This window comes from Pan paniscus, chromosome 4 (genome assembly GCF_029289425.2).
Source record: "Pan paniscus chromosome 4, NHGRI_mPanPan1-v2.0_pri, whole genome shotgun sequence".
NCBI classification, from domain to species: domain Eukaryota; kingdom Metazoa; phylum Chordata; class Mammalia; order Primates; family Hominidae; genus Pan; species Pan paniscus.
Genome location: NC_073253.2, coordinates 167,876,552 through 167,943,097, shown reverse-complemented (window position 1 = coordinate 167,943,097; position 66,546 = coordinate 167,876,552). Strand labels below are relative to the sequence as shown.

The following is a 66,546-nucleotide window of genomic DNA, read 5'->3' as shown; positions in this document are numbered from 1 at the left end:
GAATTGAATCTAGAAGCTGATTTCTGCAGGCGTGTTGCCTCTTGGCTTGTTACAGAGGGAGAAAAACTTCCCATCATTAAACCGTCTACCTCTGACTCTCCTTGTTCTAAGTTGGATTGTTCCCCCTTATTACCATTCTCCCAATTTCTCTCACATTTCATCATATTTAGAGCAGTTAACAGTTGGAATGCTCACCATCTCGTTGGATCCCCCACGATCTTCTTGGTAGAATCTCGGTTGGATCTTCTTGGTAGAAGAAGAAATGATTATTGTTGAGCTCTATACTGTTACTCCCTGCTTAAAACTCTCCAAATGAAGGACATCATGCTAAGTGAAATAAGCCAGGCACAGAAGGATAAATTCCGTGTTCTTACTCATAAGTGAGAGCTAATAAAGTTGATTCCATAGAGGTGGAGAGTAGAATAGTGGTTACCAGAGGCTGGGAAGAGAAGCGGGCAAGGAGGGGTAGGGAACGGCTGATTAATGGGTACAAATGGTTAAATAGAAGAAATAAGTTCTGATGTTCTATGGCACAGCAGGGTGACTATAATTAACAATAATTTATTATTTATTTTGAAGCAGCTAGAAGAGAGGATTTTGAAAATTCCCAGTACAAAGAAATAATAACTGTTTCAGATGATGGATATGTCAATTACCCTGATTTAATCATTACAGGTTGTCTGCATGTATTGAAATATCACGTGTACCCCATAAATATGTACAATTATATATTAATATCAATTAAAAGTTTTTAATGAAAATATTAGAAAGATCACGAAAAAAGTCATCTTAATAAGTCACAAATGAATTTAAAAAATAAAACCTCTCCAAATGGGTCACCAACTCACTTAAACGAAAACCAGGTACTTTAGCCAGGCACAGTGGTGTGTGGCTGTAGTCCCGGCTACTTGGGAGGCCAAGGTGGGAGGATCCCTTGAGCTCAGGAGTTTGAATCAAGCCTGGGCAACCTAGAAAGATCCTGTCTCCACAAAAAAAATTTTTGAAAAGGTACCTTATCAAGGCCCCTCTTCCCAACGGTGCTCCAGGCGCACTGGCCTCCCTCCATGTCCCCAGGCTGCTGACACTTGCTGTACCATCTACCTGGAATACTGTCTCTATTAGCTTTCTAAGGTTGCCATAACAAAATCCCATACACTGGATAGTGTGTGATAGTGAAACAACAAAAGTTTATTCCTCACAGTTCTGGAGGCTAAGAGTCCAAGATCAAGGTGCCGGCAGGTTTGGTCTCTCCTTGGCTTGCAGATAACTATTTTCTCACTGTGTCCTCTGAGGGTCTTTTCTTTGTGCTCACGCATCCTTGGTGTCTGTCCTAATCTCCTCTTCTTATAAGGACACCAGTCATTGGATTAGGGCCCACTGTGATGACTCATTCTAACTTAACTGCCTCTTTAAAGGCCTTATCTCCAAATACATTCACATACTGAAGTATTGGGGGTCAGGGCTTCCACATATGAATTTTGAGGGGGTAACAATTCAGTCTATAACACTGTCCCAGTTCTTCAAAAGCCTGGTTCTAGCTGGGCATGGTGGCTCACACCTGTAATCCCAACACTTTGGGAGGCTGGGGTGGGAGGATCGCTTGAGCCCGGGAGTTTGAGACTAGACTGGGCAACAAAGTAGGACCCTGTGTCTACAAAAAAACACGAAACAAACAAACAAACAAAATAAAAGTCTGATTCCTTCCTCCTCAGGATCTAAATATTAGCCTCAGGTGACTTCACTTCCTGGAAGCCATCCCTGGTCACCCCCATCCTATCAGTCCCTCTGTACCATAAGGCCCTGCTGATTTTTTCCCTTATGTACAATCTATTGTTACCACATTTGCCTATCTGCCTACTTGTTTATTGTTTATATCCCCTAGTGGCATCCTGGCAAATATTTACCATCAATTTTTGGGTGCAGGATGGTTGTGGGTAGTGGGGAGGCTGCCTTACAGCGTCTGCCAATTTCTGTGGTGTAAACATACCCACTGTGGCCAATTTCAAGCTACCAAAGTGATGTCACACGGCTGTCCAAATTCCTGAAAATCTAAAACAACCTGTTCTTGTGAGCAGGTGCAGTCTGGCTCCAACTCTCCCACTACCAGGTAGACTCCACTGAGGGCAGGAGCCTTGCCTTCTTCTTCGTAGTCAAGTCTCTAAGGTCTAGAACAGTTCCTAGATCAGAAATATGGCTCAACAACTTGAATTCATTCTTGAATGAATAAGTTAAATTCTTAATCCCAATCTGAAGACCTCCCATGAGTTTGCCCTTTTGGCCACCCTCATCTCTTTGCTGGCCCTTTGGCTGCCTGGGCCCTTTTACCACCCAGATGTTGTGGTGCACCCCTGGCTATGTCCAGGTTCCCCAAAGGCCACATGTCCTTTCACTCCTCTCTGCCCAGACAGCCCTGAACCTGGATGACTTCTATTAGCCTTCCAGATGCAGCTGATGGCAGGCAATGTTTTTCTTAGCCCTGTGGGGTGACACGATCCCTGGGCTCACCAATTCCCTGGTGCCACCTTCTCTCTGGCCCCTGATCATGGTGGCTGCTTCTTCCTCTGCCTCCCTTGGGGCTCCTGACCCAATTTCCTGGCACACAGCAGGGCTCATGTGAGTAAGTGAAGGCATATGGCAGAATACCAGTTATGGGGCAGGGGTAGAATTGGGGGGGTGGGGAGGACTCACCTACGGCACAATTTGACCAAAGGCTGTACTCGCCCTGAAAGAATGAAGAAATTCTCCATTCATGAAAGTATGAAGAAACTGATGAGCAATTAAATGCCTGAGCCCAGAGTAATGATGATTAAGGAATGCTGGAAAAGGCATGATTACAAGGCTCTGACAGCATTTGAAAGTTCTAAGTTCCAGTGAGTTCAGGAGAGTGCTTTGGGTGGGCAGGGCCTGACTGTTATCAGAGGATGCTAGGCCCCTCGTTCCTGACCCATTAGATCACCAAGAGCTGAGAGTAAGGCAAGGTGTCACCATTTGTGCCCCACCTTACCTCACTGCATTTTTTGTTTTTTTGAGTGGAGTCTCACTCTGTCACCCAGGCTGGAGTGCAGTGGCACTATCTCGGCTCACTGCAACCTCCACTTCTCAGGTTCAGGTGATTCTCCATCTCAGCCTCCCGAGTAGCTGGGATTACAGGTGTGCGCCACCATGCCTGGCTAATTTTTTTACATTTTATTTTTAGTAGAGAGGGGGTTTCACCATGTTGGCCAGGCTGGTTTTGAGCTCCTGATCTCAAGTGATCCACTCACCTCGACCTCCCAAAGTGCTGGGATTACAGGTGTGAGCCACCGTGCCTGGCTCTCACTGCCTTTTGAGAAGCAATTTGACCTGAGGGATGAGAAGGACCATGGGAAGATGTGGGGAAGGGGGTTCTTGCTGGTGGGTTCTTAAGGCAGGAGAGTGTGTTCTGTAAAATGGGATAACAATAAAGATTGCCTCCTACAGTGACAGAGAGGATGAAATGAGATATCATCAGCACAGTGCTTGGGACAGAGCTTGGCTTCCGGTAAACACTCACTGAATGCGGGAGGACAGTGTTCGCATGCGTTTGTCCACCAGAATGTCACCTTCCTGAGGCAGGGTCTCTATATCTGTCCCAGCTATATTTCCAGAGCCTAGAAACAGTGCCTGGCACCCAGTCGGCACTCAATACATGCTTGTTGAAGGCATGAGTGAGCTGATTACATAACCATCTTCTGGTAACAAACCCAGGGAGAGAGCTCCAGTGCCCCGGCGCTTGGTTCCCACGGCTCAGTGCCGCAATCTGTTTATTTCCCCACTCACCCTGCGCAGCCCTAGCAGGCAGTGACTGCACAGAGCTGATGACTCGGCCTAGTACTTCTCTAAATGCTGCCTGGGGCTGGTGGAATCTCCAGGGCCTGGCTCATCAGGGGGAGCTGATGACTTGGGGCCCAGCGCGGCCCACTTTCCCGTTAGCTCAGCCCGGGTCAGCGGGCTGGCTCAACCTTCGGGTTCTGTCCGGGGAAGGGAACAGAACATTCAGCCCCAGGCAGGAAAGACGTTGCACAGGCCCCTGAGAAGCAGAAAACGAGCCCTGGCCTGTCCCACTCCACTGCCTCTCTTTGTTTGTAGCTCACTTCTCTCCTCCCTCTGACCCCGAGGCTGCCCTCATCCTGGAAGATGATGCGGCTGTCCCGAGGAATATGGGCTTAGAGCTGGGGGAAAATGGATGGACGATCTAACAGTACCAATGTGCTGGACCCACGCTCAATCACTTAACTGAGCACTTACTCTGTGTCTGGCCCTATGCTAGATGAAAAGGTTGAATTTCACTTACTCTAAAGAAACACCCAGCTATTTCCCAAATACTCTGTTCTTTGATGCCGCTCGGCCTTCACATGGGTCGTTCTTGTTTCAAATGCCTTTCCTGGTAAATACTCAACCTTCAGCACCCAGCTCCTCTATCACCTCCTCTCAAAAGCCTTCCCCAGCTCACCCAAGACGGTAAAACCACAGTCTCTCCTGGGACCCCCAACATTTAGGCTTGCGCGTCTGTCTCGCACTGCGCTGTGGCACCTCCAAAGCCCAGGCTGGGCTCCATTCTCCTCTTGATCCTGGGGGTCCTTCTCCATGCCCAGCACACAACAGGGGCACTGCAGATGTTGGCTTCTCCCTTCCCAGTCCCTGGCCACTTCCTTTCCATCTCTGTATGCCCCTCGTCCCTTTGTCTGTGTATCATATTTTTGTTTTCATTCTAAGAACAATGCTCATCCTGTTATAGTTATTTGTTAATGTAAGTGGAATGACACAAATGAATCAATGACATTTGTCATTGTCTGGCAGGACACCAGACAGGAGGTGTTCAATTTTTTGCCTAATAGAATCCATGGTCACCTCCAGTAAGAAATCATCAGAATAGGTAGAGAAGGAGAGGATGAGGCCAGGACAAGGAGGAGAACAGAAGGTGCTGGAACTAACATTTTCTGACCTATGTGTGTCAGGCGTGTTTCATTTATTTCCCACCATAATCCTATTACGATCACCCTTCTTATGGATGGAAAATGAAGGCACAGAGAGGTGAGGTGACTTGCCCAACATCACATAGCAAGTGAGTGGCAGAGCTGGGGTTTGAGCCCCATCTACCAAGCCCCACCAGTTGGACAGGGAAGGTGGAGTGTGCCTGTCGCAGAAGAGTGCTCAGAGAAGCAAGGAGAGACTGCAAGACACTGCAGGGAGAATGAATGGGTCAGACCCAGACCCCGGGCTGCACAGTCCCTGCCTTCCAGATGTTCTCTGTCATGGCTCCCCGGACAGACGCCCCCTGGCCCGTAGAACCGCCCCAGACTCCTCCAACACACTTAACCACTTTCCCTGGAGACCACTGTGCTTTTCAAGGAGCTTTTTTCTAATATTGACCCCAACCTAAACAGTTCCCTTTCACTCCCTGGACCAGGGTTTGGGTTACCTTAACCCCTCAGGATTGCACAACGCCCACTGAAGGCTTCAGGAACCCACAACTTCTCAATAATGCTGAACTGGGTGAAATTTCCCAGTAGCCACCTCCTCCGCCTGACTAATGCTTCTTAGCTTGGCAATGCAATGTCCTATTTTTAAGGAACCCAGTCATTTGGTTTAGATTCTTTATTTGTTTTATTTTAATGACCCTCTGAATCATTCATTTTTCTACTTTTGAACTGATTCACTCTTCGCCACTTCCTTGTATAGAAATCCAACCCCCCCTTTAGGGCTCAGCACCAACACCCACCTTCTCCCGAAAATTATCCTCATACCACCCTCTCTCCAGGAAGAAGTATTCCCTCCCTCTCCCATTTCTGTGCCATTCATCTGGTATTTATTATATTGTCATGGTCATTATCATAATGATAATAATAATAATAATAATGATATGCCAGCTACTTGGGTCATTGCTTTTCATTTTTATCATGACCCCAGGAAGAAAGTGATTATTATTTACATTTTACAGAAAATGAAACTAAGCCTCAGGGAGTTTATACCTTTTGCTCAAGGTCACACAAAGTAAGTGATGCAGCTGAGGTGCTAGCCAGCTGAGCCCAACTCTGAAGCGAGTGTCTTGAAAGGCAGCTGTTTGCATGGGGTGCCTGGTACTGTGATGGGGGCTTGGGATGATTGCGCTTGGGGCTGTGAGTTTGGTTTTGATGTCTGTCAACCCCCGCTGGAGACTATGAGCTCCACGAAGTGTTCTGTTTCCTGTTGCACTGTAAGTAATCAATATCTGGGAGCAAATAGCTGATGTTCCATAGACATCGACCCATGGCTGGAGGACTTCCTGTCCTTTCTATAGTGTTAGCAGCTTGAAGCCTTACACAGTTTTGCATTTCTTACAACATCAAGTGCTGGGTAGCAATCTTGATCAATGCTCATTGAATGAAGGAAGTAAGGGACAGGCATGGGCTTGGGGGCTTCCAGTGAGCTTATTTTCTAGCTGAAAACATTCGGTAGGAAATTTTCTAGAATGATCTCTATAGCTCAGGATGAATACTGTCAGATAAGACCTCCTCATCACTTTTCTCAAGTTAAAGTAACAGAATTTATAGACTAAGGGTTCAGTTGAGTTTAGGCAACACACATTTATGGATGTCTACTGTGGGCCAGGCGCTTCACTCAAAGACAGCTGTGTGAGCAACCAGCCAGGCAGAGGGCCTTTGGGTGTCCACCCTCGCTCTCACTCCTTCTGGGAGGCAAGCTCCCTAGTGCCCTGAAAACAGGCAGAGTTGGAACCTTGGAAACTGGAGGAGAGAGGGGATAATAGCCATGTCTGGTCAAAGAAGACCAAGCAGTAAAGATCTCAACCTCGTCTGGGCACGGTGGCTCACGCCTGTAATCCCAGCACTTTGGGAAGCTGAGGTGGGTGGATCACAAGGTCAGGAGTTCGAGTCCAGCCTGGCCAACATGGTGAAACCCCATCTCTACTAAAAATACAAAAATTAGCCAGGCATGGTGGTGCACGCCTGTAGTCCAGCTACTCGGGAGGCTGAGGCGGGAGAATTGCTTGAACCCGGGAGGTGGAGGTTGCGGTGAGCCAAGATGGCACCACTGTACTCCAGCCTGGGTGACAGAGCAAGACTCCGTCTCAAAAAAACAAAACAAAACAAAACAAAACTCAACCTCCCAAAGGCCCCTGAGAAAGGAAACCAAGCAGCAGTGGGAGGCCTGGAGGCTGGCTCATCTCTCGTGGGGCATGAAGAGGGCGGGCCTTGGCCACCAAGGGGCCACAGAAGAACTGGATGAGGTGGAAGAGGTCTAGGAAGGATAATAAAAATGAGAGGCCAGTTGGAGGTGGCACATGGAGACAAAGAGGTCCCCTTATCCTTCAATTTCATGCTTTTCTCCTCAAATTCTGTCTTGTCTGTCATCCACATTGCTAGCCCTGCTTTCTTTTTGTTTGTGTTTTCCTGATACTCCTGTGCCCAGCCTTTCACATGTAACCACGAAGGGATACTTTGTCTCTGGTAGGGCTTCTGTTACCAGCATCTCATTGGCTTTTTGGTTTTGGGGCCCAAATCGCAAGCTTCACCTTTTGATAGGAGTGGTCTCTCGGGGAAGCAGAGAGCCCAGTGGTTAAACCTGGCCTCTTGGAGCCAAGCTGCCTGGGCTGGACGGTCACCTGACAATCTGCTGACATCTATGGGGCCTCTCCTGTTTCCATCCTAAGGACAAGGGAGAGCATCCCCCTTTGGCAGGCCACGTGACAAGAACATTCCATTGGCATGCAAGGGACCCCCACATTTGGGGTGAGCGATTGGCCCTTTTTAACTCAAGAGCATCTTGACTGCTGGATTTGGCCAGAAGGGCAGGGATCCCTGCCCTGCTTCTTCTCACGTGCAAGGATGAGACTCTGACATGCTGATGAAGTAATAGTAGTAATAGTACTAGCAGCAAACACTTACTTGGAGTTCACTGTGGGCCCAGCACTGTGCCAAGGCCTTCCCCATTTCATCTCGTTTGCATTTCTCTATATCGGGATTAAGAGCATGAGCTCTGAAGACAGACAGCCTGGGTGTGAATTTCAGCCATGCCACTTACTGGTTCGGGCAAGTTACTTTACTTCTCTGGGCCTCAGTTTCCTCACCTATAAAATGGGGTGAATAATAACACCTGATAATAGATCCTTTACACATAGTAAATGGCATATAAATATTACTATTCTATTTCAAAAAATCTAATATCAGCTTCCTCTTTCCTTGGCTTGTGAAAGGTAAATATTTAAAAGAGAAACCTGATAGAGGGAACGGTTCATTTTTCAGAGCTTCAGGCAAAAGGGAAGGGACTTTTGCAAGAAGGAAGACATCAGAGTGGATCATTGTGGCCTGCATTTCCAAATGGGGAAAGAGAGGCTCAGAGAGGGTGAGTTAGTTGAACGAAATCACACAGCCAACAAGCAGTAGAGAAGGATTTGAACTCAGGCCTATCTGACGTCATAGCTCATGTCCTTGATTCCGACGCTATATAGCCAGTCCTGGTGGTCATGGAAAGATCGGGCTCCTGGCCCCACATTGAAAATGGAAATATGAGTCACCAGCCATCCCTAGGGGAAGCTAGGGAGTGAAAAGAGCTCAACTATGGGGCAGAATGTTCCGCCAGATGCTGGGGAGTGGCTGCCAGCACCACTCAGTCTCCTTCACGCCGAGGAAAGGGAGGAGGAGACAGCATGGAGGAACAGGGGTCGCAATCCATCGGAGCGCAGCCTGGAATGGGGCCACGACTTGGTGGGTGACGTCAGGCTCACACATCTGGCCTCTGGAATGCTGAAGCCTTGGAGGATGGGCCCAAGTTTCTGCTTCTCCATGCAGCAGGTTCTTCCTCTGAAATAACCCAGGCTGCTTTGTCGAGAAAAATCTCTGACTTTCTAGGCTCTCTTAGACAAACACAGATGATGATGTGTGAAATGTGCCTTCAGTGCCTGCTGATGAAGAGTAGGTCTCTGTAGAGAAAACATCAAAAGAAGAAAGGTTCGGGGTCAGCCAGCTCTGGGATGGATTCCTGGCTGTGTGAGCCAGGCCAGTGCTTTGGTTTTCTTTTCTTTTCTTTTTTTTCTTTTCTTCTTTTCTTTTTTCTTTCCTTTTCTTTCTTTCTTTCTTTTTTTTTTTTTTTTTTTTTTTTTTTGAGGGGGGAGTTTTGCTCTTTTTGCCCAGGCTGGAGTGCAATGGTGCAGTCTCAGCTCACTGCAACCTCCACCTCTTGGGTTCAAGCAATTCTCCTGCCTTGGCCTCCCAAGTAGCTGGGATTACAGGTGCCTACCACCATGCCCTGATAATTTTGTATTTTTGGTAGAGACAGGGTTTCACCATGTTGGCCAGGCTGGTCTCGAACTCCTGACCTCAGGTGATAAGCCCACCTTGGCCTTCCAAAGTGCTGGGATTACAGGGGTGAGTCACTGCGCCCAGCCACCTTTGTTTTCTTGTCTGTGGAATGAGGCTCCTCTTCCTCTTATGCAGGGTCTGGAGAAGAGATGGCATGTAGAACACCTGGCACCAGCTGGATGTCCTGTCAATGCTTGCTGACTCCCTGTCTGAATCCATGGGCAAATGAGTGGGTGTGTTGTATGGCGTCCCAAAGCACTAGTGTGCCTAGGTAGGGGGCTACCACCTTGCTGACTGGCCTTGTTCAAGGCATCGTGCCTGACCTTCCTCTTCTGGGTCCAGTTACCACTTTGCTCCAAGGAGAACAAGGTCTTGTCTGGCCTTTTGAATGAGGAGAAGCTCAACCTTTTTGCTCCTGTTCATGCCCATTGATGGGGCCTCACCTAAGATTTGATGCTTGCAGTGGTTCTACCCGGGAAAGTTCGGGACTGGCCGATGTGACTTAATGAGATCAGTGATTCATTTTGGTCCCAAAAGGAACAAAAGCCCAGGTCTTCCCAAGGCCCCTCTGCTCTAGCTGGCCTGGTCCCTCTGTCAGGGAATGAGTCACCATCTTTCTCATGGGTGCTCCTATTTTCACTTTGCCTGGGCCTCCAGAAAGCAAACAGCAGCTTCCTCTTTTCTTTGCTCTTAAGGGTAAAAGGCAAGTATAACAGAGGCCTGAAAAGAGCAAGTAAGTCGGCCTTCCGTGGCGGCTGCTGGAAGGAAAAGGCTTCTCCGTGAGGGACCTTTGAACCAGAACTGCATCTCTCATGCAACCTTTTCCTCTGCCTGGCTGGAGGCAGGGCCTGCAGGCTGAAGTCCAAAATCCTTACCCAAAAGTGGAAAAACAACCCACCCTCTCCAGTCTGCTGGAATTTTAAAAAGCGTCCTTGATAATATTATTTGCCTGGGGCACCACCCAATGATTCCCTGCTTGGATAAACCATTCGACCTCAATTTCCTTATCTGCAAAATGAAGCTCCTCATCCCGAGCCAGGAAATTGTCACAGGCCACAAAGAAGATAACGTGGGTGCATCACGGAGCAGGTGGCCCAGGTGGGAAGAAGCCCCTGCTTGAGCTTCAGGGAGGAAGGAGCAGTGGAGACGGTGTGACCTTCCATGGTCTGTGCCTTTCTTCCCTAGAGCTCAAGTTTATCTGGAGGTCAGACCTCTGGCCAAAGGCTAGACCCTTAGTTACCTGGAGTCCACTGTAGGCCCAGAGTAACTGAACAGGAATTCTGAGGAGGAACTGGGAGTCACAAAGCCCAGGTCACATTTCTTTGAAGCCTCAGCTGAGACCATTGGCATCAAAGAAGATAGAGAGTAGAGGCAGAATGTCCTCAGAGGCCACCATCTCAAACAGTGGGATGAGGGCTGAGTCACTTCCCCTCTCTGGGCAGCGGGTTTTGGTTTTTCTTTAATCAATGAATGGGAGATGAAAATTCCTCCTTCACAGAGCAGTGGGATTTGGGCATGGTTTGGTGATTACGTCCAAATTGGCAGAATGAGGGCATCTCATCATGTGGAACCTGGTTTGCTCATCCTTATGGTTGGGATGATCATAATTCCTCCCCAGAAGGGATCTGTGATGATTGAATGAGACGCTCCTGCCACGCGCTTATGGCTGGTGGATCCGAGCATGCAGTAACTGATAGCTACCGTGATACAAACCACCAAGTTCAGTCTCTGGCATAAAACAGGTGTTCAATAAATGCTCGCTACTGTTGAGGACAACGATGCTATTAACAGAAGATGCAAAAATAGAATAACGGAGTCTGTGCCATCAAAGAGGCAGTGGAGATCACAATCTTATTTTAGATCATCTGCTACCTTACCACGAGAATGTGGAGGCCCCGAGGGGAGAGATGCCCAGCCCCGAGGCTGCCACAAACCACAGGCAGAGCCAGGATAGAAGCCCTGCTCCACTGCCCAGGGCTCTTGGCTGACCCCACTTCACCCAGCACTCTGGGGCCATTTAGAGTAAGGACGCTCATGGGCCTCAGTGCCCCCACCCCCAGGAATTGCTGGGTGACAGCCCAGGGCAGGAATGAAGGGGCTTCAGATGGACTGGAGTCATCTGGAAAGATCCAGAGGGAATTAGCAGTAGCAGCAGAGGCCAGATGCAATGGCTTATGCCTGTAATCCCAGCACTTTGGGAGCCCAAGATGGGAGGATTACTTGAGGCCAGGACCATCCTGGGCAACATAGTGAGATCCTGTCTGTGCAAAAGACCAAAAAAATTAGCCAGGCATGGTGGTGCACACCTGTAGTCCCAGCTACTTGGGAGGCTGAGACAGGAGGATTGCTTGAGCTGAGAAGTTTAAGGATGGAGTGAGCTAGGATTGCCACTGCACTCCAGCCTTGGTGACAAGAGCAAGGCCCTGTCTAATAAATAAATAAATAAAAATGTAAAAACCAGCAGCAGCAGGGAAGAGCTGACACCGTTTAGAAAGCTCTGCTCCAGTGAGTCGCGGTGACAGCTCCTCTTTGGAAGCAGTGCGGCTCTCTGGGACTCCACATGCATATACAGGCATGTGCATGGCTTGGAGACAACGATGGTGGAGGGCAACAATGGCCGCCATTGGGTGAGTGCTGACTGTACTCCGGGCCATGCCAAGTGCATATATCTCACTAATCCTCATGGCAACCCTAAGGGGTCAGCACTCCAGGACCCAGCAAACTGAAGCACAGAGAGGCTAAGGCACTTTCCCAAGGCCCCACAGTTGGTCCCTGGTAGAGCTGGGATTTAAACCTGGACAGTGTGGCCCAAAGCCTGTGACCCTCCACATCAGCCTGCTACCCTAATAAATCTGCTACCCTAATAAATCACGCCTATGTCACCCTCCTCACTGATTCACATGGTTTCCACCTCTGTGACCTCACGGTCTCCTGGTGGGCAGCCCCGTGAGGCTCCAAGGGTCCTACCCCTGCGCCCAGCACCAAGTAGGGTCTCACTTGCGCAGCGGGTATTTCCAAGCCCTACCACATGCCAGGGCCTGAACCAGGGAAGATCAGCTTGGTGCTGGTGATCATGGGGCAGAAATCAACCTGTCCACAGTCTGTCCCCTCTTGGGCGCTGGAGGTGGGCAGGGTGGCCTCAGTTGGAGTGCCCAGCCAAGTGAGGGGCATGGCTGGGGTCAAGAGCTGGGCATCCTGGTCCCTGCCGAGTGCCTGCTGGGCACCTTGGCCAGTCCCTGCCCCTCACTGGGCCTTGCTTTTCCCTATCAGAATGAAGAAGCTGGGTGTGGGTGGGGGTGGTCCTGGCAGGCTCTTTGAGCTGGCCAAGGCAGTGGGGGTAGGACCTGCCTGAGGCCCCCGACCTGGCTGGCATCAGCCTTAGGCTCTGGTCTGAGAATCCAGCTGGCAGCCCTCAGCGGATTCTTCTGGGCCAGAGCAGGCAGCCTGCTCCCAGGCTGGCCCCACCCGAGTCTCAGGCTGTGTCTCACATCCTTGGTTGGCCCCATCACATGCTGGCTCACAAGGTGATATCAAATATCCCTGAGTCCCTCCTCTGAGCTGAGGCCCTCACACCTCCAACCTGACCTAGGAAAGTTCTCCTTCTGTCTGTGAACTCAGGAAGTTCAATAGCAGCAAAACATATCCGAAGACACTGGGTCTGCTCTTCAAAGTCCCTTTGCAGACAGTTCCCCATTTCCAATTAATAATGGCAGGTACCATTTATCAAGCGTTGCAGGTGTAAGGGGACTTTATATGCACCTCTTACCCTTGAATCTTCATAATCCCCTTTGTGGTACTATTATTATGATTGTATTTTACAGATGAGGAGACGGAGGTTCCAAGAGGCAGAAGCAATCAAGCAGTAACAGAGTGGAGAAGTGAGAGAGCTGGCAAACAGTGGGGGTTGGGGATGGAGGGGAGTCCTCACTCCAGAGCCCAGGGAATTTCCTTCCTATGTCTGCACTGTTGCTCTCTTGCCATTCAGAGTACCGACTCTGCACCAGGCATCCTGCTAGGTGTTGGTGCTGGGATGCACAGTGAATGGGCCAGGCCTGACCCCTGCGTGAGCCACAGTCTACCAGAAGCCCCTAAAGTGCTGAGAATACTCATCAGAGGCCAAATGAGACTTCTTTTTGCCTCTACTCAGCTACCCCCAGCTCTACCACCTGCCAGCTGTGTGACCTTGGACAATTACCTTCCCTCTCTGTGCTTTAGTCCCATGAAAATAAAATGGCAGAAATACTAATTTCCACCTCACTGGGTGATTGCAAGGAATGAATAGGAAATGCACGTCAATCAGTAATGCCAGTGCCTGGCCCAGAGAAGGTGCTTGGTGTCCCATCTAGGTCTTTGTTCCATCTGCAAGCATGCTCTACCAGGCTGTTGTCATCGCCAAACTCCATTTGAAGCTGAAGAGGCTCTGAGGGGTGAAGTGGTTCATTTAAGGCACAGGCTAAGAGGTGAAGCTGAAACAGAGCCCTCCAGGGTCCCGGATGCATGCTCTCTTTCCCTGGAACCCCTGGGCACCTGTACACCTCTGACCCTTCCCCTCTGGGTTCTGAGTCGCCTCGGAAGGAGTGGGAGGTGAGGGGTTAAGCAGGCTGCTTGGCACTGCAGCAGAAATCTCAGGAAGTACTGGGCTGAGAGTACTTCTAAGAAAGAGGGAGGCAGAAAAGGACATGCTCATCCTGGCCTCAGTGGGCAGAGGTCAGCCTGGCTCCCGGCCCAGAGGCTTGCCCTCGAGGGGCCCCCGGCCTCCAGCCCAGCTTGGCTCAGCATACAAATGAAGTATTTGATGCCCCATGGTGGACCTCCTCCTTCCAGATTCTTCTTCAGGCCTGCCTCTCCTGGCCTTCTTGGGTAGATAGATGCCCACAGCTGAGGCCTGGGGCGAGATGACCAGGGCTGGGAAGAAAGCCCTCAGCCCCCTCCACCATTCAGGCACTCCGAAAGCACTGTGAGGCCCGCACTTCGGGGTCAGGGGACTTGGCTCTGCCCATTCTGCAGGGAAGGCCCTGGTCACGTGACCAAATGGCTCTCAGCCCCAGGGTTCTTGTCTGTAAACAGGAGAAATAATAGTATTGCCTCCCTGGGATTAGGGGAGGCCTTCATTTCTCTAAGTTCCTGGCCTGGCAGGTGCTACGCTTCTGGTTGGGGAAGCAGTTGCTAGGACCCTGCTCCAACAGGCTTAGGGCTGGAGCAGGGATTTCCTAGTGCTTTCCCATGCTTCAGGTTTCCTGGGGGTCTTCCTTAGGCTGTAGAGTTACCTGGCTTCTGCTCTGTGTCTAGCCAGGAGAGCCTGAGGCAGAGTCCCAGGACGGTGCCAGAGTGGAGCCGGGCCTCAGGATGCCATGAATTTCAGGGTCCTAAAATTCAGGAGCTTGTGTGGCTTAGGACCAGCACCAAGGGACCCTGAGCCTGGCCTTGGTGTCCCTATCAGCAGCCCAAGGACCCTGAGCTGGCCCTCACAGAGTGTCATGTGGCTTTTACCCTAGATAACACAGCCCTTGGAGCGTTCTCCTACCGCTGCCTGGAGTTTTCTCTGAAACACCCAGAGGCGGGGCCTGGTGGCTATGTCAGTGTGAGGTCACTAGAATGACTTGTCTCCACGACCTTGATCTAGTGATCTAGTGGAGCTCCAAGGCTAGCTGACTCAGGAACCCAGGACCACCCCCAACCCCCACCAGTGCCACCATCCCACAGGGCCTCCCCAGCTTTTCTGTCACCACAACCCACGGCGGGATCCAGGCTGCCGAGCTTAGGGACTTTTGAAGGGGTTTTGGAGGGCTCAGCAGCTCAGCCCTGTGGGCTTCAGCTCACAGATTCAGCCCCCACTGAGGTGTTTCCTTTCCATGGCTATTTATGGGCGTTTCCTGTCCCTTGAATAGGGAAAGTAAAAGGAAGCAAAAGAAACTGACCTGTGGGTCCTTGAACAGCTGGCAAATCGTCTCCATTATTATTGATTTTAAAAAGCATACAAGCGGCCAGGCGCAGTGGCTCACGCCCGTAATCCCAGCACTTCGGGAGGCCGAGGCGGAGAGATCACCTGAGGTCGGGTGTTCGAGACCAGCCTGACCAACACGGAGAAACCCTGTCTCTACTAAAAATACGAAATTAGCTGGGCATGGTGGAGCATGCCTGTAATCCCAGCTACTCGGGAGGCTGAGGCAGGAGAATCGTTTGAACGCAGGAGGCGGAGGTTGCAGTGAGCCTGCAGTGTCCAGGCTGCACTCCAGCCTGGACAACAAAAGTGAAACTACGTCTCAACAACAACGACAACAAAAGCATACAAGCTTGGAGTAAAGAATGCCAAAGCTAGAAAATAAGCATGGAAAAGGGCAAGTCTAATAACAGGAGGGAATCCATGCTGGATACTTCAACCCTCCAGTGAACATATGCTGAGCACCTACTATTTGCCAACCACCATGCAGATTCCTTGACTTGCTATTTTCTCTCCATGATATATGCTGGGCATGAAAGATAACCCTTTAAGTCAGTAGTTTGCAGCCCTGAGACTGTATGTTGGGACCCTTGTGAAGATGTTTAAAGTCCACATGCCCAGGCCTACCCCAGGTGAGTGACATCAGAAGTTCTGGAGGTGGGGCTCAGGAGGCAGGAATCACGAAAGGTCCTAGGTGAGGAGCCTGGAATGGAGTATTGCTCTGGGCTTCTCCGGGCCGCTAGCGTCGGAGCCGGCCCTCCACGTGGCATGTGAGGTGTTTCACTTGAGTTCGTGTGAAGAGACCACCAAACAGGCTTAGTGTGAGCAAAAGGCTGTTTATTTCACCTGGGTGCAGGCGGGCTGAGTCTGAAAAGAGAGTCAGTGAAGGGAGTTAGGGGTGGGGCCGTTTTATAGGATTTGGGTAGGTAAAGGAAAATTACAGTCAAAGGGGGTTGTTCTCTGGCGGGCAGGGGTGGGGGTCACAAGGTGCTCAGTGGAGGAGCTTTTGAGCCAGGATGAGCCAGGAGAAGGAATTTCACAAGGTAATGTCATCCGTTAAGGCAGGAACAGGCCATTTTCACTTCTTTTGTCATTCTTCAGTTACTTCGGGCCATCTGGATGTATACGTGCAGGTCACAGGGGATATGATGGCTTAGCTCGGGCTCAGAGGCCTGACAAGGTGAAAAGTAGTGTGTGCTTGCATCTGAATCTCACTGTGCTGCTTTCTGCCTGGGAAAATGGTGGGAGGGAAGTCAAGGAAATACCCCTTTATTTTAACCATAATGGCATAGTGTCTCTTTCTCCTTGGGGAGATTGTGACAGCTTGTCCTAGGAAGAGCTTACCCAGGTCATTCCTGAGTAGGTTAGCCCTGGTGTCACCTCTTCTGTTCATTTCTACAGGAAGAATTTCATCAACGCTTAGCTCATTCTGGAATTTGTTATTTTGACAATTTGGCAGTTCAGTTTACTAATGTATTATGTGTGTTTACGTGTGTGTTTCTGTGTGTGTGTATGAATGTGTGTGTCTGTGTGTGTGTCTCTTTCTGTGTGTCTGTATAACTGTGTGTCTCTGTGTATGTATGTGTGTGTCTCTGTATGTCTGTGTGTCTCTAGAGGTCTCTCTGTGTATCTGTGTGTCTCTGTGTGTCTCCAGATGTCTCTCTGTGTATCTGTGTGTTTGTGTGTATGTATGTGTGTCTCTGTATGTCTCTCTGTGTGTCTGTGTGTGCCTCTGTGTGTCTATGTCTCTCTGTGTGTCTGTGTGTGTTTGTTTCTTTGTGTGTGTGTGTGTGTGCACCACCTAAATGACTCATGTAGGAGATGTCACTGCTACTCCCCCATCCCCTAGGTAAGGAACAGATTTAGAGGCCAACGGCGGCACGGTAACCATGTACTCTCTGCCCTTTCCTGCCCAGCAGCCAACCTGCCTCTGGACTTCCCGCTCGCTTAGCCCGGCTCCCCACGGTCCTCTAGACAAATGTCTCTGTGTGTCTGTGTGCCTCTGTGGCTGTGACCTTGGGCAGGCGCTTTACCTCTCTGGGCCTGCAGGTATTGGGGGATAGAATAGGGCTCATGATATAAGTGGTGGGCTTGGTGCTTACTGTGTGTCACTGTGCTGAGGACTTTCCTGTGAACCCATCTCCTCCTCACCCTCCCAAATGAAGTGTGTCCCACTGTCCTGGTACCATACACATCCATCCGTCCTTGCTCTGCCCACTGTGTCCAGAGTTCTTGCTTCACTCAGGGGAGAAACCCCCCATCCTTTTGATGGCCTGAGAGGCCCTGCAAAGTCTGGTCCCCTACCTTTCTGCACTCTTTCCTCCTCTCTCCCCCTCACTTATGCTGTCCCCCTACACTGGCCTCCTCTCTCTCTCCTTCCTTCTCTTCATTCATTCTTCCTGTCTCTCTGTTTCTTTCTTATAACATGTTTTTATCATCCAGATGCATCAGCTTCTCCAACCAAAGTTTTCGTTTACCTATATTTTTCTCTTACTTTCTATTCTCCACCAACCCTTTTTAGGGAAACAGTAGGTTGTTTGCTCACTTCGTTCACGTTAAGTGGGCTATTTTCCCTTTTGCCCAGGGTTCTCTTATATCTAGGATAAAATCACATTAGGTTAAATATATTGGACTTTTGCCATGCTAAGTTTTTCTTTTTTCTTATTCTCACACTAATGTAAATCTCAATCAAACACTTCCTTGACAAAAGAAAACCGGAAGTGGCATTCTCTTTCTGCTTGGCTCTGGCTTTCCAAATCACACTTATTAACTTTGTAAGCCTTTATTAAGTCCCATTTGTCCTCGGAAGTTTATACAGAAGTGGAGAGCTGACTATATAAATGAATACAAACCAGTGCCCATCCTACGTGGGGTGGGGTGGTGTCTACAATGCTACCATGCCCAGCAAGGGCTCCATGGCAAAAGAAGTGGGTCCTATCCTTGCCTAGTACAGCCAGAAGGCCTTTTGGGTCAGGTGTTCAACACTGAATTATTGAACTTGAACCTTGAACTCTGGACTCTGTGGTTCCCTGGCCAGAGTTGAGCTGAGAGCAATGGGAACAACGTGCTGAGATTGTCCAAAGTCACAAGGAAAATGGTGGAAGGTTCACCCTTGCTGTTGCCAGAAAGAGGCATTTATGGATTTTCTTTTCTTTTCTTCTCTTCTCTCTTCTCTCTCCTCTTCTTTTCTTTTCTTTCCTTTTCTGACAGGGTCTTGCTCTGTCGTCCAGGCTGGAGTGCAGTGGCACAATCTTGCCTCACTGCAGCCTTGACCTCCTGGGCTCAAGTGATCCTCCCACCTGAGCCTCCTGAGTAGCTGGGACTACAGGTGTGTGTCACCACACTCAGCTAAGTTTTGTATTTTTTATAGAGACGGGGATTCACTACGTGGCCCAGACTGGTCTCGAAATCCTGGACTCAAGCAATCCTCCCACCTCAGCCTCCCAAAGTGCTGGGATTACAGGTGTGGCCACGGTGCCGGGCCTTGTTTTTTTTCTTGTTTCCAGTTTAACTTCATACTGTATATTGTGTGGGCCTTTATTCCTGAATCATGGTTAAACTCCTTAGGCTTAACTTATGGGCCTCAAAATTATTGGGCAGTTACACTGTCTATCTCCTTATTCCTTATTTTAGTAATCAGTTACTGTTAGGCCATTCTGGCATTGCTATAAAGAAATATCTGAGGCTGGGCGCGGTGACTCACACCTGTAATCCTATCACTTCACGAGGCTGAGGCAGGTGGATCACGAAGTCAGGAGTTTAAGACCAGCCTGGCCAAGATGGTGAAACTCCGTCTCTACTAAAAATACAAAAATTAGCTGGGCACAGTGGCAGGAGCCTGTAATCCCAGCTACTTGGGAGGCTGAGGCAGGGGAATCACTTGAACCAGGGTGATAGAGGTTGCAGTGAGCTGAGATCGAGCCACTGCACTCCAGCCTGGGGGACAGAATGATACTCCATCTCAAAAAAAAAAAAAAAAATTCTGAGACTGGGAACTTTATAAGAAAAGAGGTTTAATTGGCTAATGGTTTTGCAGGCTATACAGGAGGTATGGCACCAGCATCTGTTTCTGGGGAGGTCTCAGGAAGCTTCTAATCATGGCAGAAGGCAAGGGGGAGCAGGCACATTACACGGTGAAAGCAGGAACGAGAGAGACAGGGTGTGGAGGGTACCATATACTTTTATTTTATTTTTTTGAGATGGAGTCTCGCTATGTCCCCCAGGCTGCAGTGCAGCGGCACGATCTTGGCTCACTGCAGACTTCCCCTCCCAGCTTCCAGCTATTCTCCTGCCTCAGCCTCTTGAGTAGCTGGGATTACAGGCGCCCACCACCATGCCTGGCTAATTTTTGTATTTTTAGTAGAGACTGGATTTTGCCATGTTGCCCAGGCTGGTCTCGAACTCCTGGCCTCAAGTGATCTGCCCGCCTTGGCCTTCCAAAGTGCTGGGATTACAGGTGTGACCAGATCTATCACGAACACAGCACCGAGCCATGAGGGATCCACCCCCATGATCCAAACACCTCCCACCAGGCCCCACCTCCAACACTGGGGATTACAATTCAACATGAGATTTGGGTGGGGACAAATATCCAAACTATGTAAGTTATGCACTCTTATTTGGAATTAACACAATGGATACCCCTCCACTCAACTCCATTCATACAGTCACAGATAACTAGGCCAAAAACCAACAACAGAAGGAATACCAAAAGAGGTCACCCAAGCATTAAGAGATACTCCCCGTAGTGAAGTAAAACTTGCCTCCTTTCTTGCAGCCAAAAAACTTTATGCCAAATACTGAATTGTGTGTAGACATACTAATACGAAGCATTTGTTTTTAAGTTTTTGGCATAATTTTGACCATAATTATTTTGACTTTTTTTAAATTAATACCCAGTATTGAGATATTTTAAAAAGTAAGTTGAATTTATTTTAGATTAAGCTCCATTAATATTGTAAATGTTCTCAAATAATAGCTATTAATGGGCAGAACAAATAAAATACTGGATTACCATAAAAAAAGAAACTCTAATCTTTTTTAAAAAATAGATCTATTGAGGTACAATTTAAATACTGTAAAATTCAAGCTACTCAAGTATACAATTCAATGTTTTTTTGTAACTTTACCAAGTAGTGCAACCATCACTATAAATCAATTCTATAGCCAGGAGCAATTGCCTGTGCCTTTAATCCCAGCTACTTGGGAGACTGAAGCTGGAGGATTGCTTGAGCCCAGGAGTTTAAGACTAGCCTGGGCAACAAAGCAAGACCCCATCTTTACAAAAAAAAATTTAAAAATTAGTCAGGCACAGTCGTTCATGCCTACAGTCCCAGCTACTCAGGAAGCTAAGGTGGGAGGATTGATTGTGCCTGGGAGGCTGAGGCTGCAGTGAGCCAGGATCACACCACCATACTCCAGCCTGGGCAACAGAGCAAGATCCCATCTCTTAAAAAATTAATTAAAGGGCCAGGTGCATTGGCTCACGCCCGTAATCCCAGCAATTTGGGTGGCCAAGGCGGGCGGATCACGAGGTCAGGAGTTCAATACCAGCCTGGCCAACATAGTGAAACCCTGTTTCTACTAAAAATACAAAGAATTAGCTGGGCGTGGTGGTGGGCACCTGTAATCCCAGCTACTCGGGAGGCTGAGGCAGGAGAATCCCTTGAACCCGGGAGGTGGAAGTCAGAGTGAGCTGAGATCCCGCCATTGTACTTCAGCCCAGGCGACAGCATGAGACTCCATCTCAAAGAACAACAACAACAACAAAAATTAAAGATCAATTCTAGAACATTCTCTTGGTTCCCAGGAAGATTCCTCCCTGATGCCCACTTACAGATAATCATGTTCCCACCTCAGCCCCAGCCATTAATCTGTTTACTGTTTCTCTAAATTTGCCTTTCTGGACATTTCATATAAATGGAATCATACAATACACAGTTCCTTGTGCCTAGCTTCTTGAACTTTCCCACCTTTGAGGTTCATCCATACGGCAGCGTGCGTCAGCAGTTTGCTCCTTTCTGTTGGTGAATAGTGTTCCGGTGCATGGATAGAGCACATTTTGCCTATTCATTCATCAGTGGATGGATATTTAGGTTGTTTCCAGTGTTTGGCTATTATGGATTATGCTGTATGAACAGTGACTCACAAGTCTTTGTTTGTATAGTACCTGTTTTCATTTCTCTTGGGTAGATACCTAGGGAGTGGAATTGCTGGGTCATATGGTAATTGTATGTTTAACTTTTTGAGGAACCTCCAAACTGTTTTCCAAAGAGGCTGCACCACTTTATATTCCCACCTGCAATGTATGAGTGTTCTTGTCTTAGTTTGTTTTCTGCTGCTGTAACAGAATACCACAGACTGGGTAATTTATAAAGGTCCCACTACTTAATACTGCAAATGGCAATTAAATTTCAACATGGGTTTTAGAGGGGACATTAAAACCATAGCAGTTCTGTTTCTCCACATCCTAGCCAACTTCTGTTATTATCTGTCTTTGATTAGTCATTCTAGTGTGTGTGAAGTAGTACCTCATGGTGATTCTAATCTGTATTTCCCTAATGACTAATGACGTTGAGCATCTGTGCATATGTTTATTACCTATTGGTATATCTCCTTTGGAGAAACAGCTGTTCATATATTTTGCTTCTTTTCTTTCTTTTTTAATCCTCACTGCTAGACCACCAGGGATTTTGCTCCTTTGTCGTTGTTGTTGTTATTAAGTTTAGAAGTTCTTTGCAAATACTGGATACAAGTCCGTTATCAGATTTGGTTTTGCAAATATTTTCTCCTAGTCTGCTGCTTCTCTTTTCGTTTTCTTAGTGGTGGCTTTCTTCAGCTTTATTGAGGTATAATTGACAAATAAAATTATATCAATATAAGGTGTACTCGATCCTAACCCTAACCTTAACCCTTATTCATCCTCAATAACTGAAAGTTTGTACCCTTTGATCAACATCTCCCTATTTCCCCTACCTCCCAGTGCTTTGCAACCACCATTCTATTCTTTGATTTTATGAGTTCGACTTTCAAGATTCCACATGTAAGTGAGATCCTGTTCTGTGTCTGGCTTATTTCACTCAGCATAATGCCCTCTGGGCTCAACAGCATTGCACGTGAACACCCTTATGCCCACCATATAGACACAACAATTGTTAATGTTTTGCCACGATTAATTGATTTATTTGTGTGCATATTTTTCCTCCCCAAACCATTTGAGACCAAGTTGCCAACATCATGACCCTTCTCTGCTAAATACTTCAGCATGCATCTCTTAAGAACAAGATATTCTTCTAGGCACCCACCAAAGTGGAATTAACAATTCCATAATATTACCTAATATCCAGTCCATAGTCAGGTTTCCCTTGTCCCAGAGGGTGCTGTCAAGTTTTTGGATTTTGGCTAATCTGATGATGGATGAGAAACAGTCTCTTAAGTAATTTTCTTGTCTCTTATTATGATTAATAGTGGGAATCTAGGCCAGGTGTGGTGGCTCACGCCTGTAATCCCAGCACTTTGGGAGGCTGAGGCAGGCAGATCACCTGAGGTCAGGAGTTCAAGACCAGCATGGCCAACATGGTGAAACCCTGTCTCTACTAAAATTACAAAATTAGCCATGTGTGGTGGCGGGTGCCTATAGTCCCAGCTACTGGGGAGGCTGAGACAGGAGAATAGCTTGAACCCAGGAGACGGAGGTTGCAGTGAGCTGAGATCATGCCATTGCACTCCAGCCTGGGTGACAGAGCGAGACTCTGTCTCAAAAAGGAAAAAAAAAAAAAAAAAGAATGGGCATTTAACGTGTTCAGAAGGACTGTAGTTCTTTTTCTGTAAACTATCTGCTCACAGTTTTTGTCTATTTTAAAATCATATTTTTGGCTTTTTCATCCTTTGTTTTTAAGAACTCCTTTAAGATAGGTGGAATTGGCCTTCATCTGTAAATTACAAATTTTTTTCCCATTTGCCTTTATTTTTTATTTTTGTTTATTTATTTATTTTGAGACAGAGTCTCACTCTGTCGCCCAGGTTGGAGTGCAGTGGTGTGATCTCGGCTCACTGCAAGCTCCACCTCCTGGGTTCACACCACTCTCCTGCCTCAGCCTCCTGACTAGCTGGGACTACAGGCCCCCCGCCCCCACACCCAGCTAATTTTTGTGTGTGTGTGTATTTTTAGTAGAGATGGGGTTTCACCGTGTTAGCCAGGATGGTGTTGATCTCCTGATCTCATGATCCGCCTGCCTTGGCCTCCCAAAGTGCTGGGATCACAGGCATGAGCCACCACGCCCAGCCCCATTTGCCTTTTTTAAAATAAAATTTAATTTTGCTTATGGAGCTTTAGGCATAAAAAGCTTTCTAAAAATTTGGCTTTAATTTTTATATAGTTGAATTTATCAAAATTTTCTTTCATTGTTTGTGGCTTTTGAGTCCTAAATAGATAAAAAATTTTCTTACTCCTGGGTTATAAATACATTTCCCTCTGTTTTCTTTTAAAAGTTGTAAACTGGCCGGTGTGGTGGCTCACACCTATAATCCCAACACTTTGGGAGGCCAAGGCGGATGGATCACTTGAGGTCAGGAGTTTGAGACCAGCCTGACCAACAATGGTGAAACCCCATTTCTACTAAAAATAGAAAAATTAGCCAGGCATGGTGGTGGGTGCCTGCAGTCTCAGCTACTCAGGAGGCTGAGGCAGGAGACTTTTGAACCTGGGAGGCGGAGGCTACAATGAGCAGAGATTGCTCCCCGGCACTCCAGCCTGGGTGACAGAGTGAGACTCTGTATCAAAAAAAAAAAAAAAAAAAAAAAAGAGTTGTAAACTTTCCTTGGCTGGTTCAAAGGTAGAGAGTTATCTCAATGATTTGTTGACTGTCAGTTACTGATCAAACTCCTTGTTCTACCCTTTCCCCTCTTCTCACTACTGTAGTTGACTAGTCTTAAAAAATGAAAAAATAATAAAAAAGAAGTTGTAAGCTTTCATTTTTAAAAATCTGGATCTCTGGACCATTCGGTGTTTATTCTGATGTTTGGTGTGAGGTATGGATCCACTTTTATCTTTTTTCCAAATGCAATGCCATGGTTCCAGCATGCTTATTAAGAAGTCTCATGTTTCAGTGATCTGAGACGCCACCTTGGCCATGCACCAAATCTTCATGTGTACTTGTATACATTTCTGGACTTTCTATTGTGTTCCATTGGTCTGTCTCGCTATTCGTTTCCAGGTACACCATTTTTATTGCAGAGGCTTTAAAACATTAAAAAAAAAATATTTAGAGGCCGGGTGCGGTGGCTGATGCCTGTAACAGTCCCAGGAATTTGGGAGGCTGAGGCGGCTGGATCATGAGGTCAGGAGTTCAAGACCAGCCTGGCGAAGATGATGAAACCCCGTCTCTACTAAAAACTACAAAAATTAGCTGGGCGCAGTGGCAGGCGCCTATAATCCCAGCTACTTGGGAGGCCGAGGGAGGAGAATTGCTTGAACATGGGCGGCAGAGGTTGCGGTGAGATGAAATCGCACCATGGCACTCCAGCCTGGGCGACAGACTGAGACTCTGTCTCAAAAAAAAAAAAAATATTTAGAGACATGATCTCACTCCATCCCCCAGGCTGGAGTGCAGTGGTGTGATCATGGCTCAATGCAGCCTCAGATTCCTTGGCTTAAGCAAGCCTTCCACCTCAACTTCTGGAATAGCTGAGATTACGAGTGCACACCACCACACTTAGCTAACTTTTAATTTTTTATTTTTGTAGAGATGGAGTCTCGCTATGTTGCTCAGGCTGGTCTGAAACTCCTGGGCTCAAGCAATCCTCCCATCACAGCCTCTCAAAGTGCTGGGGTTACAGGCATAAGCCACTGTGCCCTGCCAATTACAGAAGCTTTATGATGTGTTTTAATGTCTGGTAGGGCTTACCTCCACCCCACTGCCCTTTTTTAAAAAAAACAATTCTGGCTATTTTTGCTTGTTTATTATTTCATATCAACTCCAGAATCAACTTGTTTAACTCCAGAAAAAAACACCTACCCTCAATATTTTGGTGACGATCATGTTAAACGAATATATTTACCTGGGCCAGTTGGACCTGTTTGTGGTATCGAGTCACCCTATCCAAGAACAAGGGGTGTTTTTTTCTCATGTTTAGAACTCACACCTTCACTGCACACAGAAGGAGGCTCTCTTTGGGGCACAGGCCCTCCGGCGGGTTGAAGTGTGCCCCCAAAAAACATATGTTCAAGTCCTAATCCCCAGCACCTTGATCTCAGACTTCCAGCCTCCAGAACCATGAGATGAGACATTTTTATTTAAGCCGCTCAGTCTGTGGCGCTTTGTTACGGAAGCCCTAGCAAACTAATTCAGGCCCTCGGAGGATCTCCTAGGGAAGAATCGGGCAGCCCAGCTACAGCTTGAGGATATCCAGAAACACTCGTATGCTCTCCTGTCCCTGATCCCGGGCAGGCTCACACAGGCCTGTTTCTTGCCTGCCATGAAGCTAGGTGAGTGGATCAATAAATGCATCGCAGTGCTGGAGGTGTGACTTCACTCTCAATGGGTGGCCAAACCCACTGAGGTCAAGGCCAGTGAATGAATCATTTGTGCAATGCAGCTCAGTGAGTCAGGCAGGGCCAGGCAGAAAGCCTGAGTTTGGGGCATATTTCCTTTCTCTTTCCTTTGGAATCTAGAAGCAGCCCCCTATAAATTATTATTCCAAGAAACAAACAGCGAAATTGTGCAGCATGCCGCCTTCATACTACGCCTGCTATGTGCTGTGGAGAGATAAGAACAAAAATCTTAGAAAGCGGAGAGTCACAGCCCTTACTGTGTGTCTTTGGATAAGTCAGTTCACCTCTCTGGTCCTCAGTTCCCTCATTTCTTCACATGGAGATAGTAAGGGTACCCATTTCACAGGGTTAATGTCATGATCATACCAGGAAATGAATATAAAGCGCCTAGCAAAATACTGTGTGTCAGTAGAGATTGGCAATTACTAATAAGAACTGCCCCCACATTACTTACAAAGGCAAAATTGGGATGGACAATTTCTGCATCTTCAGCTATGATTCGGCCAGTAATTTTTCCTCCTCCTTTTCCCAGAGATGAGTTTGGAACAGACAAACTGTGATCTCATTTGCTTCCACCAACATTAGTTACTAAGTGTTAGGTTCTGATTATGAAAATGAAATTATGTCTCAATTCATATTCTGTTTAAAAAAAAAAAAGTCAACAGAAAGCTGTCACTTCTCACCGCAGCATCAGTTCCCCCTGTGGCGGGGTGTGGCTTGGGGCCATTGTTGGCAGGCTGCATCCTTGGTTCAGGGATGAAGCTTGTGTGAGTCACGGAGGCCCTGCTGTTCCCGGTCCCTCTCCTGGGCTCTTGGGCTCATCTTCATTTATTTGTCCAACAAGCCTTGCTTTGAGATCTGTACTGGGGACCAAGAGAGACAAGAAATCATGCCCTAGCTTCCAAGCTAGTGGGAGAGATATAAATGATTATTGATAAGCCGGTCGCAGTGGCTCACGCCTGTAATCCCAGCACTTTGGGAGGCCAGGGCAGGTAGATCATGAGGTCAGGAGCTTGAGACCAGCCTGACCAACAGGGTGAAACCCTGTCTCTACTAAAAATAAAAAAATTAGCCAGGCGTGGTGGCAGGTGCCTGTAATCCCAGCTACTCAGGAGGCTAAGGTAGCAGAATCGCTTGAACCCTGGAGGCAGAGGTTGCAGTGAGTTGAGATCGCGCCACTGTACTCCAGCCTGGGCGATAGAGCGAGACTCCAACTGAAAAAAAAACAAAGAAAAGAAAAGAAAATGAATCACAAAGTGGTCTTTAGGGGTTATTACTATTCTTATTTTACGGGGAGGTGAGGCTTCCAGGGGAAAGTGGTAGGTAACTGAGGCCCACCTCTCAAAGGCATTTCCTCCAGGTATTTCTATCCTGCATCAGCCTTTACATCTCCAAGTAGACGTCCCCTCCTCTGGGCATCTTTCCTGGGCTACCCAGTTTCTATCCTGGCACTTAACAAGTCTGTCCCAGTACTAGAACGGCTGTTAACTGAATGACTGTAGCACTTTAATTCTTCTCCATCTTAAACCTTTTATACTTTACTGCATCTACTGGCTCTAAGATGTCATCAGTTCTGAGGCCCTTTCATTAATTTGTGCACCATTAAGAAAGGAAAATGCTGTCAATTAATGATGACATGCCTCCAATTGTTACACTCTGAGAAATTCTAAAATATGAAAACTGTGCCTTCAACACAATGAATTATATGATGAAAGCAATTACTGCTTTTAAAAACATCGGAAGGGAAGAAGATTTTATAAATATCTATATAATAATAATAACAAAGTTTTCTAAACACTTACTCGCTGTCAGGCATTGTTCTACAGTACTTTTCAACCATGAGCTCCTATCAGGGGTTGGCAAACTTTTCCTGTAAAGGGACTTGGGTAAATATCTGAGGCTTTGTGAGCCATACTGTCTCTGTCACAATATACACCTCCCATTGTAGTGTGACAGCAGCCACAGATACCATGTAAAGGAACGGGTGTGGCTGTGTTCCAATAAAACTTTATTTATGGACACTGAAGTTTGAATTTTATATGACATTCACATGTCATAAAATGAGATTCTTCTTTTGATTTTTTTCCCCCAACCATTTAAAATATAAAAACCAGTCTTAGTCTGTGGTTTGTACAGAAGGAGGGAGCGAGCTAGGTTTGGTTCACAGGCTCTAGTGTGCCAATCACTGTCTTATATAACCTTCCTATCAGCCCTACAAGATCGATATGATTATTATTCCCGCTTTAAAGATGAGAAAACTGAGTCTCACAGAGGTAAAGTAACTTGCCCAAATACACACAGCTGGTGAGTAAGCAAGCTGGGATTCTAATCCAGGCAGTCTAACTCTGTAACTTGGTTTTAACAACAATGCTGTTACCTACATATGATTGCCTTCTAATCTTCTTTTATTCTTCGTTACAAAAGTTACACATTTAAGTTTAAAAAGTTCAAATCATTCAGAGTCATAAGGAAGAAAATGAGAGGAACTCCACCTTCCAAAGATAAACACTGTTAAGGGTTTGGACACACAGCTCACACAATGCTGACTACAGTTAGAATGTTCTGAACACTGTGTGACTTTGGACAGATTGCCTAACCTCTCTGGGCTCTTGCCTCTCAAATGAGGAGGTTAGACAGGATGACACAGCTCTGTGGGCCCTGCCAGGTCTGAGCATGGAGATCTGTTTGTAAAGATTGTGCAATGGCAGCTAGCTCTGTCCCAACTGCCTGGGTGTAGAGGGTGAAGTCAGCCCCTTGCCAGTCCCTCAAGGTAGGCCTGAGTGGCTACAGAGTCTCTTCAGCAGCGGCAGTAGGGCCTGAGCTGGGAGTCTTAGAAGGCTCCAGGCTCCCTGCTGGGCTGACACCAGGGACCACTCCGTCCAGCGAGAAGAACTCCAGGAAGCTGGGAGGCAGAGGCTTCAGCCAGTGCTGCCAGACATGGGGCTGGCAGACGCGGAGGCCTCAACAGACCCAGGCCCAGCTCCCTCTCTCAAGTCAGACAGGTGCTGGGTTTGGATCTGTGTCTGATGATTACCAGCTTTGTAACCTTAGGCATGTGACCTTTGGCATGTCTCCTCTCTGAGCCTCTTTCCTTGCCTATAAAATGGGGACAACAAGCACCTCACAGGATCACTGATAGATTCATGGAATGATACCTGTAATGCACCTGGCCCAGAGGTGAGGCCTAATAAGCGTCAGTGACCACCCTCCTCCCTTCTGACACTTTTCAGCAGTACCCTTTGAAACAATTCTACCATTTCCCAAATTGTGAACCTACTATGTGCCAGGCACTGCATCAAAGGTAGTAGGCTGGGGAGTGCAATGTTGAGAAAAACACACCCCTTGCCCTCAAGCTGACCAACTTAGAACCTGGGGAGAGTATGACAAAGATCTAGGTGACTTGTACACAATCGGAATATACGGACAATGTCCTCCAGACGCAGGAGAGGGAGAAGTTGGAGAAACCAGAGGAGTCTTCACCTGGAAAGACTATGGGGGAGCCCAGAGGGGCCACTGTCTGGCAGGGGGAGGGGGAGGAATGTGAGCAAAGATGTGGGAGAGGACAAGAACATTCTAGGAACACAGGCCCACAGAATTTTCCTGGAGCACAAGAGAGAAAGCAAAGAGAGTGGGAAGCTGAGCCATATAGATGGCCGAGGCCCAGTGGCAGTGAGTTTTGGATTTGCTAAGAAATGGGGAGTTATAGAAGGATATTGAGGGGAGGAACCCCCATACAGCACAGAGGAGACAGGAAAAAGGCCGTGGGTTTTGAAAGAGGGAACATGAATGTGGGGCCCTGCTCCCTCTCTTGAGAGCACCCTCTTTGGGTGTCATCCACATCAGGTTCTTATACACTGTTTTACTTGGTCCTAAATGGATGTTATTCCCAGTTTACAAATGGGGAAACAGAGGCTCAGAAATGGTAAGCTGCTTGCCCAAGGTCACCAGACAGACAGTGAGCGGGGGCCTCTTTCTGACTGTCATCAGCGGGAGCTCAACTCTTTTCTTTTCCTGTGATCCCAAGAGAGATCCAAAGTCGCCTTTGAGAGCAGGATTAGGACAGGGATTGTGAGCTAGGGCCAACCCTGGCTACACTGAGTCTCCCCAGAGTCCCTGGAGGTGAATGTTATTATTCTTCTCTCCATCATGGGAAGGAGGGGGTGGAGCTCAGCACCATGGGGGCACTTACTCAAGGCCACACATTAAAGGTAGAAAATCCAGGCCAGCTTTTTGGGGAGTGTGGAACCCTGAACCCTTCTTTCCGCTACTCCTCACTGTCTCCAGGTTTATTCCTAAGCAGGACTAGGTAGAATTGGGAACAGCCCAGGTCAGAAAGGCCCAATTCTCTCCCCTGAGTCAACATCCACTTATTTATCTGCTTCACTCCCTCTGGCAGCCAGGCCCACAAGACTAGTCCCTCACTCCTTCTGTGGTTACAGAGACCAGATTATGCTGGGCTCTCTTTGGCTCCATCCTCAGTCAGAAGCAGCATCTCCACTGCCTGGATTGGGGGCCTAGGTGGCTACACGTTTACCACTTGTCTCCGGGCAGGTGACCCACTGGCCCGAGCTCTGTGTGTTAGTGGGTCTTAAAGAGGAGCTCTCCCTGAGTTGGGCCCCTGTCCACTGATGTCTCTCATAAGCAGATGGCTTGCAGTGACCTTCTCCCTGGTTCTGAGGCAAGTCTCTGAAAGGCACAGGGGCATGATGATATATAAAGAACCATTCTGCTGGGAAGGGGAAACCCTAGAGATACAGTGAATCATAAAGAGCAGGGGTGAGGTAGGGCCTGGGTTCTCTAAACCCCCCATCTTTCACTTGGGCCTCAAACCATCTACAAAGTGGGCCAGTGTAGACGCACTGTACAGATGTGGGCTTGGAGGCTCAGTAGGGGTCAAGGCTCACCTCTGACCATCCAGGAGCAAAATGACAGGGTTCAAGTCTACTCTCTGCACTCTTTCCAGCAAGGGAGGAGAGAGAAAAGCAGGAGAGGCCAGCAGACACCTGGCTCTAGGGCCAGACTGTGCCACTACTACTGTGATAATGGCATTAAAAAGCTTTCTTTTCTTTCTTTTTTTTTTTTTTTTTGAGACAGAGTCTTGCTCTGTCACCAGGCTGGAGTGCAGTGGTGTGATCTTGGCTCACTGCAACCTCTGCCTCCCGGGTTCAGCCTCAGCCTCTCGAGTAACTGGGATTACAGGCGCCCACCACCACGCCCAGCTAATTTTTGTATTTTTAGTAGAGACAGGGTTTCACCATGTTGGCCAGGATGGTCTCGATCTCCTGACCTCATGATCCGCCCCCCCCCTCGGCCTCCCGAAGTGCTGGGATTACAGGTGTGAGCCACAGCGCCCAGCTCTTAAAAAAGTTTTCTTTTTGAAAAATTTCGGTAGGGGAAGGTATAATAAATGCTCTTGGTGAGAAAAAAAGTGGGACAAATCAAGTCGGTATGCAGTGAAAAGTCAGCAGCTGTAACATTCTATGATTCAACGCAAAAACTATGTTGAGTTCCTCAGCTGAATAAGTAGTATAAACAATTTTTCTTCTATCTCTCCATACAGGGAGGGCGTTGCTCTTATCTGAGGACCTCTTTGCTGTCCTCGACCAATGTTCAAATGAAGGTAGAAAACGCCCTTTTAAAAAAAAGCACTCCATGCCCTGAACTTTTCTAGAAGAATCCAGGCGGAACATTTGCGCAGGCGAAAACACACAAGCTAAGCGAGGCAAATGCAGAAGTTGCCACTGGTGATACAGCTCACACAGCGACGACACAGGGTGGCCAGCGAAATCCCCTCCCCCAGGAGGGGAGGAAACCGCAGAATGTTCCTGACTCGGCACCCGGGCGGGTGGCGCAATGTTTATGTTTGTGTACCTAGCGCGTCGCGTCGCTGCAGCAGGCTCCGCTGTCCAGGGGGCCGTCACTGGGACTCAGGGCACGGATATCGCTGGGCGGGGCGGGGGTCTTCCCAAGCGTTGCGATCCAGGTCCTGGCAATCCGCCCAGAATGGCCCGGGATTGGATTTTGCTTTCGGCCTATAACGGCCGCGACGACAGGGAGCGAGGGTTGTGGCCGGCTTCTGTTCCGGGTTGGAGCCCCCCAGCCCAGCGCTTAGTGGGCGCTCACTGTGTATACTGCCTATTTGTATAATAAAGAAAGGGATGGAGAAGCTCAGTCTGGAGCCAAGGTGACAGAAACGTGTCGGGCGGCCCCTGGGGGGCGCCGTCGAGTCGCGCTGCGGGTCGCCCCTCACCCCTCCAAACGCCAAACCCTGGAATCCACTGCGGGGCCTTGCGACCCCTCACCGGGATTTCAGCCCCCTGACCTGCCTCCCTTGGCTCCAAGTCTTCCGGGGGCCACAAGACTAGGAATAGCATTATTTCCCGGTGGGAGTTAGCTTGCTTACACTTTCATGGCAAATGTAGATATTTTAAAGCCACCTTAAAGAAAGTCTGGGAAACAGGAAAGCATTGCCCTGAACCTCTCCGCCCCAACTCGCTCGAGTCGGTCTTGGTAGGGACGACTTTTCTATCGGCAGAGTTGTTCATTTTTCTCTAAGCTTCATCTTAGGCGCCTATTTGCTGCCCCCACCCCAGTAGTGTGGTTCTGGGCAAGTCAGTCGCTTCGCCTGGGGAACCTCAGTTTCCCCGCCTGTTAGTGATGAGGAAATGAGAAAAAGGGGCACAAGAGTATGCAAAAGCACAGGAAGCCCCTTTCGGTTCAGGTCGGCGGCCGAGGGGCATGGGGAAGGGGACTCGGGGAGGGAGAGAGGGAGGAGCGGCGAGGCCAAGGCAGGTGGCACGTCGCCCGTTCTCCCGGCCGCTCGCATCCCGGAGGTCAGCCTCAGCTGGCAGCGAGCCCTCCTCCTCCCCGCTGGGCCTGGAGCGCGGCGCGGGCCCGGTCCCTGGGGACGCGCCAAGAGCAGGCCGGACAGCAGGGCGGGGGCCGGGCCGCGAGCCAGCGCGCGGCGAGCGGACCCAGCTCCGAGGCTGATGACGTCTCCCCCTCTGGCTCGGCGGCGCCTGGCCTGGCAGGGCGGGTGACGTCACCGCCCCGTCACGTGATCACCATTCAAACAAACACCCCCCCCTCCCCCTGCGCGCGGGTCTGGCCCGCCCCGTCCCCCAGGGGCCGCATATAAACGCGCTCCCCGGGCCAGGCTCGCTGCGAAGGACTTTTGGGCTGTGTGTGCGACGCGGGTCGGAGGGGCAGTCGGGGGAACCGCGAAGAAGCCGAGGAGCCCGGAGCCCCGCGTGACGCTCCTCTCTCAGTCCAAAAGCGGCTTTTGGTTCGGCGCAGAGAGACCCGGGGGTCTAGCTTTTCCTCGAAAAGCGCCGCCCTGCCCTTGGCCCCGAGGACAGACAAAGAGCACCGCAGGGCCGATCACGCTGGGGGCGCTGAGGCCGGCCATGGTCATGGAAGTGGGCACCCTGGACGCTGGAGGCCTGCGGGCGCTGCTGGGGGAGCGAGCGGCGCAATGCCTGCTGCTGGACTGCCGCTCCTTCTTCGCTTTCAACGCCGGCCACATCGCCGGCTCTGTCAACGTGCGCTTCAGCACCATCGTGCGGCGCCGGGCCAAGGGCGCCATGGGCCTGGAGCACATCGTGCCCAACGCCGAGCTCCGCGGCCGCCTGCTGGCCGGCGCCTACCACGCCGTGGTGTTGCTGGACGAGCGCAGCGCCGCCCTGGACGGCGCCAAGCGCGACGGCACCCTGGCCCTGGCGGCCGGCGCGCTCTGCCGCGAGGCGCGCGCCGCGCAAGTCTTCTTCCTCAAAGGTACGCCCTCGGGGAAGCTCGGGGCGGGCCGCACACCCCTGAGGTTTTGCCCGGTACCCCTGGCTCTCGGCTCCCGGGGGATCGCCCCACCTGCAGCGCGTGGGCGCTGGAGTACATTTATCTCTGGAACTTGTCATTGGCTTTGTTTGGCTCTGGAAACAAAGACTTGCCTGGGCCTTTCCGATGTAAACTTCCAGCCCTTGGTGGGTGGGGGAGTTGTATGAAGGTGCCGTGTCCCGGCGTCACTAATGGGGAAAAAAATGTCTTTGTATTCCCAGGAGGATACGAAGCGTTTTCGGCTTCCTGCCCGGAGCTGTGCAGCAAACAGTCGACCCCCATGGGGCTCAGCCTTCCCCTGAGTACTAGCGTCCCTGACAGCGCGGAATCTGGGTGCAGTTCCTGCAGTACCCCACTCTACGATCAGGTTAGTAGGTGTCCCTGCCACAGGGAAGAAGTAAGAACTGGCAGAGGCATGGAAGAGTAGTGCCAGGGAGAATATAGAAAGTGACCTGCAGCATTATTTATAACGGAGGGGACACAGGGATATGATTTATTCCACAGTTAAGTGGTCTGACGGAGCCGAGTCTCCAATTGTAGGCTCTACGGAAATGAACTTGCTGGTCCTGCCCAGGCAAATGGGCTTAGTTCCCTATTTATTTATCCTCCAGCAACAGAACTGAGTTCACTCGGTATCTGAAATTGACTTTTCCAGCAGAAAGTTTTTGTGGGTATGGGCACTGGCCTTGGCTTTGAGCAAGCTTGATGAATGTTGGATATTTCTGGATTTCAGGGTGGCCCGGTGGAAATCCTGCCCTTTCTGTACCTGGGCAGTGCGTATCACGCTTCCCGCAAGGACATGCTGGATGCCTTGGGCATCACTGCCTTGATCAACGTCTCAGCCAATTGTCCCAACCATTTTGAGGGTCACTACCAGTACAAGAGCATCCCTGTGGAGGACAACCACAAGGCAGACATCAGCTCCTGGTTCAACGAGGCCATTGACTTCATAGGTAAATGGAATGGATGCCTGGGGCTTTTCTGCCTTTCTCTTCTCATTTTAGTCACTAAGCCCAACCTCTGTGGCAAGAGCTTGAAGTTTTCTGAGCCTTCTTCCACACATTCAGTATCAGTCTGGTGTGGGCAACATTCCTGTAAAATATGAATCTGATTCGATGTCCCACTTTACAGATTTGCAAAGTGGGGCTCACAAAGTTGAATTGACTGGTCTGAGATCTATCTGCTAAGTGGACATCCCCAGTCTGAGTTTAAATCCTGTGCCATCCTTTGCACAGTGCCCACGTTGCCTCCATGAACAGTATCCATGTGATGGCATGTGGTGATGTTGACCATTTCCAGACAAGACACACATGACCTTTCTCAGATACACTGTACCTGGGCTTGGGGTGGTTCTCCTGAACTCTCAAGTAACCAGCCGCTCTTTTTGTTTTCCAGACTCCATCAAGAATGCTGGAGGAAGGGTGTTTGTCCACTGCCAGGCAGGCATTTCCCGGTCAGCCACCATCTGCCTTGCTTACCTTATGAGGACTAATCGAGTCAAGCTGGACGAGGCCTTTGAGTTTGTGAAGCAGAGGCGAAGCATCATCTCTCCCAACTTCAGCTTCATGGGCCAGCTGCTGCAGTTTGAGTCCCAGGTGCTGGCCCCGCACTGCTCGGCAGAGGCTGGGAGCCCCGCCATGGCTGTGCTCGACCGAGGCACCTCCACCACCACCGTGTTCAACTTCCCCGTCTCCATCCCTGTCCACTCCACGAACAGTGCGCTGAGCTACCTTCAGAGCCCCATTACGACCTCTCCCAGCTGCTGAAAGGCCACGGGAGGTGAGGCTCTTCACATCCCATTGGGACTCCATGCTCCTTGAGAGGAGAAATGCAATAACTCTGGGAGGGGCTCGAGAGGGCTGGTCCTTATTTATTTAACTTCACCCGAGTTCCTCTGGGTTTCTAAGCAGTTATGGTGATGACTTAGCGTCAAGACATCTGCTGAACTCAGCACATTCGGGACCAATATATAGTGGGTACATCAAGTCCATCTGACAAAATGGGGCAGAAGAGAAAGGACTCAGTGTGTGAGCCGGTTTCTTTTTGCTCGCCCCTGTTTTTTGTAGAATCTCTTCATGCTTGACATACCTACCAGTATTATCATTCCCGACGACACATATACATATGAGAATATACCTTATTTATTTTTGTGTAGGTGTCTGCCTTCACAAATGTCATTGTCTACTCCTAGAAGAACCAAATACCTCAATTTTTGTTTTTGAGTACTGTACTATCCTGTAAATATATCTTAAGCAGGTTTGTTTTCAGCACTGATGGAAAATACCAGTGTTGGGTTTTTTTTTAGTTGCCAACAGTTGTATGTTTGCTGATTATTTATGACCTGAAATAATATATTTCTTCTTCTAAGAAGACATTTTGTTACATAAGGATGACTTTTTTATACAATGGAATAAATTATGGCATTTCTATTGAAATTTCAATGCTTTTATTTCTTTGGCAATCACACCCAATCCCTCTCCCACTAGTGAACTAGGGAAGAATTTCGACAAGGGCCTGCAGAGTATGTTGAGATCTGATCCCATGCCCTGTGGTGGCCCGTTGGTCCCATGAAATGGCTGGGTTGCAAGGGAGGAAGACAAGTGAGTATCGTGAAACACCAGACGCTACAGCTGAACTCTTAGTATTGGATCAGTGTGTCTACCCATGCCCATTTTAGCAGCTCTGTAACCTACCATGTCACCCAGGATGCCAGGGTGTCCCCAGAGCCAAAGCTAGGAGGAAATAGCCACTTGCCTGGATTGCCTTCTTCATTTAATACCCTCCTCAGGTTAATATAAAAAGTCGCCTTCCCATCTCTGAGCTGTGCTGGAGTTATGAGGAGACAAAAGTTTTTCCAAACACATGACATAAGGCAGGTGTGTGCTACCTGCCCCTAGAGAAACTCAGCAAGGCCTTTTGCAAATGAGATGCTGAGACCCAGCATGGCTAAGTGGCAGAAATAGGAGAATTGGAATCTACATCTGTTTCATACTTTCACTTGCCCGTCTCATGGCTTTTTTTTTTTTTTTTTTTAGACGGAGTCTCACTCTGTCGCCCAGGCTGGAGTGCACTGGCGTGAGCTCGGCTCACTGCAACCTCCGCCTGCCAGGTTCAAGCCATTCTCCTGCCTCAGCTTCCTAAGTAGCTGGGATTATGGGTGCGCGTCACCATGCCCGGCTAATTTTTGTATTTTTAGTGGAGACGGGGTTTCACCATGTTGGCCAGGCTGGTCTCGAACTCCTGACCTATCTTTTTGCTTTTAAAAAGGCTTTTGTTTTTGTGAAAACTTAAATACATTGGCACAAAAAAAAAGGAAGAAAAAAAATCCAAGCACTATAAGCAAATACCATGTAAAGAAATCACCCGCAACAGCCCATCCCCAACCTGACCATTGCTAACATTGTGGAGGACATTCACGCTGGCATTTCTGCATATAGACATGGCATTTTTGGTAGTTGCCTCCTTCATGTCACCTGCTGCTCTGATTTCATAGTTTTGTTGAAGATAAGCAATTAAACCTGACTTGTTCTAGGATAATATTCTGAATTTGTACTCCTTTGCCAAGCAGGCAAAAAACAGAAGAGATGTAATTGCTACCAATCCATAATCCAGTCTATAATGTTGCGTTAAGAAACAGCGAAGCTCTTGGATTACTGGCCCCTTAGCGCCCCACCCCACTCTTTGTTTCTGGACAGAGTGCTATGGGAAGCAGAAAAGGAAATATCCCATTCACCTTATCCAGGAGCACCCTGTGCTATGGTTCTGGTCCTGTCCTGTTGTTCAAGGTCTTTACGCAGAATCAGTGTCCTTGACTTTGCCCCTGTGGCTCACTGTCTGCCACTTGACTCCCAGGGTCTGAAAGATCCCTGTGTTCTAAGTTCTAAGAACTTATCCTGGGCTGGCAAGCTCATTTCCTCAGCTGGGTTTCCGATTACAAGTGTGTTCATGCCTATCAAAACAAATCGTACCCAGTGTTTTTATCAAAGCCTAGAAATTTACTATTGTAAATATCTCTCTCCGTGGAAATGTACCAGCGACATCGAGTCTGTGACAGATGCCATGGCTGACTTCCCCGTGGGCTAGGGCCTTCGCTTTCTGCTTGGCAGGCACTGGCTGAACCAAAATTAATCTCCAGTGTGATCCACGCAGTGGAAAAATACAGCGGCTGCCTAAGGGAGCCGCCAGTGAAAACAAGTCACTCACTTCTCCCGGCTCAAGCCACTCTGCCTCATGCCAGCCCTGAGAGCCAGGAATGATGAACCCCGATCCCCATGTACCGGAGTCACTGTGTTCAGACCCTCCAGAAAATCTCATATTTGGCCTCAGACTGCTTTCCTTGGGAAAAAATTAATACCTCATGATGAAAGATACTTAAAGTCTATTAATGTGTTTGTTTCCCAGGAAGAGATTGAAATAAGACTTTTAATACTGATAATGTGGCAACGATGGTTGCCAGTTTTAGAGTGAGCACTGTGTGCCAGGTACTGCTAAGGTTAAGTAACCTTTAACAGCAATACCCATTTTACAGAGGACAAAACTGAGGCTCACTTGTGAGAAAGACATGGGCTGATGAATGTAAAGTGCCTGGCACACAGTGGGCCATGGAGAAATGTTTCCATCCCCTTGTCTCTGTCCTAATGGCTTCTGGCAGTTCTCCTGGCTCAGTTTTCCCACTCCGTAAAATGACCAATTTGCACTGGATCTGAGTACTGTTCTTCCCATCTCTCTAATTCTGGGATGTAGAAAATGCATCAATGCATACATTATGCTTTTCTGTGGTTTCCAGGCACCCATTATTTCATTATAATACCTCTAACACTCCCCCTCCCCCTCCCCCACCTCCACCTCATCCTCTCCTTGGAATTTTGCAAATCGTAGCTAATTTGCTTTGGACTTGCAGCCTCTGGCGTCCCTTTCCCTCCCTCCCCTGGCCCGTCAGAGGATGACATCATTGTGTGTACACCTTTAAGATTATATAAATCTGTGATCCTACAGTGGCCTCCATCCCCATGGTAACGCGGAGGAGTTTCCCTTTTGTGAGGAAAGCTGTCATGTCACTTCCTGCTGCTGACAAATCAGTTTAGGAGATTAAAATAAAGGGGGGCGGGGTGCCTCTGAGAAGTGCTGGCTGCGGTGGTTTCTGGTTGCCATACACAGAGGCAAACAATGCCGCTGCGGCCCCTCCCCGCGCCCGCCGGGTGGATCCAGGTCATCCCGGGCTGTTTTTCTCTGCAGGTTGCTTTCTGGAGAGCAGGTGGGAGGGCTGCTCACCTCTTTTCCAGAGCTCTGCGGGGTGAGCCTGTTTGAGAACAGCCTGTAGGTGCAGACCAGCAGCCCTGCTCCCCTCTGCCCGCCGAGGAGGTGTCTTCCACCCCGTGGGGAACAAAGGGTGTGCTCTCTGCTAGCGCCACAGTGGACAAAACTGCTCTGCCAAGGAAGATAAGCTCATAGCCACCTTTTCCTTGAATGTGGCTTTTAAAGCTAGGCAGGAGGCCCACGCATTCATTCACTCATTCGTTCATTCATTCATTCACTCATTCATTCATTCATTCATTCATGTGTACAACAAATATTGATAAGTATAGTCTCAGGGAATACTTTGGTGCAAGACAAAATTCCTACTTATAAGTAGCTAAAATTACTTTTGCTATTTTCGCTAAACAGCAAAAGTAATTTTACTTTGTCACTTGCCATCTCATGGCACTATATTTGGGGGGGTTATAGAAATAAGATAATCACAAAATAAGATAAGGATGAAGGCTATGAAGGCAGGATAAACTAAGACCTGAATGATATAACCCAGTTGCCCATTTGAGAGGTGAACTGGAAAGAGGGCTCCAAGGCCAGGAGAGCAGCAAAGACCTGATGTTTGAGAGGTATGTTTGTGGACCAGTGGATACAGCGTGTGAATTGGAGTTGGCTAGACCTGCGTTCAAGTCCTGACTCTGCCACCTGTTAGTGGTGTGTAAGCTATCAAACTTTTTTTTTTTTTTTTTGAGATGGATGCTTGCTCTGCCGCTAGGCTGGGGTGCAGTGGCGCAATCTCAGCTCACTGCAACCTCCGACTCCCTGGTTCAAGCGATTCTCCTGACTCAGCCTCCTGAGTAGCTGGGATTACAGGCACGCACCACCACGCCCAGCTAATTTTTGTATTTTTAGTAGAGACAGGGTTTCACCAGGTTGGCCAGGATGGTCTCGATCTCCTGACCTTGTGATCCACCCGCCTGGGCCTCCCAAAGTACTAGGATTACAGGCTTGAGCCACGGCGCCCGGCCTGCTATCAAACTCTTTAACCTCTGTTTTCCCAATCTGTAATACGGCCCAGTAATATTGTCTTGTGACTCAGCTGCTCCCTATTCTGTCCCTCAAGCATGAGCGCCCCTCCAGAGTGGCTCGCTCCGGAGGGGCGCTCGTGCTTGAGCGCCCACAAAAGTGGGCTGCCTCACCAAAGTGACACCCTGGGCACGCATCAGACAACGCTTTACTCTAGGCCATCAGAGCTTTGGAGCAGTGGCCTCTGTTCTGAGCCCATCTAGCCCTGCTCCACTAACCTGGGGTAAGCTGCTTCCCCTTTCGGGGCCTCGTACCCTCATGTGTAAGAAGAACCTGCGGTGAACCTCATCTATTCTCCTCTCCCACCCATCTGCCAGTGCTAAGTCCCTTCCATACCCAAACTTGGGAGGGTCCTGGAATCCCCAGGGTTCCTGAAGGCTGGTTCAGGGAGACAAAGTGGGGAGGAAATAGACACTTTCTGGGAAGAGGCAGTGAGGGATCCTGGACCTTCAGAAGGTCGGTTGGTGTTATGGAGATGTGACTGGTTCTTGCAGGGGTGGGTTCCCCTACAAGGGCCTGTGGGGGCAGAATACTTCTGACCCCTGGGCCCTCCTTCCCTCCCAGCCTGCACAGCCCTCTGCAGTGGAGCACACTGCAAAGATGGGATTTAAAAGTTTCACCAAGATCGACACCAATCATTCACTCATCCAATAAACATATTTTAAGTACCCATGGTTTGTAAAACACTCAGTAGATGTGAAAATCATACCACCAAAGGAAATTTTGAGATTCTGTTCCAAATACCTGGGACAAAACTGATAGGTCCAACTGGTTAGTGTCTGCATGACTTTGAGTGGATTATTTCTCCTCTCAAACCCTCAGTTTTGACATCTCTGAAAAGGGAGTTAGACCCTCGGGTGCCGGTCCTGCGGGGTGGGGCGGAGGAGCAGCGAGCACCCCCCGCTCTGCTGGCCTCTGCGCGCGAAGCAGCCTCTCCTTCCGCCGGGGCCGCGGGGCCTCATGGAAGCCCCGGAGGGCGGCGGAGGGGGGCCTGCAGCGCGGGACCCGAGGGGCAGCCGGCGCCCGAAGCCAGGGTGCACTTCCGAGTGGCGAGGTTCATCATGGAGGCAGGTGTCAAGCTAGGGATGAGGTCCATTCCCATTGCCACTGCTTGCACCATTTACCATAAGTTCTTTTGCGATACCAACCTGGACGCTTATGACCCTTACCTGATTGCCGTGTCTTCCATTTACTCGGCCGGCAAAGCGGAAAAGCAGCACCTGCGGACTCATGACATCATCAATGTGTCCAACAGGTACTTTCACCCGAGCGGTGAGCCCCTGGAATTGGACTCCCGCTTCTGGGAGCTCCGGGACAGCATTGTGCAGTGTGAGCTTCTCATGCTGAGAGTTCTGCGCTTCCAGGTCTCCTTCCAGCATCCACACAAGTACCTGCTCCACTACCTGGTTTCCCTCAAGAACTGGCTGAACCGCCACAGCTGGCAGCGGACCCCGGTTGCCGTCACTGCCTGGGCCCTGCTGCGGGACAGCTACCACGGGGGTCTGTGCCTCCGTTTCCAGGCCCAGCACATCGCGGTGGCGGTGCTCTACCTGGCCCTGCAGGTCTACGGAGTTGAGGTGCCCGCCGAGGTTAAGGCTGAGAAGCCGTGGTGGCAGGTGTTTGGTGACGACCTTACCAAGCCAATCATTGATAATATTGTGTCTGATCTCATTCAGATTTATACCATGGACACAGAGATCCCCTAAGGTCCTGGCCCAGGCCTGTCCAAAGAGAAGCCCAGGATGGTCGGCTGCCTGGGGACATTGCCACCACGTCGCCATGACGGCTGGTCCCCAGAGGACCAGCTGGGAGGACTGGTTGTGCTGCTGGAGAAGGGCTGGAGAAGGCGATGGCATGCTGCCGCTTTGACAGTCCCTAGCAGTCGCGGTGCAGGTGATGGGAGCCGCGCCTCCAGCGGGCAGGCCGGGAGTGCACCGCGTGCAGCTGATCCAAGGCAGCCACATCTGCTTTTGTCCTTTGAGAGGACTCTGACTACAAAAGAGGCCTGACATCAATGAAAGGAAAATCATGAAATCGATGAGACTGAATCCCTAGGGATTTTTTAAAAGCCAGATCTATAGCGAGAATGAATGTGCAACATGGCTGAAATCTATTTTGTGTAATAAAAGGTGATGCAAGTCAAAAAAATAAAATAAATAAAAAGGGAGTTAAAGTATTTACTTCATGGCCAGGTGCGGTGGCTCACACCTGTTAATCCCAGTACTTGGGGAGGCTGAGGCAGGCAGATCACCTGAGGTCAGGAGTTCGAGACCAGCCCGACCAACATGGTGAAACCATGTCTCTACCAAAAATACAGAATTAGCCAGGCATGGTGGCGCATGCCTGTAATCCCAGCTACTTGGGAGGCTGAGGCAGGAGAATCACTTAAACCTGGGAGGCGGAGGTTGCAGTGAGCCGAGATTGCGCCATTAAACTCCTGCCTTGGCAACAAGAGTGAAACTCCATCTCAAAAAAAAAAAAAAAAAGTATTTGCTTCACTTCACATGGTAGCTGTCAAGATGAAATGAAATAGTATATATAAAATGTTTTGCACAGTAACTGACACATAGTAAACAATAAATGTTAGCTATTTTAACCATCATTGTCATTATCTTCATCATTATAAGGGAAATATGAAAAAAGGAAACAAACTCATATCTCTAGCCTAGACCTCTCCCCTAACTGCAGACTTGAATAGCCAGTAGCTTCCTTGACATTTCCATTTGTTTGTCAAATAGACTCTCAAATTTGGCAATTCCAAAAACAAACAGTTGAGTCACCCAAAACCAGCTCCTTCTGTAGTCTTCCCACCTTTGTTAATAGCAACTTCATTCTTCCATTAGTTCAGGTCAAAAACTTTGGAGACACCCTCGACTCCTCCCTTTCCCTCATAACCTATATTTAATTCAATGGCAAATTGAGACAGGTCCACTTTCAAACACATATATCACTTCTCATCATTTCCAAAACTACTTCTCTGAGCTAAGCATGGTGACTCATGCCTGTAACCCTAGCACTTTAGGAGGCTGTGGCAGGAGGATCACTTGATGCCAGGAGTTTGAGACCAAACCTACCTCTCCGGTCCAGCCACCATCATATCTTGCCTACAGTGTTGCAGCCTCCAAGCTGGCTTCCTTGCCTCAGCACAGCCCCTATATGTCTATTTTCAACCAGCAGGCAAAGCTATCCTTTTAGTGTTGCATTTAGGGCATTAGCTTCTGAGAACAAATTCTAGTTTCTAATTCCCTACAAATGTTTTTATCTTCATTATTGAAGAATTTTTTTTTTTTTTTTTTTTTTTTTTTTTAGATGGAGTCTCGCTCTGTCACCCAGGCTGGAGTGCAGTGGTGTCATCTTGGCTCACCGCAACCTCCATCCCCCTGGATTCAAGCGATTCTCCTGCCTCAGGCTCCTGATTAGCTGGGATTACAGGTGTCTGCCACCCTGCCCGGCTAATTTTTGTATTTTTAGTGGAGACAGGGGTTCACCATGTTGGCCAGGGTGGTCTCGAACTCCTGACCTCAGGTGATCCACCTGCCTTGGCCTCCCAAAGTGTTGGGATTACAGGCGTGAGCCACTGTGCCCAGCCTCATTATTGAAGAATTTTTCCTGGGTAAAGAATTCAAGTTTTGACCTTATTTAATCACTTTGAAGATACAATCCATTGTCTTCTGACTTGTTACGTCTGCTGAGAAGTCAGCTAACTGCCTTGTTGCCCCTCTGAGGGTGATCTGTCTTTTTTCTCTGCTTTAGGAATTTCTCTTTGTTTTTGATTTTTAGCAGTTTTATTTATAATATGCCTATAGTTTTTTTTTTCCTGTTTATATTGCTTGTGATTCATAGGGTTTTTGAATCTGTGGTTTGATGCCTTTCATTTGCCTTGGATAATTCTCAGTTATTATTTCTCCATTTATATACTTTAGCATATTAAACAGAATTAATGTGTGTAACCAGTAACTATCTGGATCCTTGTGTTTATTTCTGTTGCCTATTTTTTCTCTTGATTTTTGATTATGTTTCATTTTCTCATATTTTTGGTTGTCAGGCATTGTATATGAAAAATTTTAGAGATCATTTGAAGCTTAAGATAATGTTATTTTCCATTTGTAGGAGGTGTCTAGGGCTGTTAGGAACCCCACATCACCTTAATCCAAGCAGAGATTGAGATGGGTTGAGATGACTTGAAGCTGGGCTTTAGATCCTGTTATGACTGGTACATTCCTAGTCCATTGGTGTATCCCTTTGGAGTTTCAACTAAAAGCTTGGTGGATCTACCAGGCCCTCCAGCCTGGATTTTTTTTGGGGGGGTAATACTCCCAAAAGCATAGGGGTGTGCCAGGATCCCCCTTGGTGTGCCCTGAGCTTTAACTTTCATCCTGTTAGATCCATGAGTCTTTTAAAAGTTCCACTCAACTTCTCAGCCTTTGATCCTTTTATTTCAGAATTGGCAGATACCCTTTGGGGAAAAGAGGTCCCAAGGGCTGTGTTCATCCCTCTGACCGACCTTCCTTCCTTCCTTCCCTTTCCTCCCTCTCTTCCTCCCTCCCTCCCTCCTTTCTTTCTCTCTCTCTTTCTCTCTTTCTTTCTTTCATCTTGAGGCACAGTTTCACTCTTGTTGCCCAGGCTAGAGTGCAATGGTGCAATCTCGGCTCACTGCAACCTCCACCTCCCGGGTGCAAGCCATTCTCCTGCTTCAGCCTCCCGAGTAGCTAGGACTACAGGCATGCACCACCGCGCCCGGCTAATTTTGTATTTTTAGTACAGACAGGGTTTCTCCATGTTAGTCAGGCTGGTTTCGAACTCCTGAACTCAGGAGATCCACCCGCCTCGGCCTCCCAACGTGCTGGGATTACAGGCATGAGCTACTGGGCCCAGCTCATCCCTCTGACTTTTCTTTTCCCAGGTCTTGGTCCCAAAGTTCCTCACTGCCTTTTAGTGTCATAATGCCTTTAAACGAAAATATGTTAATATTTTGTCCAACTTACCTTGTCCTCACCAGTAGAATTGTTCTGAATTCCATGCTCTGCCATGACTAGAAGGGAGTCGGGCTTTTAAAAATCCAGAGGGAAACTTTTAGCATATCAGATAATTTTTCTCCTCTATTCAAACCCTCTCATGGCTCCCATCTCACTCAGGCTAAAAGACACATCCTAACAAAGGCTACAAGACCTGATACTATCTTGCTGCACATCTCTGACGGCATCTTTGCCACTCTCCTCCCTCATTGGTCTCTTCTAGCCAGCCCGGCCTCATTGCTTTATCTAGCACTGGCAACGTTCACTCCTGCACTGGGCCCCATGCTCTTCTTTCTGCCTGGACCTTGGCCATCCTGCCCTTAGAACAGTGCCTGGCGTGCAGGGGAGTGCTCAATGAATGTGATGGATAAGTGAAAGATCTTTGCAGGCTGCGGACAATTCCCTTCCCTCCTGGGTGGGTCCTGGGTCCAAGCTAGGGGGAAGTGATTCTTTGCTGCTCGACCAGCCTCTTTCCCTTCCTCATGAAGCAGTTTCCCTTGGAGACCTTCCCATAACACACAGTGGTGTGCAGATGAAATAAAGTGTGTGAAAGCGCTTTGTAAGCAGGAAGCCACATGAGGGTCCTGGCTATTCAAGACCGGGGCCATCCTGGGGCTCAGCTTCTGGGGTCAGGGCTTTGGGTCTAGAAAGATAATGGGAAAATCTACTTCGGGGACTCCACTCTGAGCCCTGTCCTCCTACCACTTCCCCCATATTTTCTCCCTCCCGTCCGAAGGAGAATTCCCCATGGCGTGTGCCTCCAACGAAGAGAAGAGGGCAGTGAGTGATTCATGGGGAAATCTGTAGGGCTGCTCGGGGCTTATGACTCACAGCTTCTCCTCCAATAGGAAGATTCAACATCTATGCTGAGTCTCCTGGAAATCTCTTTCGTCAAGGCCTCTAGTGACCGCTGGGGATTCTTCTCGGGACTCCCGCAGAGCTCTCAACAGCCACCTTCCTGGCACTTGTCACTGCGTAGTTGTGTGTCTCCTGCCCAATAAATACATACGGAAAGGAAGAAGGAAGACAGGCAAGGATGGAGGGAGGCAGGGGAGAGGGCCTTGGCCTCCCTCACCTGACTGTGAGCCACCTGAGGGCAAGATCGTGCCTTTTTCATTTCTGTGTCCCCAGCCCCCACTGCAGGGCTAGGCGCATTGTTGAGGAAGTGAATGATTGAATACATGAAGGAACACTTTGTGGGCGAGGGACCTCCTTCTAGGATATGACCAGCCTGGAAGAGCCTCAAGGCAGTGGCAGCGTTTGGGGTCCTGCTGTGGGTGTTGCTAGGGAGGCTTTGGAAGACAGTTCTGGTGGAGACACATGCTCTAGCTCCCGCCCACAGTTCAGTCAGGGAACCAACCATACTGAGCTATTAGTAGTGCCGGGCCCTGCATGGGACGCTGGGTGCACAGGGATGGGAGAGACACGGTTTCTGACCTCAGGCTCTCCTGGCAAGTGGTGGAGACTGATGCATTGGCCCATGATTTTGCCACAGTGATCTGGGGGCTGTAGGTGAGGTGTGGGCAGAGCAAGGGGGTGGAGAAATGCAGGGAAGAGTGGGCAGAGGAGAGAACAATACAGGAAGGCTTCCTGGAAGAGGTGACCCTTGAGCCCTAGAAGGCTGAGCACGTGGCACAGGAAGGACTCCCATCTCAAGTGTCGAGGGATGACCTGATGCCAATTTATTGCTGTTCCATAGATTTTATAAGAGGAATAAAGGCCTCAGGACTTCTTCCAGGCCCAACCTTCTTCCCTAGAACTGAATTCCCAAGAGCCCTCACAAGGGTCCCTGCCCTTATGCTGCTATTTTACGCAAAAAGGATCAGAGCCCCGTGTCCCCTGCGGTGGGTGTTTCAGAGTGTGGGCACCGGGCTGCTCTGAAGCCAAGGAAATGACCAGCCGGGAAGAAGGACTGGAAAGCACTAGCCTGTCTGCTGGCCCCAGCTTCCCTCAATGTCATCATCGGATGAGCAGTTTAGGCTGTTCTCCCTTCACCATGAGCCAGAGGAAGGGTCTGTTGTAGGTTTCACTGGCCACTCTCCTTCGTCATATCCTCCTCATCATCAATGACTTAAGACTTTCTGAGCCATAGCCAAAGACTTCAGGCAGCAGCTTTGTGTTCTAGCCCCAAGTGTAGCATTTCCTTGCTGTGTGACTCTCAGCAAGTTACATCACCTCTCTGGGCTTCAGATTCCTACTTATCTGCTTTATTTTTTGAGACAGGTCTCACCCAGTATTTGCTTTACATATGTGACTGATTTAGTACATCCATCTAGCCTGCTTGGTGGGCTTATTATTATTGCCACGTTTAGCAAACCATTGATAGAGTTTGGATGTTTTGTCCCCTCCAAATCTCACCTTGAAATGTGACCTCCAGTATTGGAGGTGGGGACTAGTGGGAGGTGTTTGGGCCATGGGGGTGGGTTCATCCCTCATGAATGGCTTGGTGCTGTCCTCGGGGTAATGAGTGAGTTCTTTTTTTTTTTTTTGAGACAGAGTCTCGCTCTGTCACCCAGGCTGGACAGTGCAGTGGCTTGATCTCGGCTCACTGCAAACTCCGCCTACTGGGTTCAAGTGATTCTCCTGCCCCAGCCTCCTGAGTAGCTGGGATTACAGGCACCCACCACCACATCGGGCTAATTTTTGTATTTTTAGTAGAGAGGGGGTTTCACCATGTTGGCCAAGCTGGTCTTGAACTCCTGACTTCAAGTGATCCGCCTGCCTCGGCCTCCCAAAGTGCTGGGATTACAGGCATGAGCCACTGTGCCCAGCCAAGTGAGTTCTGACTACGAGTTCACGTGTGATCTGGCTGTTTATTTATTTATTTATATATTTTTTAAGATGGCGTCTCACTCTATTGCCCAGGCTGGAGTGCAGTGGCATGATCTCGGCTCACTGCAATCTCTGCCTCCTGGGTTCTAGCAATTCTCCTGCCTCAGCCTCTCCAGTAGCTGGGATTATAGGCAACTGCCACCATGCCAGGCTAATTTTTGTATATTTAGTACCGACGGGATTTCACCATGTTGGCCAGGCTGGTCTTGAACTCCTGACCCCAAGTGATCTGCCTGCCTTGGCCTCCTTAAGTGCTGGGATTATAGGTATGAGCCACTGCACCTGCCGAGATCTGGCTATTTAAAAGAGCCTGGCCCTTCCTCCCTCTCCCTCTTGTACCCTCTCACCATTTGATACACAGGCTCCTTCCTTTAGCTTCCACCATGACTAGAAGCTTCCAGAGGACTCACCAGAAGCTGAGCAGATGCTGGCACCATGCTGCCTGTACAGCCTGCAGAGCTGTGGGCCAAATAAACCTCTTTTCTTTATAAATTACCCAGTCTCGGGTATCCCTTTATAGCAATGCAAAACAAACTAATACACCATGTCACCTGGAGGGAGTAGCTGAGGCCTGGAGAAGGAGAGGACTTACCCACAGCTCAGGTTTAACACAGTGTGTGGTCCAAGACCTAAGCCTGGCAGGGCCTTCCACTGTACCAGGCAAGACAAGGGTGAATCCCACCCTCACTCAGGGGCCTAACATCCCCTTTAAGGTTGGGGAAAGTAGGAGGTACCAAGGATGGCACTAAATGAGAAGCTCCCCCAAGGACTCCTAGAATAAAGGTTCATGTGTCCTGTGTCCTCAGCACTTGATAGACCACTTACAGACCATTGTGACAGACCATTGTGATGCTGACTATGTAGAGATTCATGGACCACTGCAACACTGACTATGTAGAGCAGAAAGGCTGGTTGTTCCCCAGGCTCTAGTCTTCCTTAGTAATAGGCTTTTGGCCAGGTATATGTCCACATTCCCCAGCCTCTCTTACAGCCAGACATAGCTATTTGAATGTCAAACCTAATGTGTGTGCAACTTCCAGGGAGTGTCCTTAAAGAGAGGGCTGATACATTTCTTCCCTGTTTTGTCCTTCCTGTGGTCTGGAATACAGAGTGATGGCTGGAGCTGAGGCAGCCATTTTTAACCATGAAGTGATGTCAGGAATGACGGCAGAGCAGAAAGACAGAAGGAGTCTCCTTCCCTTAGGACTGTTGAGGGGCAATTCTCCATGGCATTCTTATACCTCTTGTGACACCTTTTGCGTGGAACCATCTTTTCAGGATGTTTGTATGACAAATAGCCTGGGGGAGCAGGAATAGTGTCTCACTCTGGAGCAGAGGACAGATTTATTTCCTGACCAGGATTATAAAGATAATGCCTTTCTCCAGGTCGAATGTTGACCGGGTTCGTTAGCAGCCTCTTATGCTTATAAGATTAGGAGTTTCCTAAGCTCAGTATATCTCAGCTCTGACATGAGCCCTGTGTGCACAGGATCCACCTGGGCCTCCTGCTCCAGCCCCATGGAACTTAGGAGGCAAGTAAACCAGAGCAAAGATAAAGCTTGAGCTGCCTACTCTGTTGTGAGTAATAAAGTCCTTTGTCTCTGACCTAAGAGTCCTGTGTCTTCTGCCAGCATCTATGCAATTGTGGTAAGCTCAGTTGTTAGTCTGCAAGTAGGAGAAAATAAATCTCAGACCCTTCATATGTCTGACAAGGACTTCATGGAGCAGAGCACTATCATTAGCTCTGGTGCACTTTTTAAAGTTTTCCTTTTTCTAACTTCATTGAGATAATATTTATTTTAATAACTATATCTCACTTAAGCTTACAATTTAATAGATTCTGACAGATTTATACAGTTTTGTATATTTTTAAATTTCAACAGTTGTTTGCAGACTGTATTATACCTACCAATACATTCAAGATATGGAACATATCCGTCGTCAAAAATTCCTTTGTGCTCCTTCCCAATCAGTCTGTAACCTCCCCACCTTAGCCAACTAGCGTTATGCTTTCTGTCACTGTAGACTAAAGTTGTGATTTCTAGAGTTTTCTATAAATGGAATTATATAGTATTCCTTTATTGTGTCTATTTCAATTAGCATGCTTTTTGAGATTAATCCATGTTTTTGTGTGCATCATTGGCTCTTTTTAAAAAAATTTTTTCAATGGACTCCATTTCTTAGAGCAGTTTTAGGCTCATGGCAAAATTGAGCAGAAGGTACAGAGATTTCACATATACTCCCGTCCTCACATACACATAGACTTCTCCACTGTCAACATTCCCCACCAGAGCGAGTGGTGCATTTGTTACAGTCTGTTAACGACACTGACACATCAGTATCACCCAAAGTCCATAGTTTACATTAGGATTCGCCCTTGGTATTGGACATTCTGTGGGTTTGGACAAATGTCTAGTGATAGGTATCCCCAATTGTGGTATCATACGAGGAGTTTCACTGCCTTCAAAATCCTCTATACTCCGCGTATTCAGCCCTCCCTCCCCATAACTCCTGGCAACCACTGATCTTTTCACTGTCTCCGTAGTTTTGCCTTTTTCAGAATGTCATATGGTATGTAGCCTTTTCAGATCAATGTCTTTCACTTAGTAATATGCGTTTGAGATTCATCCATGTCTCTTCTATGGCTTTGATAGCTCATTTCTTTTTAACACAGAATAATATTTCATTCTCTGGATGTATTACAGTTTATTCACTTACCTACTGAAGGACATCATGCTTGCTTCCAAGTTTTGGCAATTGTGAGTTTGGATGCTATAAACATCCACATGCAGGTTTTTGTGTGGAAATATTTTCAATTCCTTTAGGTAAATGCCAAGGAGCGCAATTGCTAGGTTGCATGGCAAGAGTATGTTTAGTTTTGTAAGAAGCTGTCAAACTGTCTTCCAAAGTGGCTGTAGCATTTTTCATTTTCACCAGCCCTGGATGAGACTTCCTATTGCCCCACATCCTCTCCAGCATTTGGTGGCATCCGAGTTTTGGATTTTGGCCATTTAACTAGGTGTGTAGTGGTGTCTCACTGTTGCTTTAATTTGAATTTCTCTGATGACACATGATGCTGAGCATTTTTTCACAGGCTCGCTTGCCATCTGTGTATCTTGTTTGTAAGGTATCTAAGGTATCTTTTATTCATTTTTAAAGTGGGTTGTTTCCATACTGTTGAATTTTAAGAGCTCTATGTGTATTTTGGATGACAGCTCTTTATCAGATATATCTTTTGCAAATATTTTCTCCCAACCTGAGGCTTGTCTTCTCATTCTCTTAAATCTGGTGGGCTTTTTGTGTGTGTGAGCAAACTATATTTTTATCTTTCTGTGTTGTTTAAGCTACTGTAATGCCGGGCTTTTATTGGAAATGAACCTAATTCTAATACATTCTAATACATGAAGTCATATTTCTGCTTAGAACCTTCCAGTGGCTTATCCAGGATAAAGCCCAACTCTTTCTGTGTCCTCCATAGGCCCAGCTAGTCTGGGTCCCTGGCAGAGTGGTTAAGAGCAAGGCCTGTCGTTGAAATTCTAGTGGTGTTGCTTCCGACGTCTGTGACCTTGGGCGTTATTTAACTTCTCAGTGTCTCAGGTTCTTCACCTGTAAAATGGATTAGTAATAGAATATAGCTCATCAGGTTGTGGAGAGAGCCAAATGAGTTACTGTAGTAAGCACAGGGTCAGGCACATGGCAAGCCCTCATTATGTATCACTACGGCATAGTGTCCCTTCCACTGACCACTGCAAACAACACGTGGGTTTTCTTTCATTTCTTCAAGAAACTGAGCTTATTCCCACTGCAGAGCATTTGCACCTTTCCCTCTGCCTGGAACTCTAACCCCTCCATCCAACAAACGCACACCACACATGCTCACATACACGCTCAAATACATGCACTCACACATGCTCACGCTCACACATGCTCACACCCACCCACACATTCCCGAACACTAACACACACACACACGCTCACAAGCAACCACACACACTCACGCACCCACACACACATATTCACAAATACGTTTGCTCACACAATACCCATTCCCATACACACTCACGTGTAGTCACACGCATGCACACTCACACCCAACATATTCCCACCCCTCTCCACACCCTTTTGTGAGGCTGGCTTCTCCCCCTGCTCAGAGGGTCTTATCGATTGCATTACCTCCTGTGGCCTACGTTGCTCTGTCTGGGCACCCATTCCTTGGTTAATAGCACCCTCAGCCATGGCTGTCCCATGCAGCCTGCATTCCCTGAGCACGCGATGCCCCAGGCACTGCTCCAGCTTCTGTTAAAGGGTGACTGTGGCTTAGTGTTATCTTCCTGACGGCCCTGTAGGCACTTGTAGGGCAGGGACCTTGGCGGTCTTGTTCACAGCTGTTTCTCCCAGCACCAGCCCAGGCCTAGAACATAGCAGGTGCTCAAGAAATGTGTTTTGGAATAAATGGATGGGTGAATGAACAGGACCATGGACTGTCTGCACAGGAAGGTGCCCTGTGTACACCACCTGCCAGTGGGAGCTGAAGTGTAGTGAAGGGAAAGTTCCCGGCACAGGTCAGAATGTGGGTGGGAGGGTCCTGACGGGAACCCCACTTCCTGCCTCGCTGCTGGGGTCTTGTCAGACCCTGGCAGGCAGTTCTTCTTTCTCTGCTTTTCCGCAGGGCAAGGATGTGGCCTCCACATTTTTGCGGGCTAGTTCCAGTATAGACCTCTTCTTCTTCCTCTTCTGTTTCCCCTTCAGAGAGCAGGCAGGCAGCCTGGGGCTGAATCTAGGTAGAAGCACCAGCAAATGCTTCTGCTCCTGTGTGTAGCAATGACCTCCAGGTGTCTTGGCCTCCTAGCCCTGACCCCTCACCCTGGGCAGGGCACCTTCCCACCTTCTCCCTCCTAGACCGGGCTGTGAGGGTCAAGCTGCAAGGCTGGGCTGAGGATCTGGAGCCCCCTGGGTGCTCCCCAGGGATTTTCTCTTTTCTTTTCTTTCTTTCTTTTCTTTCCTTCCTTCCTTCCTTTCTTTTTTGAAGCAGAGTCTTGCTCTGTTGCCCAGGCTGTAGTGCAGTGGCATGATCTCGGCTCACTGCAACCTCTGCCTCCCGGGTTCAAGTGATTCTCCTGCCTCAGCCTCCCGAGTAGCTGGGATTACAGGCGCATGCCACCACGCCCAGCTAATTTTTGTGTTTTTAGTAGAGATGGGGTTTCACTGTGTTAGCCAGGCTAGTCTCGAACTCCTGACTTCAGGTGATCCACCTGCCTTGGCCTCCCAAAGTGTTGGGATTACAAACGTGAGCCACCGCACCTGGCCGGATCCTCCTTCTTTATTAGCCTTGGATTCTCGTTGACTTGATAGGAGGCAGGTAGAGGACAGATGTCAGATCGGGGGAGCAGCAGACAGTTTGAAAATATTTTGAGAATGTATATTCAAACTTCTTGTTTTCTTGTTCTCAAGCTCCAGGTCCCAATAGAAAAATGCAAATTTAACAAAAATCTTCCTGGGACGGAGTGGGAGTTGCGGAGGAATAGATGCAAAGATAGGAAAGTTTGGAACCACTGTGTTAGGAATGCAGAGGACAGCTTGACATTTATATAGTGAAAATGATATGCTAGCCATGAGCGCATGTGTGTGGCTGTTTTGGGTGTGTTGAAGTGTATAGAAGGCAGGGAGGGTGTGGCTGTGTGTTCCCGTTTGTAGAGACGCCCGTGAGGCTGTGGGTGATTGTCCAGGTGTGGACGCGTGTGATGGTGCTGTGCTTGCCTGAGTCAAGGACATAAGCATGCCAGTGGGTGGAGGAGGGGATGTCTCTGGGTGGGCGGCCCGGGTGGTCCTGGCCTGATAGGCGGTTTGAGGAAGCTGAGTGGGAGCTGACCTCCTCTGCGCCCTTGATCAGCCAGACCAGCAGAGCTCTTGGTCATTTAAGGCACTGGCCCAGGCGGGCAGCTCATTAGGCCGTCTGGAGTCGAGATGGCGCAGGCCTTCCGGGGGGCAATGAAAGCTATTTTTAGTGGCCTGGGCTAACTCCCAAATCCTACTATTTCTGGCACCAAAAGATTGCCCTGAAGGATGTGGAAAATTTTCATGTCAAGAATGTCTGGTTTCCCTTTGCCTAAGCAAGGGTGGAGCAGGGAGAGCAGGACAAAGGGCTCAAGGCCCAAGGAATTCTGGGAAAATCTCGATAGTGAGAGCATGAATGGCCATTGTCCTGCCCTTTGGAGAGGAGCATGGACTTTTAAAAACAGCTTCGTTACTCAGGAGGCTGAGGCGGGAGAATCGCTTGAACCCGGGAGATGGAGGTTGCAGTGAGCCGAGATCATAACACCGCATTCCAGCATGGGCAACAGAGTGAGACTCCGTCTCAAAAACAAAACAAAACAAAAACAAACAAAAAAACCAACAGCTTTGTTATGGGTGACCATCTGTCTTGGTTTGCCAGGGACTGTCTTGGTTTTAGCATGGAAATTCCGGCATGCAGGGCTTTCGGCTCCAGCAGACTGGGACAGTTGGTCACTCCGGCTCCATTTCACAGCTTTTTAAGTTCTAGAAGCTAAATTATAGCAATAGCTTGAACTACATGTATCATTTTCTAGAATGTTCACAATAACTCTATCAGTACGGACTGTTATCATCTCCATTTTACACATAAGAAACTGAGGCACAGAGAAATGCTGCAACTTGCCTTTGCCTGGCCGCTATCTGAGTGATGAAGCCAGGATTTAAGTTCTGCTGTGATGGTGTCAGAGTCCACCATTGTGCTGTGTGGAGAAATAATATCTTTGGACCCAGGAAAACCTGGATTCAGTTACTTCCTAGAAAGACACTGTATTTGGCCAGGTTGTCAGGAGGATGAAAGGAGAAAAGCAAGTGCTTAGGAGGTATTGGCTCTCTCTCTGTCTCTCCACGGTCTTGTTCTGTCACCCAGGCTGGAGTGCAGCGGTGCGATCATGGCTCACTGCAGCCTCGGGTTCCCTGTCTCAAGTGATCCTCCCACCTCAGCCTCCAAAGGAGCTGGGACTACAGGCTTGCGCCACCATAACAGGCACATTTTTGTATTTTTGTAGTGACAAAGTTTCGCCATGTTGGCCAGGCTGGTCTCGAACTTCTGGGCTCAAGAGATCTGCCCGCCTCGGCCTCCCAAAGAACTGGGATTACAGGAATGAGCTCCCGCACCTGGCCTCTGCGCTCCACTTTTCTTAGCCGTTGAATGGGCTGATGCGCGCATCCTCGCAGGGCTCCCGGAAGGGAGGGTTCGGGATATCAAGTGGGATCTGCTCATCTGACTTCTCCAACCAAGTCTCTCTCTCCCTAAGCAAGTCGGGCCCGGATCGCCAGTGAGCCTGTGCGCTGGGAGCCGAGGTGCGGACGTGCGTGCTGCCGGCCGGGGCATGAATGGAATGCGTTTGGCCCCAAGAGACGCGCTGTTCCTTCCGCAGGCCGCGCGTCAGCGACGGAGCAGGAAGGGCCGGGGCCTCCTCGCGTTCCCAGCGGCCCCCTTCGGGCTGGGAAAGTGGCTGAACAATAGGGCTGCCCGGCTGGCTGCCGGGGCTGCTGGGAGGGACTGATGCCCGGTGTGTGTGTGTGTGCGCGCGCGTGGGTGTGTGTGTTTGTGCGCGCGCGCACGATCCTTAGGGTGGGAGGGCCGTAGAGCCCTATGCTTCCTGACTGGGAAAAGGGAGGACTCCTTACTGGGTTTCCCCAAGTGTCAGGCCCTTCTGCCTTCTCTCATTTGGTACCCACAGCCACCCTGGGAGGGAGGTATTAGCATTCTTATCTGCAGACCGGGCCACAGAGGTGAACTGGATTTGTGTCTTGCTTAGAATTTGTGCATTGCTTAGAGAGGGTCCTACGGGCATTGGCCGTCTTTCAACAGTGGGTTTGGGACTGAGGCTGGGGCCAGGGAAGAGGCTGGAAAACCTTGTGAGGTGCCCTGGAAAGCATGCATATGCACACAGCATTTGCTAAGAGGATGAGCTCTCCCCAGATACCAGGATAAAGCTGTGAGGTCACCAGCACCTCCAGTTTACACCTGTGGAGACCGGCTCAGAGGAACCTGCCCACTCACACTGCAAGTTCATATTCACTTTGCCAAAAGGATTTAAATAATTAATTCTGCACTTTCTGTATAAATGGCACCTCCAGGTAATCAAATGGTTGATGAGTGGAAGTTTCTATTTCTGCTTAAAAATGTAGAAGGGATGATAGACGAGAAAGTCATCGTTCCACTCCTGATGGGGTAATGGAACCAGGCATTGGGCAACTACAGCTGCTCACATCACAAAGAGACAGACAAGCAGGTAGTATGAGCCTGTGGGTGGCAGAACGTGGCACCGCCCATGGAACAGTCTTGCCCAAAACTCTAACCTGAATCTGAACAAGTCCCTAGATTCAACCAGGTTACAGAAGCTACAAGGGACAGAGGAACATGTTAAGTGGCACCACAGGGATATAGTCAGCATACTTCAGATGTGGGACATTCTATAGATAAACAGCTGGTCTCTTCTACAAATAAAATGCAAGAAAAAAGACAGACAAATAAGAAATAAACAAGTAAATAAATAAATACAGGGAGGGGGAATCTCTAGAGTAAAGCAGATTAGGAGACATGCCAACCACTCACCATGTCTGGATCTCATTAGGACTCTGATCTAAACAAACTGTGAAGCAAACTCACCAATCAAACAAATGAAAAACATTAGGAAATAATCAGGAAATTCAAATAGATCCCTAAGAACCACCTGTCTGGGGCCTAGTGATCTGTTTTGAACTGATGCTCCCAGATGGCATTCTTAGGATCAGGCAGCTTTGAGACTTTGGGTAAAATGCGAACTGCCCCCCAGGCAGTGATAGCTGCCTGTCTCCTGCTCCTTGGAGCTCCTGGAGGATAGGTACTTGCTGAAAAGTCAGTTTATGGGAGGAGAAAGGTAGAAGGGAGAGACTGTTTTCTCTTTTCTGTTATCTACCCTCAGGGTCACCTTTTTTTTTAGTACATGTGTCTTATAGGTAGCCAGGGTCTGGCCTTTTTATGCTGTCTGCCCAGAACCCAGTGTTTAAAATTAGGCCCCTTGAGCCAGGGGCTGCTGTAATCCTGCTCCCTGGGAAACGATGTAAACAACAAGCTTCTGTTATTGGGACATAAAGCGTGTGCTTGAATCTGGAGTGGCTCAGGATGGCTGATGTCTCATTCCCTCTGAGGACAAACATGCCTTGGTTGGTTTGGCCCCACTGAAATGCAATGTTCTGCCCAGGCCCACAGCCCTGGGTGCTGGGACTCAGGAATGGGTCTCTGATGTGCAGCCTGCATTTCTTCTTGAGACGGTCTTTTCATTTCAAAGATGGAGATATGGAGTCCCTGTGAGTCCCACCCAAGGTCAAACAGCAAGTTATTATTATTTCAGACATATGGGCCTTACAAAATCCTTATTTAAAATGGTTTGCTTTCATTTTTACAGATTAAATCACATCCATAGCAAAATACTTAAAACTACTCAAGGGTCTGATCTGTGACAAGTGACTTCTTTCCAAGCCTACCCTCAGTCACCTCATTCTCTATTCCAGAAACTGATGTTATCAGTTTCTTGCATGTCCTTCCAGAGATGGTCTGTCCAGGCTTTCTCAGGGGGCTTCCACAAGAGAACTAGGTCTCAATGCCCCACGGCATCTGTGGTGTGTAAGGAATTAACTTCTCTCCTCTACATCCCTATGGCTCCAGGTCTGCGCCATCCTTGGGTAAACTGAGCATTAGTCCCTCATGCCATTTTCTCTGTTCTGTGGTTAGACCCTGACCCCCAGCTGCTCAATTCAACAAATTATCCCATACCTTTCTTTTTCTCTTACATTATCTGGGAGATGACTTAATGTGAGTATGTGGAGAGCTGCCTCTTTGTTACGACTGTCTGGTACCCACTGCATGCATGCATGTAATTCATTGATCTGTTTCTTCTAATGGGCACGGAGGTTGTTTCCAGTCTTTGGCTTCTATTCACGATACTTCAGTGCACATTCTCTTGCACATATATGAGATCACCAGTGAGATAAATTCCTGGAGGAATAGGACCTTACTAATTCGTGTCAGAACTGGACCTAGTGCCAAAGCTTATAGAAGCAAGGACAAAAAAGGTATTGCAGCCAGTCTAGGAAGAGCCTGGCTTAGGATATCTCATTTGCATCCTAGACATGCAAACAATCTGGAAGTTAGGGGAGAAGAGCAGGAATTCCAGATGTTCAAGGAGGGGAATGAACACTTATTGTGGGCCTGCTACATGTTAGACATTTTCTATTGACTTATATAACTCTAGCAGAAGCTCTGTGAGGTGGGTGCCTGTTCCCGTTTTACGACAGAAGTTCAGAGAGGTTAAGTCATTTGTCTGGGAGCACACAGTGGGGAAGTGGCAAAACTGGGATTTGAACCCAAGTGAGTCTGAATGCAATGCCTGTGCCCCTTTTGCTCCACCACCTGATGAGTTGCAAATATTTCCAGAATGGCCAAGGGTCAGGGCTGGTGCGTTGCCCATCTCCAGACAGTGTAATTCACATCACTGCCTGTGTGCTCAGCACCCCAAGGCATTGCGCAGTGCACACTCTATGAGGTTGCACATGGCAACCCCATCAGCGTGCCACACTCTGCTCTCAACAACAAAAATCAATAAACAAAATCGCAGCTCTTAAAAGCATGCAATGGCAAAGCAGTTGATTTATGAATTCTCTTATTTGTTCATTAAGAAGTTATTAGTAGGCTAGGTGCGGAGGCTCACGCCTGTAATCCCAGCACTTTGGGAGGCTGAGGCAGGCAGATCACGAGGTCAGGAGATCGAGACCATCCTGGCTAACACAGTGAAACCCCGTCCCTACTAAAAACACAAAAAATTAGCTGGGTGTGGTGGCGGGCGCCTGTAGTCCCAGCTACTCGGGAGGCTGAGGCAGAAGAATGGCGTGAACTCGGGAGGCAGAGCTTGCAGTGAGCCAAGATCGCATTACTGCACTCCAGCCTGGGCGACAGAGTGAGACTCAAAAAAAAAAAAAAAAAAAAAAAGAAGTTATTAGTAGACACAATGAGGATCAAAGTTGAAAGTCTGTTCTCTCTTCGGTCATTGTGATTTAAAGATACCCTATGATCAAAAAGGATGATAAGACTGACTCTGTTGGGCAAGGCTTCTTGGAGGAGGCAATTGGGCTGGGCCCCGAAGGATGAGTAGGAATTTGGCAGATGGGAGAGGAGTGAATAGAGGAGTGAGGGTTAAGGAAGAGCGTTTCAGGTGTGGAGGATAGCCCGCAGAAGGCACAGGGTGTACAGTAAGCAGAGTCATCGGGGACTGCAAGCGGTTCACTGTGACGTGGGTGGAAGGAGTGAGGGAGGAAATTAGGGGTGGGGCTGGTGGCCAGAAAGGCAGGTCGGGGGGGCCCTTGGAGGGACTCAGACCACACAGACACATGCACTTGCGTGTGCAGGAGACAAAGAAGGAATCCTGGAGCCCCTACCTGAGTTGAAATCCTGATCCTGACTGTGTGACCTTGGACAAGGCCTCTTTGTCTGCACAGTAGGTGATAACATGGGCTGTGATAAGATCCAGCAAAGGGGTCCTTGGCTGGAATCGTGTGTGCAGAGGCTGGAGCACACAGGTCACTCAGTTGTCCTCAGCAATGTGTATGCATCTCATTTGCCATGACCTGCCCACCTGGGAACTCCCGGGTGTGGAGAGTGGCATGGTGGGGCCAGGGGAAGGACAGGCTGGGGCTGGCTTAGCTGGTCTGGCTTCTGCTGGGCTGGGCATGCAGGCTGCTGGGAGTCTCCTTCCCACCCTCCCTGGGTGGCTCAGCTCGCTACACACTGCAGTGGGGGTGGGGTGGGGACAAGAACGAGGAAGCCTGGCATTGAGTGCCTACCGTGAGCCAGGCCTGTGCCCAGCCCTTTATTCACTTGTCTTGTTTAATTCTCAGCAAATCAAGTACCTCATCCCCATGTCACAGATGAGGAAAATATGGACCCAGTTTGCACAGGGTAAAAGGTTTCACGCCATGGCCATCTACTCTGGAGTCTGAGTTCTATTCATCTTTGAATCACCAGTTTCTTTATCTCCACTCAGGCTCAGGAGAAAATGGAGGCAGGGGCGTGGGTTCACAGCCCCCATCGATTTAGGCGCCTTCCAAGCTTGAGGTAAAGGTAGGACCTGGGAGTATCGCCATCAACCTCTTGCACTTTATGCTCTAGTAGTTTCCTACTTCAGGCCTCCATACCTTTGCATATGCTGTTCCCTGTGCCTGGAATGTTCTCATTCCTCTCTGTCTGCCTGGCAAACTCCTATTCATCCATTAAAACCCAAATTAACCAGCACCTTTTCCTAGAAGCTGTCCATGACTTTGCCCTAGGCAGCAGCATTCCCTCCTTCCTCTGGACCACCTGTGCCCCTTGTAGCATCCTTTTACTATGCCCCTTTTACCATGGGTTGTGATTACATAGAGGCTTGTCTGTCTTCCCAGTTAGATGATTAGCAGTATCAGGGCAGGGACTGTTCTTGTTTACCTCTGGACCCTTAGTCTTTATTACAGGGTCCAGGACATAGTAGGTGCTCAGGAAAGCCTGGTGGAATTTTTTTTTTTTTTTTTTTTGAGACAGAGTCTCACTTTGTGGCCCAGGCTGGAGTGCTGTGGTGCACCCAGCCTTCTGGTGGAATTTAATTGCAGCCTGTTTGATTTGTGTAACTAGATATTGTGTGTTCAGCCAGTGCTCTGTGCAGCACCATTCTAAACACTTCTCATACATTTAGTTCTCACAACATCCTGATGAGGTTGGGTCATTATCTCCACTTCACTGAAGAGGAAACTCAGGCTCAGAGAGGTTAAGTAACCAGGTCAAAGCCTCACAACCAGGAAATACCATAGCCAGAGCCCGGCTAGCGTGAAGTCCCCGACCCTAATTTATGTATTGCTATTTCCCAAACTTGCATGAGATGATTCAAACTGGTACTTGGGTTAACATTTTTAAAAAATAAGTATTTTATTTTAATGTATATTAGAAAAAATACTGTGTCAAATCCATGTGTTCCCATAAACCTTTATTCTTATAATTTCACTATTCATCTTTAGCATTAAGACTATATTCACTCATTCACCTAAACTTTAAAAATAGTTATATATTTTGGAGGCTGGGCACTGTAGCTCATGCCTGTGAACCCACCACTTTTGGGGGCCGAGGTGGGTGGATCACCCTGAGGTCAGGAGTTTGAGATCAGCCTGGCCAACATGGCAAAACCCTGTCTCTACTAAAAATACAAAAATTAGCCAGGCATGGTAGCACATGTCTGTAATCCCAGCTACTTGGGAGGCTGAGACAGGAGAATCACTTGAACCTGAGAGGCAGGGGCTGCAGTGAGCTGAGATCACGCCACTGCCCTCCAGCCTGGGCGACAGAGTGAGATTCTGTCTCATAAAAAAAAAAAGTTATACATTTATGTTCATGTGGATTAGAAAACACATGTAACCTGTGCGTCAAACCCATGGCCTTTGGCTATGATATAATTTCCTTTTAAAAAATAAAGTTAGGCCAGGTGCAGTGGCTCACACCTATAATCTCAGCACTTTGGGAGGCTGAGGCTGGAGGATTGCTTGATCCTGGGAGTTTGAGACCAGCCTGTTCACAGCAACACAGCAACACAGCAACACAGCAACACAGCAAAATCCTGTTCTCCACAAAAAGTAAAAAAAAAAAAAAAAAAAAAAAAAAAGTTAGCTGGGTGCCATCGGTCATGCTTGTGACTCCAGATACTTGGAAGGCTGAGGCGGGAGGATTGCTTGAGCCCACTGCACTTCAGCCTAGCAACAGAGCAAGAACCCGAGGCTGGAAAATAAACCCCAACCAAAACCACTACAGTGTTACCAGAGTGAGTGGGGGAGTCTTGCCCAGGCCCCACTGGAAGAAGTAGGGGGCAGACAGAGCAGGGCCTGAACCAGGGTTGAAGGCTGTCCTGGTCCCAACTTTCCCGTTACCTAACACCTGTCCACTCCCCACCCAGCAGCCAGAGTGAGCTTCAAAAAATGTAAATCAAATTCTGTTCCTCTGTAGTGAAAACCCCCAATGGTTTCCTGTTGCTTTTTTTTTTTTTTTTTTTGTGATGGAGTCTTGCTCTGTTGCCCAGGCTGAAGTGCAGTGGCATGATCTCGGCTCACAGCAACTTCCGCCTCCCAGGTTCAAGCGATTCTCCTGCCTCAGCCTCCTGAGTAGCTGGGACCACAGGCACATGCCATCAAACCCGGCTAATTTTTTTGTATTTTTAGTAGAGATGGGGTTTCACGGTGTTAGCCAGGATGGTCTCGATCTCCTGACCTCGTGATCCACCGACCTTGGCCTCCCAAAGTGCTAGGATTACAGGTGTGAGCCACCATGCCTGGCCCTGTGGCATTTAAAAAGGAAAACCTGGCCTGCCCACTGCCCCAACTTTGTTTTTTCTCCTTCCCCCTTGGCTGTGAGGCAGGAACCATGTTGGCTCATTCTCTTTCCAGATCTTCACTCAGACGGTTTGTCCTCAGCCACCTCCCCAGAGAGGCTGCCTCCCCACACCAACCAATCAGAAGTTCTTCTAGGTATTCACCATCACTTCACCTTGTTTAATTTAGATAAGCAGAGCCTCTAACATTATCTAGATCTTTCTTTCTTTCTTTCTTTTTCTTTCTTTCTCTCTCTTTTTTCTTTCCCTCCTTCCCTCCCTCTCTTCCTTTCTTCCTTCCTTCTTTCCTTCCTTCCTTTCTTTCTTCCTTCCTTCCTTTTTCTTTCTTTTTCCCTCCCTCCCTCCCTTCCTTCCTTCTTTCCTATGTATTTTTGTTATTCTGTTAGAACAAGTACTCTTTCTTATCACTGCTGTGTCCTCAGAATAGTGCCCGGCACATAGTAGGTGTTCAATTGATTTCTGTGGCCCACACTCATGTGTAGGTGGTGCTGGGGGGCTGGGGAATGGGCTTATGCTCCGGCATCCACAACTGTGAGGTGAGCTTCTCCGAAAACAGCTGACAGATGCAGGATTCTCCAGCTGAGCAGGCCAGGCAGCTGAAACCAAAAATGCAGACGGGATTAGTCACCCTTCGAGCCTGGTAACGCTGGCACCGAACGCACTCCCCATCCAAACACATCACAACAGTGTGGGCCCCGGCGTCTCCAGGGCCCCAGGTGGCAGCTCTGGCATTTGGGAGCTGGCAGCAGCCTGGCAGGGTGGGCACCGGGGGTGGGGGCAGTGGTGGGCGAGGAATGAGGTGGGCCAAGGGCCACAGATAGTGTTCCCTGGACTGGAGACAGGCGGTGGCAAGGGAAACTGGAGGCTTCTGAGGACAAAGCAAACCTCGAGAAAAGGAGACTTGAAGAATGAGCTCAAAGCTGTTGAAAAATAAAAATTCCACTCATAAACCAAAGCAGAACACTCGGCTGTGAAATCAATTTCCGTGACACTTGGTGTGCTTGAAAGGGGAAATTCTCTATTTTCTTTCTTTTTTGTTTTATAACAGCTTTATTGAAATATAATCACATACCATATACTTCACCCACGCAAAATGGACAATTCCATGGTTTTTCGTATATTCACAGTTGTGCAACCATCGCCACCATCAGTTTAAGAACACTTTCATCACCCCAGAAAGAAACCCCCTACCCCATCAGGAGTCACTCCTCTTCCCCTTCACCACCTGCGTAAGCAACCGATAATCCGATTATGTCTCCATAATTTTGTCTACTCTGGACATTTTATATACATGGAATCATACAAGATGTGACCTTCTGTGACTGTTTCCTTACACCTAGCTTCATGTTCTCAAGGCCATCCATGTCATGGCATAGATCAGTACTGCATTCCTTTTCAGGGCCAAATAATATTCCATCGTTGTATGAATAAACTATATTTTATTATTCATTCTTTGGTTGGTGGACATTTGGGTTGTTTCCATTTTTTTTTTTTGCTATTATGAAGAATGCTGCTATGAACATTTGTGAGTGTACACGTTTTTGTGTGGATGTATAATTTCATTTCTCTTGAGTATATACCTAGTATATTCCTAGGAGTGGAAATCTGTTTTCCTTTTTTTTCTTGAGACAGAGTCTCACTCTGTCACCCAGGCTGGAGTGCAATGACATGATCTCGGCTCACTGCAACTTCTGTCTCCTGGGTTGAAGCGATTCTCCTGCCTCAGCCTCCCGAGTAGCTGGGATTACAGGCATGCGCCACCATGCCTGGCTAATTTTTGTATTTTTGGTAGAGATGGGGTTTCACCATGTTGGCCAGGCTAGTCTCAAACTCCTGACCTCAAGTGATCTGCCTGCCTTGGCCTCCCAAAGTGCTGCGATTACAGATGTGAGCCACCATGCCCGGCCACTATTTTCTTTTAAAAAGAAAAAAAAAAAAAAAGAAAACATTCCCCAAGTCAAAATACATACAGTGTGGAGTGGGTTTAAGATGTCAGTGGCAGTGGCAACAGCACAAGTGAACTTCACAAGCGTGGGAGCTGCAGCTGTGCCTGGCACATCCTGGAAGCCCAGTGAATATTTCTGAACAAATGCCCAAATGCTCACTCATTCCGTTGTCCCCAGTGAAAAGGCCCAGGGGGTAGAAATGTGACAAAAATGCCACTTGAATTTAATTGATTGTTTTGGGTTTCCTAGACAAAGATGGAGAAGCACCCCCAACCCTAGCCCCCGCATGTAAGGAACTCAGTCTAGAGGGAAACGCAGACAAGTAAACCCAGCACCAGGACACAGGAAGGACAGCAGGGACTCTTTTCTGTCCTCCTCACTTTTGGCATTTCCTTCTTGAGCCAATGGCACGTCCCCTAAATTCCTGTTGTGGGCTGCCTCTTGTCTCCATGGGAGAAGCCCCAGTAGGAAGAGAAAGCACCATCTTCAGGAGGATGTTGGCCTGTACTTGGGACACACCTGTCCCTATCTTTGTGTCTGACATTGAGGACCTGTTGATCTCTTTTATGAAATAAAGAGTATCTTCCCTATTGCTTTTTTCTGATTGTCAACATACTTCCATTTTTTTCTTTCTTTTTTTTTTTAAGATGGAGTCTCGCTCTGTTGCCCAGGCTGGAGTGCAGTGGCGTGATCTCGGCTCACTGCAACCTCCACCTCCAGAGTTCAAGTGATTCTCCTGCCTCAGCCTCCCGAGTAGCTGGGATTATAGGTGCGTGCCAACACACCCGGCTCATTTTTGTATCCTTAATAAAGACAGGGTTTCACCATGTTGGCCAGGCTGGTCTTGAACTCCTGACCTCAGGTGATCCACCTGCCTTGGCCTCCCAAAGTGCTGGGATTACAGGCGTGAGCCACTGTGCCTGGCCACTTCCACGTATTTTCATTGTACTCCCAAGTACATCCAAACTGCATTGGGTGCCTCAGTTTCCGAGATTAACAAAGAGAGCCCCTATCCACCTGGACCTCCTAGCCTGGTGGGCACGACAGATGGTCCACAAGTAGCCCCAAGGGCCCTTGAAGATATCTGTTTGGGCGCGGTCACTCATGCCTGTAATCCCAGCACTTTGGGAGGCCAAGGCGGGCAGATCATGAGGTCAGGAGATTGAGCCCATCCTGGCTAACACGGTGAAACCCTGTCTCTACTAAAAATATAAAAAAATTAGCTGGGCGTGGTGGCGGGCACCTGTAATCCCAGCTACTTGGGAGGCTGAGGCAGGAGAATGGCGTGAACCTGGGAGGCGGAGCTTGCAGTAAGCCGAGATCGCGCCACTGTGCCCAAGCCTGGGCGACAGAGCAAGACTCTGTCTAAAAAAAAAAAAAAAGAAAATATACAACCCTCTGTGTTTTACTGACTTACCAGACACATTCATACACCACTTCCTGGTATGCTTTTTGTTTGTAGAGTTTTCATGTGTTTATTTATTTATTTATTTTTGAAATGGAGTCTCACTCTGTCACCCAGGCTGGAGTGCAGTGGCGCCATCTCAGCTCACTGTCACCTCCACCTCCCAGGTTCAAGCGATTCTCCTGCCTCAGCCTCCCAAGTAGTTGGGATTACAGGCGCACACCACCATGCCCGGCAATTTTTGTATTTTTAGTAGCAATGGGGTTTCACCGTGTTGCCCAGGCTGGTCTTGAACTCCTGACTTCAAGTGATCTGCCCACCTCGGCCTCCCAAAGTGCTGGATTATAGCCATAAGCCACCGTGCGCAGCCCATTTATTTTTAAAGCAGATATTTGCTTGTTCATCTACAAATGTTTATTGAGTGTCAAGTCCTCATTAGGACACAGAGAGAAGTAAAAGTTTCCCTTGACCCTCAATTGCCTCGTAGCCTAGCACGACAGTCAGACATAAATAAATGGGAGCCCTCTCTTTGTGTGGTAGTGGGGGACCCTATGGGGCATAGTACTTCCATTCTCTCTCACATAAAATTTTCTTATTCAGAATCTACACATACACATACACGTTACTGTAGTCGCAGGTTTGACATATGTTCTGTTCTCATGTGGGTTATATGTAATCTTACAATTTTAACTTTTCAATGTTACACGTATATTTTTGTGTCCAGAAGTGAGATATTTTATATCTTATGCTTCCATTTAACAAAATGGAAAATATACAATAGATCCTTTTTAAAAGGTACTTTTTTCTTGTGATTTTAATAGTAGTACATTTTCAATGGAGAAAATTTAGCAAATACAGAAAAAAAAAAGACATGTAAATAAAGACCACTCATAACCTCACACCACCCAGAGACAGGAATACCAACATGTTGCCATCTTTC

The 66,546-nt window shown here is 48.5% G+C and overlaps 1 protein-coding gene, 1 long non-coding RNA gene and 2 pseudogenes across 3 annotated transcripts; 3 read left to right on the top strand and 1 right to left on the bottom strand.

Annotated features, from left to right (window-relative positions):
- The first annotated feature begins 17,997 nt into the window (after positions 1 to 17,997).
- Positions 17,998 to 20,061, top strand: LOC100993337 (phosphatidylinositol N-acetylglucosaminyltransferase subunit P-like; annotated as a pseudogene).
- A 10,686-nt stretch (positions 20,062 to 30,747) lies between these two features.
- DUSP1 (dual specificity phosphatase 1) lies at positions 30,748 to 36,075 on the top strand. 2 transcript variants are annotated; one of them, XM_003813995.6, is made up of 4 exons: positions 30,761 to 33,583; positions 33,862 to 34,007; positions 34,374 to 34,593; positions 35,036 to 36,075. In XM_003813995.6, exons 1-4 carry the CDS (start codon positions 33,217 to 33,219, stop codon positions 35,404 to 35,406), a joined length of 1,104 nt encoding a protein of 367 aa, XP_003814043.1. In that variant the 5' UTR covers positions 30,761 to 33,216; the 3' UTR covers positions 35,407 to 36,075. The 2 variants fall into 2 exon arrangements, with proteins under 2 accessions (XP_063460771.1, XP_003814043.1); XM_063604701.1 differs by having other exon boundaries at positions 30,748 to 34,007.
- Positions 36,076 to 40,933: 4,858 nt separating this feature from the next.
- Positions 40,934 to 41,766, top strand: LOC100979121 (cyclin-Q-like; annotated as a pseudogene).
- LOC134730463 (uncharacterized) lies at positions 41,631 to 48,609 on the bottom strand. Its single transcript, XR_010112244.1, has 4 exons — positions 48,413 to 48,609; positions 45,820 to 45,978; positions 44,959 to 45,021; positions 41,631 to 41,978 (listed from the first exon to the last, which is right to left on the bottom strand). It is a non-coding gene; the product is annotated as an uncharacterized LOC134730463 (long non-coding RNA).
- Between the last annotated feature and the right edge of the window lie 17,937 nt (positions 48,610 to 66,546).

Bases quoted from the DNA above. Each gene is read 5' to 3' on its own strand.
- DUSP1 (XM_063604701.1), top strand. From the start codon at position 33,285: ATGCCTGCTGCTGGACTGCCGCTCCTTCTTCGCTTTCAACGCCGGCCA. The intron at 34,008-34,373 runs GTTAGTAGGTGT...TCTGGATTTCAG, and splicing joins GTACCCCACTCTACGATCAG to GGTGGCCCGGTGGAAATCCT. The intron at 34,594-35,035 runs GTAAATGGAATG...TTTGTTTTCCAG, and splicing joins CGAGGCCATTGACTTCATAG to ACTCCATCAAGAATGCTGGA.